The sequence below is a fragment of the Kogia breviceps genome, chromosome 4, assembly GCF_026419965.1.
Source record: "Kogia breviceps isolate mKogBre1 chromosome 4, mKogBre1 haplotype 1, whole genome shotgun sequence".
Classification (NCBI taxonomy): Eukaryota; Metazoa; Chordata; class Mammalia; order Artiodactyla; family Physeteridae; genus Kogia; species Kogia breviceps.
The window spans coordinates 19,424,136-19,496,224 of NC_081313.1; the positions used below are offsets into that span (position 1 = coordinate 19,424,136).

The following is a 72,089-nucleotide window of genomic DNA, read 5'->3' on the forward strand; positions in this document are numbered from 1 at the left end:
AAGGAGCTTCTAAAGAAATAGGACTTTATGAGAACAAAGAGGGTGCATGCATAATTTGTAAATATAATTAGGAAATATCTCCTTGACAAAAATGGTCATTCCTTGACTTCCGAAGGAACTTCTGTATCTCCAGGGTCTGTAAGGCCAGTCTCAACTGCCTCTTTTGTCCTTTTAGCCTCAACCTTTGCCTCAACTCCAAAGAAATGCCTGACTAGCAGAGGTTAGGGAGGAGAATAAATTTACATTCTATTCTCAGTTTAATAAACTCAGCAATTCTAATCACAGCTTCTCTGTTTGTTGCTTATCCTTAGGTTTTAGAACACAATATAACCATCTCTTCTCTGAGCTAGTCTTATGACGGGTATAGTGATTACAGCACAATATTATATTCTTAAAACTCTTTGATAAAACATTGGGGGGATAAAAAAGCAAGCTTATATTTCTAGGAGGTGTGAGAATGGAGATAGAGTTTATGTAAATAAATATTATTTACTATATTAAAATACAATAAATGCTATAGAGAAAAAGCAGAGGGCAGAATAAAGATTTCTGGGAATAAATTTTAATTTCATATTGGTTTTCCAGGGACGGCTTCACATTTGATTTGTGAGCAAGTGCAATCTCTCCCCCTCTTGCTTTTAACTCCTTTTTGCACATCTGCCTCTTAGGTACTGACTTCTATTCTTTCAAAAATAAAATATCATGGAAACCATAGAATCTCTCCCTTTAATATTGTCAACTCTTATCCCCTTACCTGCTCTTTAACCCTTACTTGGAAAAGCCTTGCCCCTAATTAAATATAACTCTGTTGCTACTCTTTTGCTAGCATCTATTTAGCTTAAATTGGCTGGAGAAAACACACACAACATGCATGCAAACACGCGCACACCAGGGTGACTGGTCTCATGTTAAATACATGACTATGGCCACAAGAGGACTCTTAATTCTGCTTAGCAAATACACAAATTCTAAACCATTTATTTGAAGATATGTCAAGTGTATCTACCTGTGCTCAAAAGAAATACTAACAATAAAAGCAAAATAGAAAATGTCTATATCAGTGCTTGTACATTCGATTAACATCCCAATGTTGTACTTCCCTTTAAAACATACAATGGGATGTTATTCAGCCTTAAAAAAAAGAAGGAAATCCTGTCGTATATGAAACTTGTGTGAAACTGGAGCGCATTACACTAAGCAAAATAAGCTTGTCACAGAAGGACAAATACTGCTACTCCACTTATCTCAGGCCTCTAAAATGAATCAAACTCACAGAAATAGATACTAGAATCATGATTTCCAGGTACTGGGGGGAGGAGGAATTGCTGTTCAATGGGTATAAAATTTCAGTTTTGCTCAATAAATAGGTTCTAGAGATCTGTTGTACAACAGTGTGCCTATAGTTAATAATACTGTGTAATGTAGGCAAACATCACAAACATTTGTTAAGAGGGCAGGTCTTAGATTGGCTTGCAAGGTGACCAGAAATAAAATCTCCCCCAATCCAGGGGTTCAGTGCATTCTAGCTTTACATTTTTTGCTCTAATATCCTGTGTGGCCTTGCTCAGTTCAGATTTAAACCCAGTTCAAAAAACCACAAGTTCAGGAAAATATTGTGCAAGACTTTTGTGTTAATGCTGTGCTGTACATTCCTAACAATACTGGCCATTTAGTCTGTATAATGTGCCTGTTCACTCTGCATTTTCTAGATTGTTGACTTCCCATTAGAATGAGAAGTTTGGTTTTGGTTCATAATGATTACTATTTATTTGGTTTTTTTTTTTTTTTTTTTGGGGGGGGTAGGCGGGCCTCTCACTGTTGTGGCCTCTCCCTTTGCGGAGCACAGGCTCCGGACGCGCAGGCTCAGCGGCCATGGCTCACGGGCCCAGCCGCTCCGCGGCATGTGGGATCTTCCCGGGCCGGGGCACGAACCCGTGTCTCCTGCATCGGCAGGCGGATTCTCAACCACTGCGCCACCAGGGAAGCCCCATAATGATTACTATTTAATGTTAAGTGACAGAGATGAAAATACCTATTTTTCAATAATATTTTGATTTTTAAAATGTTTTCTATAAAGTATTCAGAAACTAATATTCAAGTAATACATATTTATTAGATAACTAGATGCACTATTTGGTAATATCTCATAATTACATTACCTTTATGCTATAGCTCCAAAAGTTAAATTCAAACTTTTGTTTCACTCCTGAATTGTTATTTAAACATTTTGCTAGTGGGAGTCATTTTTAAAATTTTGAGATTTAAAATTAAGAAATGATTACATTCATTCATGTAACTAATTACATTTTGAAGGATGTTTCTTATATAGTCAATATATTTTATCTTTTTGATATTATCTTGCAAGTGAAATAAGAATCCAGAAGGCAGGGATGTACTTCTCATTTATAACTATGACATTATTCAATGGAAAGCGTAAGTCCAATCGTCAATCTCTTTGTTAGGGAAGAGACAGTAAATCAGAACAAAATGCTAAATATGTAATTTTGATTCACTAAGTAGGATTAATACCTACTCTCGGAAATATTGTGTGTTTGTAATTTAGCAGATCATTTGAGCTATAATAAAGTTTCATTTACCATATCATTTACTTATCAACTCTAAAACTTTTTGAGTTAAATCATTAACTAAACTCCTAATAATAGTGAAGAATGATGAAGAAACTACAATGAATCATAAAGTAAATTATTACTATATGTCTAGGTGTAATCAGCTTTCGACCTACATGTCTTTGTTATGCAGTACTTAAGAAATAAAGGATTCCATGCCAACAATTCACTCAATTCAGTATAATTCTTTGTGTACGATACACAGTTTAAGTACTCAAAATCTTGATCGAGGGTTATGGACATAAGTAGATAAAAAGTGCCTGAATTGGATTATCAGTTGACATTGGGAAAGGAGCAACCTCTTTGGGCACTAGGATGATAAAGATTTGAGAAACAGACTAATGGCAAGGCAAGATGGAAGAACAATGGTAAATATTTCTGAGAAAAATGAGACAAATTGTGAATTTTTCTGCTGGGTACACTGCTTATAAACCTTGGGCTGATAGGGCTGATAAGAGCCAAAAATGTCGGGTATATATTTTCTCCTCTACCTGTTTTTGTGAAGTAGTATCCAGATTCCTTCTCCTTAAACATATTTTCCACCTTTGCTTTTTAGTTAAAATAAGAAGGCAGTAGAGGGACTTGCCTGGCGGCCCAGTGGTTAAGACTCCGCACTTCCACTGCAGGGGGCACAGGTTTGATTCCTGGTTGGGGAGCTATGATCCCATGGGGCATGGCCAAAAAAAAAAAAAAGAAGAAAGCAGTAGAGTTGAGACTGAGCTCTGAGCATAGTCCCTGATATTAGAGTGCCTGAGGTTGTTCCCTAGCTCTATTTTGGGAGGCAAGTTTGATGAGTTTTCTGCACTTAAATTTCCCCTTTTGTAAAACAGAGCTCACCAAAGTACCTAATTTATAATATTTTGAGAGAATGTTAAATAAGCTTTTATTTAAATATAATGTAATCATTCTAGGCAAGAGGTACACATTTGAAAAATGCCTTTATGTCTCTTCAAAAAATTAATAAGTATTCCATAAGAAATTATTCTTCATTTTTACTGATATGAAAATGTTAATAGACTACAAATCCAAGCTATCCCGGGAAAGCTGGACAGGTGCTGGGGTAACAGGTATCCCCTCAGTATGTTGCTTTTAGGTTACAATAAACCTTGTAGGGGGTCTTCAGTTTGTGGTTCTACCAGAAAATGGTCTGCCACTGTGTCCCATGAGCCCAGAAATTAGAAAGCATGTGAGCTAGGTTTGGCATTCAGTACTTTGTCACTGTATGCTGACTATAGCCAAAGAACTTCTCGCCTCTGGGGCATTTATTTCAAGAATATATTAGACAAATGACCCTTGGAATCAACAGATGGGTTCATGTTCCAGGAGCCAAGGAGGACAACACATAGTCCAAGAAATATGGCCACTAGTGGTGTCCTAGCTGGTTCAGTTCCAGGCAGCAGTCTTGTATCTTTGCAGCTGTCGTCCCTTTTAATATTATCCAAACAAACTCCCAGGGTTACTACCCTGCCAAGATGGATGTGCTGCAAAATGGGACTTCTCAGTAATTTTAAATTCTTGGTATTAATACATTCAAATTGATTTGATTCATACATTAAGTGGATTCAAATTCATTTAATTCATTTAAAAGTTCAAGAAATTGAAATGCTACAGTTGCTCCTAGAAAATAAAGTGAAGGTATTAAATCATTTAATTTCATCTGTTGTAAACTTTTAAAAGATGGTAAAAAGACATTTAAAGTATTTTATTTAGTCATGTAAAAATAATACAGTTGTGTCTATATCTAAAATTTGAAGAGACCATTATTAAAATGTATTGTAAAAAACTACATGAGGTCATTTCCAGTGTAAAACCTGATATGAAAATGTTTATTAATGGAAGCAAGCAGTTTTAAAACTAATAATTTATTTTAAAATCCTCTTTATATTTGATATTTAGTATATCTCTTAATATTTTGTATTTTATTTTTTACTGTAATATATAATGCACAGAATTAAATTTTACCAAACCACATATGGATGCTCCCAAGTCCCCCAAATTATTTCCAGTATATGCCCACTGTAATGTATTATAATTTTCTATACATTCCAGAACATTAAAAAGGTAGGAAAGTTGTCTCTCAAAACTCAGACACCAATCTCTAACCAAAAAATTGGATTTAAAAACATATTTTCCTTAGCCAATGCTGAGATACTGAACATGAACTTAGACCTTTCTTTTACCTAATGATGAGATCATTCTCAGGGGGATATTAGGTTCCCTAATAGAGAATTTCAATTGAAATTGGAACTTCTCTTGAATATAATTAAAAATTGAATTTCTATGAGTTGTTTAATTCAAGATGTTAAGACATTATTTGTTGAACATTAATGCAGTCAAGTTGATGCCTTTGCATATATTTATAACACCAGATAAAACTTAAGTTTTCCTTCTCCTTAGAAAGGGAGTAGGAAGAGTTTATTACATACATTTAGATTACTATAAGCCTCTGCTAAATATGTTTTAATCTTCCATCAAATACGTGCAGAAGTTCAGAACAATTGATTGGAGTACTCAGACTTGCACAGAATTAAAATAAACGTTGGAATAGCTTGAAATAAAATGAAAACAGACTGAAAAAATAAATATTCCTTAATGAGAGAAAATAATACATTTATTAATAATATTTCAAGGGAGTAAATTTTGCTGGATGTAAATTCATCCGTAGGTATAAAGCTAGAACTTCACATACTGCTAGCTTTACATATATATAAATATACATATATAAGATCTATATATATAAGTTTAACTTTATGGGTATATCAGATTATTTTACTTTTTACTTGTATGGATTTATTCTAATGAATTAAATATAAGCATGTCTGATGTACAAATATTTATGAGGAATTTTAAGTAAAAGAATAAATTTCAAAATTAGAGTGTTAATGGATTGATTATATAATATTCACGCAAGATAATAATGATAATAGCATTAGTTGGCAAATATCAATGCCCATTATACATTATAAACTGAGTTAATGGATTTTCTGTTTAAATATGCACTCTGGTTTTGCTTACCTGACATCCATTTCCAACCTTCTACTACCTTCTTTGTCTCTACTGTAGACCCTGAAGCAGGGAGTACTACTTTATCCAAGCACCCCTAGATAGCAGAACAGTTGTTATAAAGTTCCAGACAATGAGATAGAAGCAGAATCCGTTGTACCCGCCCCTTTTCCCCCATCATTCTTTTCCTGAACTGAGTGTGGTTATGACAGCTAGAATTATGTCAGCCATAAGGGAAAGGCCAAGAAAATCAGAGTCATTAAACAGGCCCTATGGTCAAATTGTTAAACCAGTGTCATCACGTTAGCAAGTTATACCTTCTAACTTCTTATTTTATATGAGGATAATACATATATTTATATATATTTATATATATTTACATACATTATATATGTATTTGTATGTATAATTTGCATTAGAGTCATGTAAATGTTTCTTGCAACCTTACATATTCTAGGCTAATATTTGAGCTTCATCTACTGTTTTCATTAAAATCACCATAAAGTGGTTTCAGTAGAGGATATCAAATTTTATGGAGCTTAAATAGCTTGTCTGAAATCACATAATTTGTGTGAGAGCTGGGGCTTGAACCAACTTTTATCTTGTCTCCAAAAGTTATGTTCTCAGCCATTCTACAACTACTGAAATTCATGCTATGAAAGACCTGCTTGCTTTCTGCTATGAAAGAAAGTTAATGATATAATCTTCTGAGTTTGTTTTTAGATGAACTGAATCTACTTTGCTCCTTTTTCCTCTGAGTTTTCTCTGGGTTCGTCTAATTGGAGGTCCATGCAGAATATTGGATGGTGGGACGAGAAATAAGTATTTGTTATCCCGATTCCTTCTCTTCTGCATGCATGTTTTCCAGTGGGTTCCTACCAAAAACTATGGCTCCTACACCTGGGTTCTAGAAACAGCTCTCTCCCCTCAGACCTATCGGTGATAACAGTAGTTAGCAGACATTTGGTTCTGTCCAAAATGTCCATAAGACATTTGGCCCAATTTGATCCTATCCATTAGCATTTGGTGTGGACCAAATATGCTCATGGACATTTTGAACAGAACCAAAGAAATGTCCTGCAAGGGTTAACAGTTTCCCAATGTTTCTAGCTTTGTGTAGTTTTCCATCTCTTGTGGATTCTCTTAACTCTTTCAGGACCTTTTGTGATGGTTAATTTTGTGCATCAACCAGACTGGGATAATGGATGCCCAGGTAGCTGGTAAAACATCATTTCTGCATGTACTGGTGAGGGTGTCTCAGGAAGAGATCAGCATTTGAAGCAGTAGATTGTGTACAGAAGATCTGCCCTTACCCACACAGTCCACTAAGGAACTGAATAGAGCAAAAAGGAGGAGAAAGGGCAAATTATCTCTGTCTCTCTCTGTCTCTTTCTGTCTCTCTCCCTCTCTCTCTGCTTGAGCTGAGACATCCATCTTCTCCTGCCCTCAGATATTGGTGCTCTTAGTTCTCAGGTTCTTAAACTGAGATTAGGACGACACCATTGCCCACCACCCTTCTCAGACCTTCAGACTGGGACTGAAGTACATCCCAGGCTTTCCTGGCTTGTGTCTCAGGCTTGTAGACTCCAGATCATTGGACTCTTGGCCTCCATAACTGTGTGAACCAATGCCTGCAATAAATCTTCTCATATATTATTTATCTGTCTGTCTATCTATCTATCTATCTATCTGTCTGTCTGTCTGTCTGTCTATCTATCTCCTATTGCTTCTGTTTCTCAGGAGAACCTGACTAATCCACCTCTAAAACACCCTCTCCATTAAACTCTCTTCAGCCACCCTGTGGCGGCAGCATGTTCTCTGGTCTCTGCCAACACTTTCAATGATAAAATCAGCCAAGACACTCTAGACTCTGCTATATTTATCACCCTTTATAATCAAAATGTAGGAAACTGTATAAAATATTATTATATATGTTTGATTATGTCTAAATTTTGAAAACCCTGAAGACTAAATGAAGATAGTGGTTATCTATAAAGTGAAGTGGACAATGGAATAAGTGGGAACATAAGTAGATGAACAATTTTAATGCATACATTGCATTATGATTTGATGCTTAAAATATATAAAAAGAGTATGTATTCAAAGCAAAGCAAATAAAATTAATTACAGTTGTTTTAATACTAAAGGTGAATTTTTTGTCCAAAGGAATAAGACTAATATTATTTGCTAAATTTATCTGTAGTTAAGATCATGCATCCTCCTTTTTATACCCTAAAATTTGGGTGATCAAGACCTCTCTCTTTTTCACTTTATCACCAGACAGTTTTTAATATAATCCCAGGACAAAAAGGAGACCAAAATGGGAGAAGTTCAGTGCAACAAATATATGGAAAGAGAAAAGGCTTTGACTTGTTTCTTTTTTTTTAAACTTCATTTCAACTCTATTTTCATTTCAGAATGAATGCAGAGTTTTTCAGGGCTCAAGGAAACATCTGGAAAAACACCCAAAGAACACTAAACTGATCCTCTAGGCTCTATGGGAGACAGTGATCTAAGGATAATATTTGGTCGTGCTCAGGGTAAGAGCACCAGGAAGAATCTGAAGCCTGCTCGGGCTACATATATGTGCTGCAAGCAAAGCAGTTCACTGGAACTCACAATCAAGCCACCTGTGCTTATGAGATACAACTACTATGAATGTGATCCATTTAGGAAATGTATCCAACCGTGGGCACCCTAACATCATATGATATTTGATTTATAAAGCAATTTTCTGAGAATTGTTTACTTTTTTTGGTAGCAGGTAGAGAAAAGTGTTCATTTGTAACAACTCCTTACCTCTATTCATTAGTAATCTTTAAAAACTTTTATATAAGGAACAACACCTTTTTGTTTTATTTAGAACTCTTAACAGCACAAATAGGGATGTTTTATTATTTCATCCTCGATAAAGAAATCTCTTAATTTTATAAAAACAAATGTATAGTCTCCCATGATTTTTTAAAAATTTGGATGCAAGCAAGGTGTATACTTACAGGGAGTAAGATGACTTTTAAGAATCTGCTTCCTCCTTTCAATACTTTTCTAATTGTATTTCTATCATGTAAATCTGTTCTGTCATTTGTATCTCTTGATGCCAAGAGTCCCAGTGAGGCTATGTATTTTTCCCTAGGGAGCATCCCAGGGGAGGTGTGTGTGGAATGTATTGGTGGATCCACAGGACTAATGGCTACTAGGGCTCTCGATGAATCATGTGAAGACTTAAGTGGCAGATTTTCATGGCCACCACCAATTGATCTTACTGTGTTTCTTGAGTTAATGTCGCCTTCCCAAATGATATAGCCTTATTATAGGTTTTAGTGTGCTGCATAACGTAGTGCCTTACAATGTTTTATTTCACACAAGATTATAAAAGCCTGTCACTGAAGAGAGCTTATTAAAGTAGCAGGCATGCTAACTACAAAATCTATGCTTATTCACCTGTCATAAAGCATATCTACAGTCTATGAATCCTTGCACGGTTTCTAAATCATTTTCAAACTGGAACAAAAAATTAAGCATGGAAAAGTCCAAGGTTACCATTTTGTTAATCTCCCTTTCTTTTCTCTGCAATCTGAAATATTTTGGATTAAAATGTAATACATTCAAATTATTAACATGTTACTATGTTTATTACAATGACTCTGATCTTGAAACTTAAGTTCAGTTGGCCCTTAAACACTAGGAGTTTGAACTGCATGGATCCACTTATACACAGATTATTTTCAACAAATATACAGTCAGCCCTCCATATCCCTGGGTTCCACATTGTAGAAGGCCACCTATGGCCCTGTAATAGCAGTATGTTACACTGCAATTATTTTCTTTGTCTACAGCACAGTTAAAAGGTATCAATAATCATTTTAAAATATTAACCAAAATATTTGTATTAAAAACAATGTTGGGGGCTTCCCTGGTGGCGCAGTGGTTGAGAGTCCACCTGCCAATGCAGGAGACAAGGGTTCGTGCCCCGGTCCGGGAAGATCCCACATGCCGCGGAGCGGCTGGGTCCGTGAGCCATGGCCGCTGAGCCTGAGCGTCCGGAGCCTGTGCTCGCTCGGCAACGGGAGAGGCCACAACAGTGGGGAGCCCGCATACCACAAAAAAAAAAAACACACAAAAAACAATGTTGGCAATGTGAGAAGTTTGAAAATGAAGTATTGGGAAAATTATCCCATATATGGCTGAACATTATTGCTTACTTGTTCTACATAATTAAAACTAGAATAACATACTGTACAATTTCAGCAAGTAAACCAGATTATGTATATTTAGATGTCAGCTCTAGAAATTTCCAGTTTAGTGACCATGAGTAAGATACCCTTCTGTGCCTTAACTTTATCATTTTTAAAATTCGTACAGTAATATAAACCACCTCCGAGGTACTTGGAAAGACCAATTAACATGTACAACAACATGCTATAAAGTGACCTACTATTATCGAACTCATGTTTGGTTGCTAGTTGCTCAAGGATCCAGTACTGAGAGACGAGTGTTGGGTAAAAAGAAAGACAGCTTTATTCAGGAAGCCAGCAACCTGGAGGAGGAGGTGGACTCATGTCCCAAGGAACCAATTCCCAACTCCGCAGGTTTTGTTCAGAGACCATATAGAGAAAAGACGACGGGGCTACTATGTTCTAGGCAAAGGGTAATCTTCTATTTTCAGCGATGACTGTCTCCACCATGCGGTTCCAAGTAGCCATCACATCTCACTTGTGGTTGGAACATTATCTGAGCCATAAATCTCTGGTCAGCTCGTCCTTCAGGTTCCAACCAGTCTGGAGTCTCTATGCTGTGGGCATCCTACAGTTAAGTTCTTCACCTACTAGGGGTTTCAGTATCTGCAAAACACCTCAGAAGATGTGACTCAGAATATTATCTATATCCCTTGAGCAGGAACTAAAGATCCTTGACTTTGTTTAATGCTAAACTATTATTATTTTGTCTTGCTTGACTGTTTCCTTTGCTTCTGCATTTTCTCACTTTTGTGACTAAATTTATGCTTTGGAACTTGGGGAAAGCCTAGGAGGCTAAGGTTTTTCTATAAACAAGAGGCAGGTAGAGGACATGGCGGCAGGGAGGTCTGTCCCAGGAAGGCTCCAATAACGTCCTGCTCAGTTACACTACTACTGTTTTAATTTTTTTAGTTAAAAAAAGAAATGTTATTTTAAAAGTTGATATGAAGTAATTGTTTTGGGATCACATAGCATACGTAGATGATTAACTTTATGGAATAAGAATTTATAGTATATTCATTTTGCCAGTTGTGGGTCATTAGAATGGTACTCCATCTGTTGTTCCAGAAAACCTTATTGCGTGAATATTTAAGAATAAGGAGAGACTTACTGTGGTAATCATTTTGCAATAGATACAAATATTGAATCATTACATTGTACACCTGAAACTAGTATGTCATATGTCAATCATATCTCAAAAAATAAAAATACATGAGTATAATCAATGTATCTAGTATTTTTATTAAACTTATAAAATTTTGATAATACTATGAATCTGAGAATAGCTTGCAAGTGGAATATATTTTAAGCCATATCAGTAGTTCTAGGGGAGTATACTCCCCTAGATTATGTTGGAATTAATAATTATTCTATTCTAGGCTTTGTTTATGCCGTAGGAGAAAAATTGCCAACATTTAAAGGTTCAGAACAGAGAATAGCATATAAGTTTGGCCCACTTATATATATTTCTTCCCATCAGGCTACAAACTACTACTAAAATACAGAAATGGATGAAGAAACATAGTATTATATGGACGTAATACATTCCTTATCACCCTCAGTACAGTGGTCTCATGGAACGTTTTAATAACCAATAAAGCCCGTTGTTTAATTCAGCAGGGGAAAACGTCTTGAAAGTTACAATGCAGATGTGATTTCCAATTGAATGTGAGAGGAGAGAAGGTGGAGATACTATTGAAAAGCTTTCAAGCATTGGGGTGTAGAAATAAGTTATGGGAATGATGTAATTATGCAACTTTATTGTCTTTATTATTTCTCAGAACTTTTTATTTTGCTTTGACTGACTTGATTGTCTAAAGATAGTAGCTACACTGGGCCAGTTGGATATGTCAGTGAAAAAGACATGAACCCATAACACTGAATTTGGCTTGTGCATTCGTGAATAAAACCTTCAGTGTATCATAACATCCTCCTGTGTAGTTAAAATAGGTTAGCTGTGACCACATTAGCAAGTAGAAGGCAGTTGTGCAGTTCTTTACCAGTCAAATCATATGGCATCTTCCAGGGGAGGAGGCAAAGGAGTAACCATATCAATGTTATCACCGCTTGCTCTGTGGCTAAGCTGTACTGACAAATGAGGCTATTCTACCAGGGTAGGTTCAATGAGATGACGAATAGATACTGATGGAGATGGTGGCAAATGAGAAGACTCATAAGACCTCCTCAGAGAAAGAACAATACTCCTACCAACTTTTTTTCAGGTTTTTTTGCTGACCAAGCTGATGCTAAAAGCAGCTGTCTATAGTCAGTCATTTTTCCAGAAAAGAAATATTGGGTCACTGCTTACTTCAAGTGTCTGCCTAAAGACTCCACCTGGATAGTGTGGATTTAAGATGTGTAGCACTTCCTAACTGGCCATTGCCTTCTTGGAGCTAACATTTGGCTCATGACATTAGAATTATATTTTCTGTTCTTTTTCAAAAACTTAAGAAATATTACCTTTGTATCCCACAGGTTAAAGATTGTTGGATAGCTCAGCATCTGCACACTGTGTCACTGAATTAAATGACACATTGCTAGATGTCTGGATATGATGAGAAGCAGATTTTGCCACCTACTTAGTTTGTCATGTCTTTACTTTTTCACCTCTACCAAATCCGAATGTGGATGGAATGCCTTTAAGAAGAGAGATCATGGGACCTGGATAGCCTTGAAGACAGTGAGCATATGGATGATAAAGTGGCCAAATATCACTGGTAATTATCCTCTGGTGTTTCATATGGGCCACTAGTGGGGAGTCCTGTAGAGCACCCAGACGGAGCTGTCTTTATCAGAGAATGTGCGTTCCTAGGTGCAAGTCCTAATAGTGGCACTAGAGGGAGCTCTTTTCCAAGCGTTTGCGGTGATCTTCACTTCAGTGGACAGGCTTTGCTTCCAAGCTGAAAAGGATACTCATCAACAACACTGGAGGAGGCCTTTACTCTCACCCAGGAAGGAATAGTAAAGATTTATATTACTGTGGAATCTTTGAAATCATTCAGGAGTCCTAGAGGACAAGTTGGCATTAGGGGAGGCACTTCATTTATAAGAACTCTATGGTAGGCCTAAGCTATGGAAAAAACAAAAAACAAAAAAAAAACCTTGTTGGACAGTGTGGCTTTAACTGAAATATTTAAGATATTGTGTCCCACTCATATTTCGAGAGACTAATTTGAAAAACCCATCTAAAGAGATAAACAATGAACTTGTTCAGCTGAAAGCACAGTGCAACTGGCCTTTTAAAACATATTAGTAATAATAATAAATTTAAATGGATTAAGGGTTCCATGGCACTTTCTTGCCAAAACCTAGCCAGTAAAATATACAGAAGGCTTTTTTTTTTTTTTTCGCTTTCTCTACTAGAAATCCATCATGTATTTTAGGGAAAAATATAATGGAAACTTACTGAATATTCATGAGGTTTATGGTATCAAACTATGATGCTACAGCAAGGCAAAAATATTTAAACAATTGTTAAATTGTATCAGATCCAATAAAAATGATTTCTGTATATTCCAGTAGAGATTCTTACATATATAATGCTATCAATGTTTATTGAACTTAACTATGTGGATATATCAATACATGGCTTCCTGATGACTTTAAGATACTTGACATACGTAGGATTTTGAGTCTTCTGGTTTTAGCAGGAGCCATACGGAAGCCTTCCTGATTTTAAGTGAAACAATTCATCAAGGTGTTTGTGCATTATTGATGAAATGAATCCACTGTAACTCACAATGCTTATGTCTTTCTTACTATCTTTTTGAACACTACTCTTCTGAGCATCTGTAATTCCTTGGATAGTTTTCCTGATTCCCCTAATGCTGTGCCTGGTAGCGGCTTTTTGCTCTGCCTACAAAGCTCCTCACCCTAATTCTCCCCATTCATCCACCTAAGTAAACAATTTACGTAATTCTTCTAAATTGAACTGTCTAAGTGCCTTGCTTTAGTTTTATCTCTTTCATGACACTTGCTCTATCTTGTCTTATATTTTTGTTTTTATTTATACTGAACCAGAAAAGATACTGTATTTTATCATAATTGTCTCATTTCAGTGGTTAGCCCAGTGCGTCATGCATATCAAATTGTCAATAATTGTGTTTTATTTATGAGCTATAATCCCATCTACTTTGAGAATAAGATTGTTATTTTTACTATAATAATGATGCTTTTAATATTATTGCAAAAATGATTTAGGGAGGAATCAACAGTCTCTTTCATCATTACTTTCCAGAGGTTAAAAAAAAGCTCTGGTTTGCTTTTTTGCTGGCTAAAAAAGCAAACCTGAGCAGGCTTAATACAATTCTAAAAACAACAAAACAAAACAAAACAAAAACCTGTAGAAAAACAAACACAAAACACTGAACTGCATTTGAACAAACTCATCAATTTAAATAACTAACTTCTCCTTTTTCATTTTATTTTTATATTCTAATACTGTGTTTAAGAAATATCTGTTTCTATATTCTGCTCAAGTTATTAACACAGTGTTCAATTCTATAGTTAGTACTACTAGAGCCCTCTGCCGTGTGCTAGAAATATAACAGTAGAATATAGTTGCTTCAGATACACTGCACATAGTGCAGTGAGTAATGTCCTTATAGCTACTCCCTTCATGTTTCAAAACTATGTCATTTAGGTTACCTAGGCTATATTACTATAACATGAATGGTAGTTTAAAAAATTAATACGCTGTAGTAACTAACTAGATTTTTTCTCTCTGTGACTGCTACTTGTAAAACAATGATTGTATATACAAAAGGAGAAAGAAATCAAGAGCCAATCCCCTCTTCTCAGATTTCTTGTTAGTTTATTCCTATAAGAAATATTTTCTTTATCCTGACAACTAGGGTTTTTCTTCATTTACGAGAGCTTTCAACTAACTGGCCATTTTGCTCTGTTTTGAATATAGTGCCTAATGCATGAAGTCCTCGATCCTTCTTCCCGTCCTCCTTCCCTTCCTTGCTTCCTTCCTTCCTTCCTTCCTTTCATTCTTTCCTCACAGAGCCAGACTTGTAAAATTCCAATTTTCTTTGCATTTCAGGAGTGACACACTATTTCAAATACCATTCTTACTGCATTAGACAGGAAATTTAAAAATCTTGGCTACAGTTTCTCTGTGACTCATAGATCAGAAATTTTTAGGCAGAATACATTCTCTCTGTTGGGGTTACACCTCTTATTTGAGAAATAATAGTATTCTCATATTGATTGAGGGAAAATAAATGGTGTTCATATGACATTAAAAAAATTACGTTCAAATATTCTGTGAGGTAAGGGGCTGGGTTTGGATTTTTCACATCTGTATTTTCAGTGTAATATACAGTTCTCAAGAGTAATTTCTCAATTTATCAATTGTGTGAGCAATCGGTAGTATTTGGATGGAACCCACAGCCCTCTCACTGTCCATTAATTCTCTAGCATGCTTACACAGTGAAAAAGTGCACACGGAAATCATTTTAAGCTGAAGTTAATTTAAGAAGTTTTATTTCTGCATAAAATAAAATCCATAGCATTTTGGAAACGTTATTGCTGCAAGCTTAATGTGGATGTATTTCCACAAAGTGTAAACAGTCAGTAAATTATTATAAGAAAAAACTGACTAGAGCTTAATCTCATATAACAAGGAAACTTTTTTGTGAATTAATTATACAGATTATAGTATTTTCAATTTCTAAAAAAAGAAGACTTTATTTCAAAGTATAGTCTTGGGCTAGTATGAATGTATGTAAAATAAGATAAGGTTCTAATAATTTTTTAGTTTTATCTAAGGATATGTTAATATTGATTGAGCAATAATTACATGAGAAATCGACCAGGTTATTTTTTGTTCTGGCAGTGTGTGAGACCACATCAATAATATCTTTAAAAATAATAAAAAATGTAAAGCTATGAAAGTTGAGAAATTTTTGACTCCTTATAAAAGCAGCAAATTGCAATTAAATACTCACTCTGAAACTATACTTCTAATGACATGTTAGACTAGGAAAAACTAAAACAATAACTCTACTATCACAGAGATAAAATATGACCATCATGTATTATATTTTCTTCCCTCAGCTGTGGATCTCCAGATCATTTAAAAACACTGGGCTTCATGGTGTTTTGGTGTTTGAATTTACATGGTTCACATTGTGTGAGAATAAATGCTACCTGACCCCCTGCCAGAAACTATTTTTTTAAATATAAAATAATGATTCTCCAAAAGCTCATATTAGAAAAGATTTTCACACAAAAGTTAAGCCCACCAAATGTGAGCAAAAAATTAAATGTGTCATTAAAACCCTTTGAAAACATAATCCCCCATGACAGAGAATTTCACTGAATGCAGCACAGAGAGGTGAAACATCAGAAAATATGAAAGACTTCAGGAGCCAGGAGATTAGGATGTGAAGCCCAAGCTATATGTCTAATAGAAATCACAGAAGAAGAATTAAGGAAGACTTAGTATTTTTAAAACAGCCACAGAAATAAAAACTATAATGCACACAAGACAATAGAGAATTTACTCTTCACCAATTCTTCTGGAAAAAATAATTTTAAGATATTCTTCATGGGGATGGAACTAAAATTGATTAAATAAACAAAATGCAAAAAGCTGTGGTGGCTGAGAAGCGGAGCCCGGGCCAGGCAGCCTGTCACCCTGTTTCTGCACTGGGCGACCGCCGCCACCTCTTCGGACCGTGAAGAGCCTCGCTAGAGCGCTGTGTGTCTCCCCGACGCAAGCCCGGGAGCCCGCTTTCCTGATATCTGCAACGTGGCTGCTAATTTGGATGAATTTATTGAAAGCGAAAAGCCAAATTGGCCAGAGACAAAGCAGAATTGGAAAGTGATCCACCTTACATGGAAATGAAGGGAACAGCATCAGAGAAGCTTTCTGAAAACAGTAAAATATTAATCTCCATGGCTAAGGAAAACATACCATCAAACAGTCAACAGACCAAGGGTTCCTTAGGAATTGATTATGGATTAAGTTTACCACTTGGGGAAAACTATGAAACGGAAGAAACAAACTGAAAGAAGAATTGCGGCAAGATTACAGACACTATCTTACTCAGGAAAGGTTGAAACTTGAACGCAACAAAGAATACAATCAGTTTCTCAGGGCTAAGGAAGAAGAATCCATGGAAAAGTTCAGACAGGTAGAAAAGAGTACTGAGCACAAGAATCAAAGAAGTAAAACACCTATTAGGTTAAACCTAATTTACCTTCACAAATGCAGTCATCTTGGGAAAATTCAGAGGGTCCTAGGAAAGATGTCTTAACTCCTTCAGAGGCATATGAAGAGCTTCTAAACCAAAGACGACTAGAAGAGGACAGATACCGAAAACTAGATGATGAAATTGAATTAAGGAATAATAGAAGAGTCATTAAAAAAACTAAAGAAGTGAGCATTTCCAATAAAAAACATCAGAGGTTTGTCAGCAAGACTGCCATTCCAGATAGAAGATTTCACAGGTTTAATGAGGATCGTGCTTTTGATAAACAGTATTATAGACCAGGCCAAGATCCTGAAGTAAGGGAAGAAATGGACGAGAGGTTTAGATAGGAAAGTGATTTTGATAGAAGACTTTTGAGAGTGTATACAAATGACAGGATATACGGGAACAGACGAGGGAATGTGCCTCCTATGGAGTATGGTGGTGATGTCACAGAACAGTCAAACGTACGAATTTCATCTGCTGGAAATCAAAGCGCTCGAGACAATGAACCATCCAAACCTACTAATTGAGAGATGTGTAGTCCTTTTGCAGGGATGCTCTTTGGAGGTGAAGATCGAGAACTTATTCAGAGAAGGAAAGAGAAGTATAGACGAGAACTATTGGAACAAATGGCTGAACAACAGAAGAACAAGAGACGAGAAAAAGATTTGGATCTCAGGGTTGCAGCTTCTGGAGCACAAGACCCTGAGAAATCACCTGATATACTAAAGCAGTTTAGTGTGATACCAAGACACTTCAAAGAGACGATACCACCTGAAAGACCCAGAGTAGCTTTCCAGACACCTCTCCCTCCTTTGCCCCATCTGTCCCACCCATCTCATCAGTTTACTCCATCCCATCTCAGAATGAAGATCTGCACAATGGACTCAGCAGCACCCTTGGTGAAATGGTGCCTCCCAGCATAGCTCCTCTGCCTCCACCTCCCCTACTACCACCTTTGGCTACCAACTGTCGAACTCCTTACGATGATGCGTACTATTTTTATCGGCCAGGAATATGTTGGATCCTAGTCTTGCTTACTATGGTTCAGGAATGATGGGAGTACAGCCTGCAGCTTATGTTACAGCCCCTGTCACTCACCAGCCAGCACAGCCTATTGTGAGTACGGTTGGACAGAATGAACTGAAAATTACAAGTCATCGAGCAATAAATTCAGGATTGTTTTTTGAAGGTAAACCAAAGCCTTCAAAACAGTCACTTCAGTCTTACCAAGAAGCTTTGCAGCAGCAGATTCGAGAAAGAGAAGAAAGAAGAAAGAAAGAATGAGAAGAGTATGAAGCTAAATTAGAAGCTGAAATGAGAAGTTATAACCCCTGGGGGAAAGGCGGAGGTGGTGCTCCTCTGAGAGATGCAAAAGGAAATCTGATAACTGATTTGAATAGGATGCACAGACAAAATATGGATGCCTACCATAACCCAGATGCAAGAACACATGTAGATAAAAGGGCTGTTGTATCTCTAGACCAAAATTTAGCCACTTTAAATGCTGAGAACCTAGAAGATTCTGCAAATAAAAACTCAGGTCATATGCAAACACAGAGCTCTCCTTTTGCTTGGGGAAATATTTTTGGTGAGCTTCCAACTGAACTTCAGATTAAACAGCAGGAATTATACAAGAATTTTCTTCATTTTCAGATTGAGGAAAAGAAACAAAGAAGAAGCAGAGCGAGAGAGATTCAGAATTGCCCAAGAAAAAGAAGAAAAATGGCTTGCAGAACAGAGAGTACAAATTCAGCAAGAGTATGAAGAGGAACAGGAAAAGAAAAGGGAGAAAGAGGAAGAGCAAAGGCTGAAAAATGAAGAGCTTATTTGGTTAGCTGAAGAAAGATGAAAAGAAGCAAAAAGAAAGAAGAAAGAAGAAGAAGCAGAAAAACATAACTTCAGCACTACTATGAAAGAGAAAGTATAATTGGTGAAGAAAGAAGGCACTTGAGACAGCCTTCTCCTGTAGTTCCAGCTCTTCAGAACAAGATTGCAAGCAAACTCCAAAGACCTCCTTCAGTTGACAGCATTATAACTTCTTTTATTCAAGAAAGTTCCATGTCCAGGGCACAGTCTCCTCCAGTACCTGCCGGGAAAAATCAGCTTCGTGCAGAAGAGGAGAAAAAAAAAAAATGTAATTATGGAATTATCAGAAATGAGAAAGCAGCTTCGTAGTGAAGAGCAGCGTCTGCAAGGGCAGTTGCTGCACATGGACAGTGAAGATGAAGCTCATATAAGAAAAAGAGAAAGGAATCCCATGGATGTATTTGACATGGCCAGACATCGGTTACAGGCTCCAGTCAGAAGACAGTCACCTAAGGGCCTAGACACTACTACTTTTCAGAATATTCATGACTTCAATGAGCTGAAAGATAGAAATTCAGAAACACGAATTGATTTGAAATTTATGTACCTGGATCCTCCAAGAGATTATCATGCCTTAGAGATTCATCAGCAAGCCTTGCTAAGAGAGCAGCAGAAGAGACTGAATAGAATAAAAATGCAGGAAGGCGCTGAAGTTGACTTGGATGCTGTCCCAAGCACTGAAGTACGAGACCACAGAATGCCCAGAGATGACACTGATGATTTCTTGAAAAATTCATTACTGGAATCTGATAGCGCTTTTATTGGTGCGTACAGCGAGACATATCCTGCCATCGAGGATGACGCCCTCCCTGTGCCATCACAGCTGCCCTCTGCGAGGGAGCGCAGGAGGGACAAACTGAAAGGACTCGACTTTGATAACAGTCATCCTAACGTCCCACCAGGTGGTCTCTCTTAAAATCTGTATCCAGTGTAAATATGGATCAACTTAGAATGAGAAACGAGGAACGAATGCGAAAACTGAATGAACTTCAGAATAAACCTGTTAATACAGATGATGGGAGTTCACTGGTCGACCCTGATGACATCATGGAGCACATGGGTGACGGCGGATCGAACTCTGTAGCAACTGAGCCCTGGCTCCGCCCGGACACCTCAGAAACGCTGAAACGATTCATGGCGGAGCAGCTGAGGCAGGAGCAGCAGCAGGTCCCTGTAAAACCAGGCACTTTCACTTGGTTAAAATAAATCTGTATTGGACCCGGTAGTGCCTTTTAAAGTGAAAGGAATGTGAAATCTGAACCTTAATGATATGTGCTACTTTTGGCCCATACTTGGCAGTTACCTATCTTCCATCTGTATGTAAGGTGTATTTTTTTCCATGATGATGTATATAGTATGTACATAAATAAAAGGACATGATCATTAATTTATATAATATAGAATTGTATAGAATTATTTTTGCACAAATTTTGCCATAAATTAGGGTGGTAATGAGCTCTTGGAATCAACTACCGTATGTGCATTATTTAAAATTCTGCTTCTCAGTAAGATAAGGTGAATAAAAAACAAGTGTCTTAACAGTGCTGTAAAACCAGAATACTTTGTCATATGTACATTTGCTGTTGTTATCACTATTCAGAATAATTTTTCATTTAGTAAATATACTGGTTATAGCTGTTGCTATGTAATGAGAGAATCAAATGTGCTTATTTCCATGTCATTTATTAACTACTGATTCAGTACAAATGATGGGAGTTGTTAATGATTATATTCCCGTGAGCCATACTTAAGTGTCACATCTTTCTGCCTCTATTTTTGTGCCAATGAAGGCATTACATTTGCTATTTATATGATTTAACTACTTCTTGATAAAAATAAATTATTTTTATTACAACAACAAAAACGCTGTGGTGAAGAAGTAAATTTGTCTACGTGTGTGCACATTATTTTTCTAATATGAAGAGTAAAAGGTTATAAACCTATAATTTAGATCAATATAACTTATAAGTTGGAGGGATATGGAGATAAGAATGAAAGTGTATTTTGGAGAAATATAATCTATAATTCCAAACCAACACAGCAAAAGAACACAGAATCAAGAAAAAAATAATTGATCTAATCGATGAGGGGGAAAAGCACAACAAATAAACATAACTAAATTAGGTAATAAAAAAATATCCAAATATTCAATAATTTAAAAAACATGGGGCTTCCCTGGTGGCGCAGTGGTTGAGAGTCCGCCTGCCAAAGCAGGGGACGCGGGTTCGTGCCCCGGTCCTGGAAGATCCCACATGCCGCGGAGCGGCTGGGCCCGTGAGCCATGGCCGCTGAGCCTGCGCGTCCGGAGCCTGTGCTCCGCAACGGGAGAGGCCACAACAGTGAGACGCCCGCGCACCGCAAAAAAAAAAAAAAAAAAAAAAAAAAAAAAAAAAAAAAAAAAAAGAGGAGGAAAAAAAAAATATGAACAAGTTAAATGTACTTTAGGAGACTATTTTTTCAGTCAGATAAATAGGTAGAGTAAGTATTCACTGAATATTTGATAAATTGCATAAAAATTTTCTATCAATGAAAAGATAACCTTTCTGACATTTCTATTATCCACCTCTCCATCTCCATCCTTAAGAACTTCAACAATAATTTGTCATGGTCTTTACAATGTAATTTTTTTTTAAAGGAGGAATTTTTATTTATTTATTTTTATGATATTTTTTAACTTTTTATTTTATGTTGGAGTGTAGTTGATTAACAACGTTTTAATAGTTTCAGGTATGGAGCAAAGTGATTTGGTTACACATATACATGTTTTTAAAGACATCTTATTAACAGCACTGATGAAGATAAAGCAATAGTTTTTGCATCAGTGTTAACTTAAGAATACAAATAAGTGTTATTTATCTAGCATTCTTGAACGTTTGTATAATTAAATGTACTGTGTGCATATGGCATGATACTGAATTTTTCAAAGAGCTTGGCTGACCTCTATTTGAAAGATTTGCTAAGAAGATAATATCTTGATAAATTGGAAGAATATAAAAATATCTCAATTATTTTTTTAAAATGTAAAAAAATAAAAGGGATATAGAGTACATGAATTAAAACTCAGTAGTGACCCAATTTATAGTGATAAATAAGAGACAAGGTCCATTGTCTAAGTGTTATTTTCTAAAAGATTCTCAAGTAATTGACGCAAAAAATTATATTTGTTTAAATGTAGGAAGAAGCACTGTTACATATTATTTAAGATGGTAATATCTGTTTCAAATTCTGCTTCCACTGACTATTCATTACATTTAGCTAGAATCAACAGAGTGCCCTGAATATAACCAGACAGCTAATAGACATAGAAACATGAGGAATTTAAAGATATGTGACTTCTACAGTAATTACTTTTTATTTTCAAATGTCTCAAACTTTATGTGGAAATCTATTGCCTTTAAAAGCTTAGAATTTACCGTGAGCATTGTAGTATAGTTTGAAATCAGAAGGTGTGATGCCTCCAAGCTTTGTTTGTCTTTCTCAAGATTGCTTTGGCTATTGGGGCGTCTTTTGTGGTTCCATTAAATTGTAAGAGTTTTTGTTTTTCGTTTTTTTTTTTTTTTTTTTTTTTTTTCTTCTATTTCTGTGAAAAATACCATTGCAGTTTTGGTAGGGATTGTGTGGAATCTGTAGATTTCCTTGGGTCATGTGGACATTTTAATAATATTAAGTCTTCAAAGTAGACCAACAATAAATCCACACTTATATAGTCAGTTAATCTTTGACAAGGGTATCAGGAACACGCAATGAGGAAAGGACACTCTTCAATAAATGGTGTTGGGAAAACTGAATATCCACATGTGAAAGAATGAAGACCCTTATCTTACACCACCTAGAAAAATTAACTTGAAATGGATTAAAATTTTTAACCTGAAACCATAAAATTCCCAGGAGAAAACATAAGGAGAATTGGCATTGGTGCTGCAGTGATTTTTTTAGGATATGAATTGAATATTATTCAGCCTCGAGAAAGAAGGAAGTCCTGCCTATTGCAACAATGTAGGTAAACCTGGAGGACATTATGATAAGTTAAATAGACCAGGCAGAGAAAGACAAATTCTGTATCATCTCACTCTTATGTGGAATCTATAAAGAATTGAACTCATGGAAACAGAGTAGAATGTTGATTGCTAGGAACTGGGGAGTCAGGGAGATGAAGAGATGTTGGTCACAGGGTACAAACTTTCAGTTATATGATGAATAAGTTCTGGGGTCTAATGTACAGCATTGTGACTCTAGGTAATAATGCTCTATTATATACTCGAAATTTGCTAAGAGAGTAGATTTTAAGCATTCTCACCACACAAACACAACAGGTAACTCCTTGAGGTGATAGATGTGTTAATTAACTTGATTGTGGTTATCATTTCACAATGTATACCTACATCAAAACATCACGTTGTACACTTTAAATATGTACAATTGTGTTTGTCAATTATATCTCAATAAAGTTGGGGGAAGAAAATAATTTACCCTGAGATTCTACCTTACGTAGAACCTACCTACCTAAGGTAGAGAGTAATTGGTCAATGACAAGGATACACTAGCTGCTCCAGTGCCCACACCACAGGCTGGCAGAATATATGTCACAGTGGCTCATGGTTTTAACACTGATCCAAAGAGATTCTGAAATCCCAGCACAATTGGGGACTCCTAAGTATCTATCAAAGGAGGGAAGATTTGATAGCCAAAAATCGTTGAAAGTAAATTAGAAAATTGGTTTAATTGATTTTCTAGCAAATAGAAGTTAACTTTTTGTCTTTTTCTTTGATCTCAGCTGAATGCAGGGCAAGAGGACCTACGGATAAACTGAAACATAAAACTAAACATAAAACTAAACATCACTCTAACCTCTCTATTTCTCCTATCCTTGTTTTAGGAACCATATTCACAACTTCTGTCTTTCCCTTTCATCTTGGTGGTCCTCGGGGTTTTCTCAGTCTCCCTTTCTCATCTCAGTTGGTACACAGCTCTTGCATTTCATCCAATTTTTCTTGGCTTCTACTACCTTTGTACACAGTTCTATGAGTCTCAGTCCCAATTATACTCATAAATTCCAAATCCATATGTCTGATGGCTTATGAAAACATCTACTTGAAAATCCATTAGGAAATGTTAAATTATCATCTATATCATCAAATAATCTCTCATCATCTTACCGCCTTTTTTCTAAACCTGCTTTTCTACTGATTTCTTTCGTTATTTGCGTTTAAACACTAGCACTATACTTGACTTTCACTCCTCCATTCCTCTTTCTAATCAGTCACAAACTCATGTTGATTCTGCCCCTTATATGATGATCAAACTGTCCATTTCTCTCCTACTCAGTGCTATTGCTATTGCTGTAAAACACACCATTATGAATTCTCACCTTGCTTATTGTAGTTACTTGTCTTGTTTATCTATCTTTAGATTTGTATTGAAATATTCTGTTTCTAAAACCCAAATGTGATAAATCTTTAACTTATCTTTCCTAACTACTTCACGCTGAAGCTGGGACATAGTTGCCCTTACTCTCTTATCTGTACTTCATGTTATCTTTTATGCCATATAAACTTCCCTAGTCCTATATGAGACGGTAAGAATATCTACTCTATAAACCTTTGTATTCCCATGTTTTAGTAAATGCTGATCGCATAGGGAACCCCAGTGATTTTATTGAATGAGTAATGAACTTGGGTGGATTTTAGGACAATAAAGGGTACACAGTCTCTTCTTTCATCATCAAAAATAAGATAAATATCTATTATCTGGGTTTTAAGTGCTTATGTTCTTAGGGAAGAGTTTGTACTCCTAAGATTATAAAATGCGTAACTAATACCACTGTTATAAAAGCCCTCTATTCTCCATTGCATTAGAAAATAAATAAAAACTATAACAGTGTAGTACTGATAGTTTGTTCTGTTGTTGTGGTTTGTGTGTATGTATGGTGGGTGGGATTCTTGACTCTGATCCTTCATTCCTCCCTGTATCCATAGCTTTGTCATAGCCTCATTGTGGGCAGAGTCCCTTGGCATTGGGTTTGGCCCAGTGTCTTGCTAAGGACAATGGTAAGTGCAAGTAGTTGAATTTTTAATGCATTAAATCCAAGCTGAGGCCTGAAAAAGTCTTATGTGTTTCCACTAGCTTGCTTGCACTTTTCACATCACCATGAGAGGATCATGGACCCAGGAAGAGGAAAGCCATGGGCAGCAGAACCACCACAAATGAATTGCCCCAGCCAAGACCTGCCTTAAGCAGCAAACTCCCAGTGTCAAGCAGATGCATTAGAAAAAAATAAATGAGTGTTGTTACAAGCCAGGGGTGTTGGGTGGTTTTATATAACAATAGTTAACTGATGCAGTTTTATTAAACTTCATTAAAAGTACAGGCAAATCTGTAGTATAACTGAAACATCCATTGTTAATCCACCCCTGAGACTGATCACTTACCTCATTAATAAACTTAGTTTATATTCAGTTTCATACTAATTTCCCAAAAGCTGATAGGTGAACCTGTATGGAGGAAATCAGGGAGGTAAAACTTTTAGATACTGTTATATATATGAGCGATGTAGGGAACAAAACAAACAACAGCTTCGTCCCATAAAGAATAAAAGGTAAATCAGCTGAAATTATTTAAATTGATGTAGAATACTTTGCTTCCCTGCACATAATTATAGATAAGTTTGCTATTTAACCTTTGAAATATGTACGTACTTCTCAATCCTCCCTGGAAAAATAATGCTATTGACAACTAATTATTAGAGTGAGGCAGTGAATGATGTGATTTATCATATGTACTGCAATTTCTTTATATTTTCATTATAAATAAGCAAATTTTAGCAACGATGATAAATTTATATTTAATTGTGCAATTAACTCAGACTTTAAATAGAAAATGTCCAGTAATTAAGCTTTACAAATACTCATAATTATTTGGTGTAGAGTTGGTAGTATTGAATAGCTGTGCCAGGAAGTTCTAGATTTGAGTTTTTCATGATCAATTAGAGCAGGCAGTATGCAACATGCAGATTCTAAAGTTAGAGGAAAATGTGTATATTTACTTTTATTCAAGTGCTATGGCATATTTTGTCTTTTTATTTTTTTTTAGCCAGTAGCAGCTAATACTTTTCTGTACTATAAACATGAAATCTGTTTGATAACTGTTATCAAAACATCTGTTCTTCTGTATATGCCATTTCTGAAATAGGCATTTTTATGTCTCCCCACTGGAATAATTGAATCTAAGTTTGGCTTGTGCATCTTATATGGATTTCTAGTTCTATTTCAAGAGTTATTTTGCTCTTGGATGTTATCAGTTTTAAAATGTGTCCCCCGTGTGGAAGAGAGGAGATAAATCAGCTTTATATTTTGTGGTAAAGCAAACATTGTGCTTAAACACTTATGGGCTGCAGGTTACCCTGATAAAGAGACTGAAGGCAGTTCCTGGAGAAGGACTTAGATTAAAATTGTCATCCGTCAACATTCCTAGAAAATGGAGGAATGGGGCCTTAGTCTTGTTGGGGGATATAGGAAGAATACCACAGAAGTCTGCAGTATTAATTTTTTTTTTAGACAAGAAATCCACATTGTGGGTTTGAAATTACTTTATTTACAATTTGATAGACGTCTACTTAAAAATGATATAAAATACCAAATAGGCTTAGTCAGTATATAAGCTAAACATAAGCAGAAACATTAACCCTTGTACAGACAGTTGGTTTGCATAGATGTTACCCATTTAATGACGTTTTATGTTCTGTACTTTATGAACTTTAAGACATTAATTTTTTTTGTATTGAAAAGCTTCCCAAACCAAGACAAATTTAATGATTATTGATTATAGCCATTCTTGTTGACATTGCCTGAACATATGTAAAATAGCTTATGTCTATTTCTGTTTCCTCACCTCGACTGAAATATATGCATCAATGATTCCCGTTACATTTTATTAAGTTGTCACCTAATTTTCATTCCATAGTATTACAACCAGTCTTAACTCTTGGGTAAGGGTTGTCAAGATTTGAAGAAAATGTTTGAAACAGTACTGGAGAGCTTTTTAAAGAAATGATACATTATACCCACAACATTAACAGAATGAAAAAAAAATGATCATCTCAATAGATGCAGGAAAAAGTTTTGACAAAATTTAACATTTATTAATGCTAATTTTTTTTAAACTCTTAACAAAATCAGTACAGAAGGAATGCACCTCAGCACAATAGTCCACGTATGAAAAGTCCACAGCTAACATCATAATCAATGGGGAAAAAACACGAAAGGTTTTCCTCTAAGATAGTACAAAGCAACGTTGCCCACTGTTGCCACTTCTATTTGTATAGTACTGGAATTCTTAGCCAGATGAATTGGACAAGAAAAAAAAGGCATCCAATTCAGAAAAGAAGAAGTAAAATTCCCTCTGTTTGCAGATATATCTAGAAAATCCTAGAGACACAATAAGATAACTGCTAGTACTAATAAATGAATTTAGTAATATTGCAGGATCAAAAGTAACTTACAAACACCAGTCATTTTTTATATGCAGACAATGAACTATCCAAAAAAGAATTTAAGAAAACAATCCCATTCAAAATAGCAAAAAAATGAACAAAATACTTAGGAATAAACCTAACCATAAATGTTGTTCACTGAAAATTATAAAATATTAATTAAGAAAATTAAAGGAGACAGATAAATGGAAAGACATTCCATGTTCATGGAAAAATGAATATTGTCAAAATGTCTATACTACCCAAAATGATCTACAGATTCAATGCAATCTCTATCAAAATAACTTTACAGAAATAAAAAAGACAATCCTAAAAATCATACGTAGCCACAAAAGACCCAAAGTAATCAAAGCAATGTTGAGCAGGAAGAACAAAATTGGAGACATTACACTTCCTGATTTCAAAATAAATTACAAAGTTACAGCAAGCAAAACAGTATAGATTGGCTTAAAAACAGACATATAGGCCAATTGAACAGAAGAGAGAACCCAGAAATAAATCCATAAATTAATGATCAATTCATCTTCAGAATTGTGTGCCAAGAACATACAATGGGGAAAGATTACCTCTTCAATAAATTATGATGGAAAACTGCTTATCCATATGGATAAGACTGAAACTAAGCCCTTATCTCATACCATATACAAAAATCAACTCAAAATTGATTAAAGATGTAAACATGAAGCCTGAAACAGTAAAAGTACTGGAAGAAGATATGGAGAAAAAGCTTCTTGACGTGGGTCTGGTCCGTTATTTTTTTGGCTATGACTCCAAAAGCAAGGGCAACAAAAGCAAAAATATGACAAGCAGGATTGCATCAAACTAAAAATCTTCTGCACAGCAAAGGAAACAGTCAACAGGGTGAAAAGGCAACCTATGGAATGAGAGAAAATATCTGCAAACCATATATCTGGTAAGGGTTTAATATCCAAAATATACAAGCAAATAGTCTGACTTAAAAATGAGCAAAGGAGCTTACCTGGTGGCGCAGTGGTTGAGAGTCCTCCTGCCGATGCAGGGGACGCGCGTTCGTGTCCCGGTCCGGGAAGATCCCACATGCCGCAGAGCGACTGGGCCCGTCAGCCATGGCCGCTGAGCCTGCGCGTCCGGAGCCTGTGCTCCGCCAACTGGAGAGGCTGCAATAGTGAGAGGCCCGCGTACTGCAAAAAAAAAAAAAAAAAAAAGAGCAAAGGACCTAAACAGACATTTCTCAAAAGAAATACAAATGTCAAAGAGTTATATGAAAAGGAGCTGAACATCACCAGTCATTGGGAAATGCAAATCAAAACCACAGTGAGGTATCATCTTACACCTGTTAGAATGTAGATATCATTCTAACATATGGAGAAAGTGGAACATTTTTATGCTGTTGGTGGGAATGTAAATTGTCACAGTCATTATGGAAAACAGTATGGAGATTCCTGGAAAATTTTAAAATAAAACTACCATATGGTCCAGCAACTCCACTTCTGGGTATAAATCCGAAGGAAATGAAATCAGTTCTTCAAAGAAATATCTGCACTCCATGTTCATTGTAGCATTATTCACAAGCACTAAGATATGGAAACCAACTAAACAGCCATCAGTGGATGCATGGATAAAGGAAATGTGGTATATACATGAAATGAAATATTTTTCATTCTTTAAAAAGAAGGAAATCCTGCCATTTGTGGCAACATAGATAAAATTTTGGTCATCTGGAGAATGGGCAACTGTAGGACATTATGCTAAGTGAAAAAAGTAGTCAGAGAGAGAACAAATACTGCATTATCTCATTTATGTGTGAAATATTAAATTGTCAGACTCACAGAAACAGAATAGAATGGTGGTTGCCAGGGACTAGAGTATGGAAACAGGGACCTGTTGATCAAGGGGTATAAAGTTTCAGTTATGCAAGATTAATAAGGTCTGAAGATCTAATGTACAGCAATGTGACTATAGTTAACAATACTATATTGGATATTTGAAATTTACTAAGTGGTTAGATCTTAAGTGTTCTCAGCACCATGGAAAAAAAAAGAAAAAAGACAATGATAAGCTGTGTGAGGTGATGAATATGTTAATTAGCTCAATTGTTATGATTACTTCACAATGTATAAGTAAATCAAAACATAAAGTGGTATACCTTAAATATATATAATTTTTATTTGTTAATTATACTTCTATACCACTTGGTGGGGGGGAGAATGATGCTTCACAAATGCCTTCGATGGTCCAGAAGACAATGTTATTTAAGAAAAATTCAGGAATGAGAAATCATTTTTGTATAGTTTTACTGGCAGTGTTTTTGCTCTCTTAGTGGTAGATGAAATAAGACTGCATAGTGCGTAGCAAGCATAGTGATGCCTTATATATGATGAAATACAGTTTTAAGAAATTTTACCCATAATTCCAAAATTTATTTAATAATTATCAGTTGTATAACTATATCAATAAATATTAATATTATATCAAATAACATTGAAGACAATAAGTATTAAATATTATTTGAGGCATTTTATGTAAATTGAAATGAATAAAATTGCTGAAACATACAAGTCATGATTATGTGTGTACCAGATAAACTATCTCCAAAAATATACAATTATAAATTATTAAAATAACTCAAGAAACTCACAGAAATACAGTTCCACAAAAAACAACTTAAATACAGTTTGTCTGTAACAAGTAAATAGGACAAATGAGATTAAAAACAATAAATATTTAAAAGGTTAAATAATATATATTTATACAAATACTTTAGAAAAATATCAATTTTTAGTGATATCTAGTCTTAGATAAATCTTATTAGTGATATCTAGTCTTGGATAAATATTATATGCCTTTTTCCAGATGAATATATACATAATGAAAGATAACTCAAAGAAAACAAGTTGGGCAGATATTTTTTAATACAGCATGATAAAATAAAATTTAAAACATGAAAAATGAAACAAATGGCAATCTCTTCCTACTCTTATCTAAAACTTTTAATGTAGCTGATATTAATTTTGTCACTTAGATTTCCACTTAGCTTTCCACATCTTTCCTAATGTTTAAAGATATAGCTGAGTCACCCATGTAAGGTCTTCTTCCTTCCATTTTTTCTCTTCCTTTTTCCCAGCCTTTTCTGCTTTCTTCTCTCTCCTGCTTTCCTCCCCTCCCTCCTTCTTCTCTTCTTCCCTTTGCTCCTTTCTGTTTTCCCTCCTCCTCCTTCCTCCCTTCCTTCCTTCCTGATCTCTAAATCTTTCCCTGTTATATTGAGAAAAAATCTGTTCAGGTTATTACCCTTATTCATCTTGCTTGAAATAAGATTGTATCTAATTAAATATTTAAATAAATATACTAGAAATCAAATCCATAATCAGCAAATAATTGCTGCCTCTGAAAGTTAATAATAATTTTACTATTTACACATGATTTTTAATTTTTTTAAATTTGTTTTGCTTCTTGCGTAGTTTATATGTTGAAATTTTTAGTTTGCTTTATTTGCTTTGCCTTTTTTGGCCAATCATAACAATAAAATAATACATTGATAATACAGGACATATATGTAATGTGTAATCAAAATTCATGGAAAACTAAAAAGAATGAATGAGGCAAAATGTATCTATAAGTGGTAAATTATAAAAGAGAAATGAATGTAATATGTGCATAAACAAGTTTTATTTAAACTCCATTACATTAATGGAATAATGAACACTGATGGTACTATGTAAAAGCTTTTCTGGCCATTCGTTGAGTTTTGTCCAGTATGTAGGTATACATAGCACCAAAGTCAGGAACAAGTACTGATACATGCTACAACATGGATAAATCTTGAAATACTATGCTAAATGAAAGAAATCAGTCACAGAGGACTGACCGTATGTGATTCCATTTGTATGAAATGTTCAGAATAGGCAAATCTATAGATAAAGTATATTAGTGGTTGACTAGAGCTAAAGATGGGGGTAAAGTGGGTGAGATAGAATGGGAAGTGACTACTAATGTTTACAGAGTTTTTTGGGGCGCTGATGAAATTCCCCAGAATTAGATTGTGGTGATATATTCACAACTCTGCCAACGTACTAATAAAAGATTGAATAATACATTTTAAATAGGTGAATTTTATGGTTATGATTTGTATCATGATAACACTTAAGAACTTGTCCTTTTAATAAATTTCTATGAAAAAAATTTACATAATCCCTTTAAAGTTTCTTAGTAAACTAAAATTTAACTTTTAGACCACAAATTATCTAAAATGAAAAGGGAACCATATATATAATATTTCTAGAAATAAATGCAAACAAAAATAAGAAAACCGAGGCAACATTAGAGAAAGAAAATCTTTAATGGTTTAGTATGTAATGTTAATTCTATCAGAAGCTTTATTCAAGTGCTACAGAAATATTAGAGGATTACATATAATCTTCAAATTGTTTCTGTAACATTGTGTGATATATTTTTATTTGAATTACTAAACAGTCTTATTTGCTGAATAACTTAAAAGCAGTTCTTTTAGTTATAAACATAGAATTCACAATATTTTAAATTTTTGTATGTGCTTCCCATGATATGTGGTTTTTATTTAATCTTATGGTTAAACAGATTGGTATAACCTATTAATTATACTTACAAAATATAAAGCGTTGGACATATAGCAAGGGAAATACTTTTTTAGATATTAAATCAAGTAAAGAAACTTGATTTTTCTCTAAAATACTTGACACGCCCAGGAAGGGGAAAATTAAAGGTACTGGACTCTATCAAAGATACAGATTTCAGCAATGCCGCTATAATGTACTATGATCCAGTTTAAGACAGCAAAGAGATTCCTCTGAAACCAAGCTGAAACCTGTCTCCTGTAATGGTTATCCTATCATCCTATTCTAAATACCTTTTGAAGCCACTTCATGGTACCCATTCAAATATCTTATTTGTTCTAAATAGAAATGTGAATAGTGCTTTTCAGGCACAGGAAGATTTATTGCATTTTCTCGAGCCTAGACTACCGAGAGACTATGAAGAAAATTATCTGTTAATGTGTTTGTCTGTGGTGAGGTTATAAAAGATACTGCCATTTCTTTTCTACTTCTGTATTTATAAATATTTAGTGAGTAATAGGTGTTACCTTTAAGCCAAAACAACAAAAAATTAGGAGTTACTTAAAAATTTTTTAAGTTAGTCGTATATTTACCAAAGTACAGGGACCCTAAAATTTGGTTAAAGTATTAAAGTTATCAATTGTATACAAAATTTTAAATCTTAAATATAAAAACATAATATGGTTTCTTAAAATTAGCTAAATATGAGCTAAAAAAAATAAACCTAAGGAAATACTAACAAATATTTTATCAGGTGTTGAGTTGATTTAAACATGTAATTTTTAAATATAAAGTAAAGGCAGCTAGACCCTAAGCTGCCCTCCCCCGCAAAATGAAAGACAGAGAGAGAAATCAGAAGAAAATCAAAGATTTCCTAAAGCCTTGATTATAAACCTTACGGACCTAACGACACTTCTGTATAGTCCTGATGTCAGTATTTTACATAATATGAAATAATTTAAAACATTTTTCATTTTAGTGAAATGTTTCTTACAATTTTATTATTAGCCCTTTGCCTAGGAAAATTGAAAAGTAAAATAATCACAATTTAATTAAAACTATATTTTATTTGATTTTTAAACATTATTAGAATTTTGCAAGATACCTGACCATTAAAAAACATTTACTGTTTGAATGTATACAAAGCAAGAAAATGTAGCCAAGCAAATATTAAGTAAACTCCAACTTTTCAGGATCAAAAATCTAAAAGAGGTAAACACTTCTGATTTATGAGCCTAGAGAACATGCAAGAAAACATCAGTGGTATAGTTTTGAGGTTTAGGATTTGGAAAGCAAAATCATTAAAGAGAAGAAAGGTTGAATATAAAATGAGTGACAGTGGTAAGGTGTAGTAGAGTGCTGCTGTGCCAGCTTGAATTTTGGTTTTTTAGTTGATGCTTTGCAATATTTTCATCCCTGTGACTTACCATGTGAAACACATAACTGAAAATGTAGATCAGCAAGAATGAAGTCCTGGTTCAGTACCATCTTGAGGGAGAAGTTCACTTTCTTATAAGCATTCTTTGGACCAGATATTTAAGAAGAGTCAGGTGGGTGTTAAGGAAAATTATTTTTCCTACATTTTTGTGTATTTTAATCATTAAATAACCTTTACATTTTATAAGTGTATGGTTTGTTTATTTCATAGGGTAGTTTGAAGTTGAGCATTTAAACATGATTTTACATTATTTTTAAAAAAATTTAGTTGGGATGGTTCTTTTAAGGATGAGAACTGAAATCCAAATAGATCAAATAAGTTAGGTTTTCTCTGGAAGACTGAGGCAAATTTCACAAGCACCCACAAAGTGTTACGAAAATACAGTTGTCATCTAAGGGACAATTCCATACCATTCATTGAAGATATAGAATAAATATTAAATGATGCTCATTCCTTCTAGACATAGAATTGCTTTATTATTTTACTATTTTTTTAAACATCCAGTGAAATGTGCAAGGTAGAGATGATGCCTGGAAATTCATATTGGCCAATATCTTCTAACAATCTGCTCTGGGAAATTGGTGGTATCTCGCATCCTATTTCAGCCTTATTTCAGGCTTGAAATGTAGCACAATAGTCAATATAAGCAATTGGTACATCATGACCATCTGGCTTTTTTTGGCAAAGTACAATTGTAATTTCATAATGCTGTGGGAAGCAGTGACATATGCTTAGTGTAGCATTCTATCCAAAATGGATAAACCGATTCACTGTAATCCTGATAATGCAAGTGTTGTGGAACACTTTTTTACCGTGTGTGTGTGTGTGTGTGTGTGTGTGTGTGTGTGTTGGCAATCTTTTTTAAAAACAGCATGTTTCTATTTTTCTATGAAGGAAAAAATGTTCTTTGAAACATCAACACACACACACAAAGCAAAATTATACAAAGTTTCAAAGGGAATAGAGAGAAAATAAAGATTCTCTTTTTACCACTCAAGCAGTTTCCCAGTCTAACTACTCAGAGGTTAAGTGCAACATATTTTATATGCACAGATTATACATAGATGCAAATAAAATTGCAAATATATTTTAGACGTATTCAAAAGTGAGAATGTGATTTAGATAAGCAAGATGATAATATATGTCTGCAACTTTGCTTTATTATTCTATGGTTTTCCATTGTAAGGCTATCTTGAAACTACAGAATTTTCCTAATTCAACCTATATTTCTAGTTATTAATATTGTTTCTAGGATTTTGGTTTAGGGGCAATTGTAAATACTATTTTAGCATATCTGTAAGTGTATATCAGTGTCCTTCGTGGAGTAGATTACTTTAGATTACTTTCAAAAGCACAAGTGAAAATTCTATCCCCATCATAGTACTGTTTACTTTTTGAACAAAATAAACAAACAATATGCCCACAAGCTGAATGATTTTTACTTTAGTGTATGTAGTACACTCAGGCATAGAAACAGCAAATAACGAACATCTACTCTACTTTGGCATTGTTGTAGATACATTATATTACAAAATTAAATATAAATACACTTCATCCCTAGCATTTTTTAATCTAAAGCCTACTCGGTCAAATATCAGTATGTAAACAAAGATTTATTTGGTTGTTATTTGTGTGATATAGATTTTATGTCTATTCTAATCTCACATTTTCTGTGTCCCCATTTTAAAAAAAATGTGTTTCTCATGCAAAGCATTTTAAAAAATTTCTTTGGATTTCAGAAGCTGTATTAAGATGTACCTAGGTGTGATTTTCTTTTTATTAATTCTTAAAAAGTTTTATTGTACTTCAGGAATCTGGGGGTTAACGTCTATTATGAGTTTTAGAAAACGTTTAGCTAGTGTTTCTTCAAATATTTCCACTTAAATTATATATATTTTAGAATTTCTTATGCTTCTCACATATCCCCCCCCCCATTTTTTTTCTGTACTATCCATTCTCTTTATTTATCTCTTCTCTTTATTTCTGTGTGTTCAATTCAATAATCTTACATTGGGTCTAGCCTGCTTTTAAAAGGAGATATTGAAATCCTAATTTCATTTTAAATTCTAAAATTTCCATTTGATCTGTTTTTAGATATCGAATCTCTTTTAGATATTGCAATGTTGACACAAATAATCAGTAAAGAATCTATACTAAGAAATAACATAGAGTTTTATTCAAGCCAAACTGAGGACTAGCTCAGGAGTGCAGCCTCCACCAAGGAAGAAAGTGCTCTAGACAAGCATGGTTTTCAGTACAGTTTTATACCTTATTAGAACAAAAAACATTCATCAAACATGACAGGGGTACGTTCCTTCAGGTTTCAACAGAGGTGCATAGTTACAGATGAGCACGTACACAGAAAGTCTTATGACCCCGGCATCTGGGAAGGGAACCTTACCTTTGAAGGCATGGCAACATTGCTGTCATAGGAAAGGAGGCATTTTCTGTCTTCAAAGTGGACATTCTTTACTTTAATGATTAAAGCAGATGTACAATGTATGTTTAACAGGCCACAAGTCAGGCTGTTCTATTTCACATAAACTTCAGGTGAAATTATGTATAAGCCAGAATGGCTTCCCCGTACCCCAACATGCAAAAATTTCTTCCATCAAAAATTTTTGGCTGAAAAAGAAATTTCTGCTGAAAATCTCTATTATGTTTTCAGGACATGAGAAATTTACATTTTCCCTTCAAGAAGGTAAAACATCCAAATCTCAATATTTCAGTAGTGTTTCATGTGTAACATCCATTAGATCATAAAGGCAGGTGGGTACTTCTGACCTGCCCACTGCTGGCCCAGTGAAACCACCTTGAACTGTGACAAGCAGCTTGAACTGTGACAAACCACCTTGAACTGTGACAAAACGTGCTGCAGACTTTTCACATAATGAGAGCTTCTATCTGAAGCTGCTTCTGTTTCTCACTGGTTTAATAATCACTGTTCCTATAGGGTTATACTTTACTACTAAATCACATATATTTGAAAGAGCCTTTGATACAGAGACAGCTATGTTTATGCCAATATTTTTTCCTGTGGTTGCTGTCCCTGTCATCGTGGTGCTCTTTGTCTCAGAGGCATTTGCATTCAATGTGGACAACTGGAAAAAATGTATATTAAAAAAAGAAAAAGAAAAATTCTCCCATAATTTTACCACCCATAGATAACTGCTAGTTTGGTTTATATTCTGCTCAGTTTTGAAAACCATTTCTTACTACTATTTTCATATGTACTTATAGTTTAAGGTAACATTCCACCAGGTTACCTGAGAGCTATTTGTAGCTTTTCACATGAGTGGCTATTTAATTGTGCTGTTTTCTAACAAAACATATTTTACCTTTTTTTCTTCTTTTTTTTTGAATTTTATTTTACTTAATATTTTATACAGCAGGTTCTTATTACTTACCTATTTTATACATATTAGGAAATTTACCTTTTATCATTTAACTAGGCATCACATTATTCAAGTATCCTGCTATTGATACTTGAATAAATGACTTAACACAATGATCCTTACTTAAATGGTTAGGCATAAAAACCAAGAAATGGTTGGGCATAAAAACCAAGTAAAAGGCATTCATTTTTATTTGTTGAGAGGAATAAATTATAAGAGTGTATTGTTATTTGGGGTCTATTTTTATTCTTACTTGTGGTTACATGCCATCTACAATTTAATATCTCCTTTAAGCAGTTAACCCAAATATAAAATGTTATAAATATTTGAGATGGGAGTATTACGTAGGGTAGGTTTGTAGGCAGTCCCATCTTTGGATGTGCGAACATACTTAGAATGGTTGTTCATCTCATTTCTTTTTATATAATGCCAATGTTTTTCTTGTATTTGGGGCATCTTTTTCACTATTTGTAAAAGATTAACATCTATAGTGTTAGATCATTTTGTAGATCTTAGATATTTGCTGAGTAGATATTAATATGTGTATTTTTCTTCAAGTATTTAAACCATGGATACATTCAAGAGCAATTCTAACTGCCACTTGGTAAAACATATCCTATGGTGTCTACCTTATTCAAATATATACACTGCAAGTGTTTTAAAGTTGGAATCAAATACTGGCATTGATATTTTAAAAGACTGCAAAATAGGCTTGTTTTTAAGTCTCTAGATTTTTTTCCCCTAGATTTTAACTGTTGACTCACTAGTCATTGATATTTTTAACTATATTAAATAGATGGTATTTATTTATGGTATCTGAAAAATAAATATATTTTTCAAGCTCTTTCTCTGTCGTCTTCTAGCACTTGATGATGTACAGAAAGAAAAGCTACAATTAACCCATGTAAATGTCTTAGTGATATATGAAATTTTAAACAATGATTGTAAAAATAATAATCTTAATTAGGAATTGCAACTTGAAATGTCAGTACAAGCTGCAGGTTTTACACCATTTACTGTAACCAACATAAAATTTTTACCATTAAATGAATATATTAGAAGAAAAGCTGCTATGATCTATTTATTAAAAGGTTTGAAATAGAGAGATAAAAAGCACTAAAATAACTGTAGCTAGATGACATTTACATAAATATACACTTGTTTTATCATAACCCTTATCAAGATTTTTCTAGCATCCTTTGATTTTTTTTTTCAGTCAATAGGTCCCCAACAAAGGAGGTTCTAACACCATAAAGTAATCTTGACTGTTTTTGAACTATATATGTATGGTATCATGGAGTATATATTATTTGTGCTTACTTTTTTGTGTGTTGTTGTATGTAAAAAGTTATTTTTGTGTGTGTTTTTGCTTTTTTAAATTACTGTAAGGCATTGTGTGGTATGGATATTTCATAATTTAGTAATACATTCTACCACTAATGGACACTGGGTTGTTTTCTTTTTTTAACTGTTATGCATGAAATGCTATGAAAATAATTTCACTTTGTGTGTGTGTGTATGTGTGGACATTGGCACTCATTTCCTTTGTGCACATACCTATGAGTATAAATGCTGGTCATAAAATAGGTGTTTGTTTAGTTTTAACAGTATTGTCAAAGAGTTTTCAAAACCTATTGTATCAGTCTTTACTTCCATCAAGAAAATTATGATTCCCTCTGACTTTCACATTTTATCCAACACTTAGTATTATCACTGTTTAATTATAATTCCAGTGTGTGTGTCTGTCCTTCTTATAGTTTGATATGCACTTACTTGATAAGTACCATGCTGAAACAACTTTTTTTTATTCTTAGGAGTCTTTGATATCCTCATTTATTATTATTATCTCTCTTAGATTATTTATACTTTGTCTTGTTAATTTATGAGATTAAATAAATCCAGATAGTAGAACTTACTCAGATATTTGCACTGCAAACATTTTCTCTGTTTCTGGCTTGTTCCTTCTTTTGTGATTTTTGGTTGATAGAAGTTGTCAATTTTAGTGATGAGCAAATTATCCACCTTTACTTTTATGGTTATTGTTTTCTGTGATGTGTTTAACAAATGTTTTTGTACCCTGGTCATGGATTCTGCCTTCTTTTCTCTAAGTTTTATCACCCTATGAATATTTATAGCATCTGAGCTTAAGTTTTGTGTGTAGTGAGACCCAAACTAAATTCTCAGTGAAGGTGAAAGTAGAGAAATCAGAATTGAAGATGTCCCAGACCAGGAACAAACTGGACGCCCTTCCGCAGTGCCTGTTGGAGAAGAGTTACAAGGACAGGAAGCATCTGGCTGAGGAAGCCTGGAAGACCCACTCAGATACCCACAGCATGGATTGCTCCATCATCGTGGCCACCAGCAGAAGGCCATCTGCCCACTTGTGCCACCAGCGAATGAGGAAGAAGTGGAAGATGGATGAGCTGGCAGAGGGAGACTGCAGAAAACCAATAAGTGTGTGATCAAGCTGTTTGACTGGAGTGGTGATTTAGCACGGTTTAGGGAGAACACACCGCTGTAGTCAGTCTGTAGCGCCTGGATGTGCAATAGCCTCTCACTGCTAACGTGTCAGTGCTCGTCCAGCTCACTGCTAATCACAATGTTTGAGGATGCAGACGTTTCAGAGGTCGCCAACAGCGAGAGTGGTTAGGTGTACAAGCTGCTTTCGCCCATAGCCCCTGGGCCACCTGGAGATGCCTGCAGATTGTGCATACCTTCCCCACTGCAGTCAGAGACACAGGATACCCCCAGTGATGAGGCCAAGTCTGAGCCCTCAACCGCAGCAACGTGGAGAACTGGAAACTCGTTTGACGGTGGAGGACCAGCATCCTTACTCATAAATCATGAAGTTACAATAGGAGATGGCAGAGAAAGAGTGATGTCCCCTTGTCCCCCCACTCCAAGAAGCATTTCCCTTCTTGAAAAAATAAGGTCAAAGTACATTTTTTCATATAGAAATTCACTTTCACTTAGGACCATTTCTTAAAAAGACCACCATTTCCCCGGTGAACTGCCGTGGCCATTTTGCCGTTAAGTCAGGCCAATATATATGTGTCAGTCATTTTCTGGAATGCCTATTCAACCTATCTTTTGACTGTGCTTAGGCCAGTATATCTTTATAGTTAGATTTTAAATGTGGTGATATATGCCCACCTATTATTTTCTTCTTTTTCAAGGTTTCCTTGTTTTTTTCTGGGCACTTCTCATTTTCACATGAAAAATAGAATTATATTACCATTCACACACACACACAGAGACTCGTAATGAGTGGAATCAAAATCAACTTGGAGAGAAGAGACATTTTAACCTCTTGAGTCTTCTAACTCATAAATATGGTACATCTCACCATTTATCATGGCCTTTTTATTTTCACAGAGCAATATTTTCTTTTTAGTTTTCATTGTATATAACTGGGACATTTTTGTTATATTTCTATTATAAACATTTGTATATATATATGACCCATTAGTAGTCAGGAGAGCATTGTGTAAAATCACTAGACAAAGGAATAGAAGAATTTAAAACATGTATGTCAGTAACCTAGGTAAGTAAAAGTTTAAGTAAACTAAGAAAACCGAGGAATACATCCATAAAAAGTAACATTTTCTCCAGTAACTTGTCCATTTAGAGAAGTAGGAAAGTGATCAAATTAATCTTAGGAGCAGGGTATGTGACACTCCAGAGACCATACTGAGAATCTTGGGTTTCACAATGTTTAATACAAATGCGTAGACATTTCCTTTAGACTCCCTGTGGCTTCTTAAAGGAGCTGCGACGTGAAAAACCATGCCTGAGTAAAATATTCTAACTGGCCATTTCAAGATGCAAATATTTTGTGAGTAATGGGGAGGGAACAAGTGTATTCCCTGTTTTCCAGGTTTGTTACTGTGCTGCATCAATAAGACTGAATCCAGTGTCATCCCCAGTTTATTTCTCATTTGAACAAATTTATATTCTGGATAAAGTAAAAGATCACAAAATTTTCTAGTGAACATCCAAGGTGATGACTTTTTGGAGAAGGATGTATCTTTTCCAGGCTGCAGTATGTTACAACAAGGTGCTAGTCCCATTACTAACATGGTGTGGAACGATAGAGAGAAGAGAAGCTTTTTAGGCATAGCTGATAAAAGCTCTGGGAACATTAGGGAAAACAAAACATTAGTGAAAACAAAACAGTACCTTAAAAAACAAACCTGTGTATCTCAAATAATCATTCTTATGGCTTCTTGTTTTCCATCACTTATCTGTGGAAATATGATAGCATGCAGAAATTGCTTAACTAAAGAAATGCAACAGAATTTTAAACTAATGTGTATGTCATGCTATGTTTTAACTTAGTGATGTGGCACTTTTTAGACTATCCCACTTTATATGTAAATTTCTCTAACTCTTGTAAATGGAAAATCTCATATAGACTATGAAACATCATTGTGTAGCATAAAAATTATATCAAAATGGTTTTTCTTGATGACATGCATCCATTAGAAGGAACCCATAAAAATGTTATAAACATATTTGGATCTGCTAGGTGATGATTTTTCTTGACAAGCTAATGTGCTGTGCTATGAGTAGAAATGGAGTAATATTGTTGAAAAGAACAAAATTACTTTAGTATCTTTTATGCCAAGAAAATCTCAAGAAAAACAGTACACTCTCCAAAATCCCTACTGTTAAGGTAGCCCCTTGAGAATTGCAAGTTTTCACATTATATTTTTTACCCATGCTTTCTAGATTGATAGAGAGTATATTGATGGAGATACAATTTTCTTAAATCTTCATTTAAGAAGTGCAAGGTTGCTAAATTGTCACTACTTCAATAATAAATAATTTTCCCTGAGTCTTTTATAGTTCAAATAATCGTTTTAAAGAACAGAAAAATTTTAAACACATGTCAATTTCCTATGGATAACATCTTAAACTAATCTGTATTTACTTAATTTTTAGAAGAAGACCTAGGATTTAGTGTAGCATTTGTATATGATAAACGCTTGAAAACTTGACTTAAACTCTTATAGTCCTGGTAAATAATTCAGCATTCATTCATTTTTTGTCATTTAAACATAATATTCAAATTCTAGGCATAGACTCAGCTAAAACTGAAGATTGATAAGCCTATTAACCAGCCTGTGTGGAAACTATTAGAGATTTTTTAACAAAGAAATAAACTTCCAGTTCACTTCATAACTATGAGCAGAAAAATAAAAGACAAAAGGAATGGTATATACAACAAGTGTCTACTCACAATATTGCAAAATTTAATTCAACATTATTTTAGACACATTTTTAAAATTTATGTAGTGAGCAAAGAAATATAGCAGTGGCTTCCAATTTTGGAAACATCAGAGCCTGATCAAAATAGATATTTATTAGAAACATGAAAATTCTGAGTATACTAACTCATCTATTATAAAATAATTATTAAATGCATCACAGACTTGGTTTGCTCAAGAAGACATTAAATCCAGAGACAACAGGCCTTGAAGCAAAGGAGTGTGATGGTTTGGATTCCATATTAATGACCAATGGCTGAAATTTGAGACAGAAAGTCAGGAGAATTGTGTTTAGAGCCAAGAAAGCTCAGTAGCCAGAATTAAGATCACTGCATAAAGCCAAGGTTCCAGAAGTTTCACACTTATTACCAAAGGAACTAAAGATCAGTAATCAAATAAATAAATAAATAAATGAAATAACATAGGTCCTTAAAAACTAAAGTTAGCCATAGCATGCAACAGCAGATGAAAATACACATGTGTGCGTGCGCGCATGCACGCACACTCACACATATATTAAAAACTCATTAGGAATTAACAACCAAAATATATCATATAATGGCATAGAGTCCAAATGTATACTGAGCACAAAGGTAAGAATTTCCAAGGTGAATAATTATTTTACAAACCAATTCCAAGCTGGTAAAACCCCAATGGCACATAGCATGAGGCAAAACGAAAAAAAGGAAGAAAAGAAGCAAGGAAGGAAGGAAGAGAGGGAGGGAGGGAAGGCGGAGAGGGCGGGAGAAAGAAAATGAAAAGAAAATATCTTTCTAAGAATTGCTTTAAATCTATTTCAATCTAGAATTTGTTTTGTACCGATATTTAATTACAATAATATAAATTAAAAACAGAAGCCAGGGCTTCCCTGGTGGCGCAGTGGTTGAGAGGCCACCTGCTGATGCAGGGGATATGGGTTCGTGCCCCGGTCCAGGAAGATCCCACATGCCGCGGAGCGGCTGGGCCCGTGAGCCATGGCCGCTGAGCCTGCGCGTCTGGAGCCTGTGTTCCGCAACGGGAGAGGCCACGACAATGAGAGGCTTGCGTACCGCAAAAAAAATAAAAAACACAAACAAATAAAAAAACAGAAGCCAATCTTTTACAAAATTAGTTCCATAAACAATATACAAACGGAAATAGTTCTAACATATATAGAGTCAGAGGTATAAGAGAAGAGATTTGAAATTTTACAACCATGTTATATGAGTAATATAAAATAAGTAAACCGATTTTACTTCAGTATGAAATAATAGAAGTCTGAGATAGATATAACCAAATAGTTAACTTAAAATCAAATTTATTAGGTAGACAATGAGTTAAAAATTAGATGTGGTTGGAATTTTCATTGTAAATATAATTGTGGAAAGCATTCAGAATACAACACAGAGATTGGAATCAAATTTTTTTAAAAAGGAGATTAAGGGACATGACGATAAAATAAGAAAGCCAATGTGGGTCTTTTAGGTGATTCAAAACAAGAAAGTGGAAAGAATGGGCATAAATAATATTTAAATACATAATGACTGAAGTTTTCTGGAATAGATAAATGTCCTAATTGATAGAACATTGATAACAACAAAAAATCTGTGAAAGTAAAATAATACTTAGAAATATGTAATAAAATATAAATTATTACAGGCAAAAAAGACTTTATGATTTTAAAAGTATCCAAAGGATAAAAAATAAGTTACCTACAAAAGACAAAATATTAAAGTGAAGAAACTTTTCATAACAACAACAACAAAACAAATAGAATTGTAACTTTCAAAGACTGAGATAAAATAAATGTCATATTGCAGTTTTGCATCTAGCTCAACTATCTCCAATGATAAGAAAAAACATTAAGATAGACAAACTGACAAAGTTTGCTACCAACAGTTACTCAATGAGAGAAATAGCAAGGATAAATTTAAGAGAGAAAGAAATTTAAGGAAGAAAGGGGAATTAAGTATTATTGAGGAAATAAATGGTAAATACATGGACAATCATAAAAAATAACGAATGACAAAAATATATTGAAGACATTAATAAAATGAGAACTGAGTTTCAGGCAGCAATAGTATGGCCACGGACACTAAGGATGAATGAAATTTAAGTTAAAATATTCTTATTTATTAATACTGTTGTTTTTGAATTTTATTTTATTTTTTATACAGCAGGTTATTAGTTATCTATTTTATACATATTAGTGTATATATGTCAATCCCAATCTCCCAATTCATCCCACCACCATCACCCCACCACCACTTTCCCCCTTGGGGTCCATTCGTTTGTTCTCTACATCTGTGTTAGGTCATTTGTAGAGAAGTGGATGGATCTAGAGACTGTCATACAGAGTGAAGTAAGTCAGAAAGAGAAAATCAAATATCGTATATTAACACATATGTGGAACCTAGAAAAATGGTACAGATTAACCGGTTTGCAGGGCAGAAATACTGCTTGTTGAGTAGAAAGATAATCGCCTGAAAGTGTGCTCAATTTATAAGGGTAACCATTAAATGAACAAAATTGGACATAAAACTGTAGAAAACTAGGTAAATGGAAGGAAGAAAATGAGAAAAATGAAAAAGGGAAATGTGTGCTATAAATAACACAAAATAATAATACAGAAATAAACATATATGTTAATAAGCACAATTCTGTAAATGAAACCAGTTAAATGATTTTTAAACACACTGAAAGAGCAGTGTTTTTTTTTTTTTTTTTTTTTGGTGGTACGCGGGCCTCTCACTGCCGTGGCCTCTCCCTTTGCGGAGCACAGGCTCCGGACGCGCAGGCTCGGCGGCCATGGCTCACGGGCTCAGCCGCTCCGCGGCATGTGGGATCTTCCCGGACCGGGGCACGAACCCGTGTCCCCTGCATTGGCAGGCGGATTCTCAACCACTGCGCCACCAGGGAAGCCCAAGAGCAGTGTTTTTACATGCTTGCTCAGCTCTGATTCTTTTGCTCTTCTGTGATGACAAGACAGTGAAGCTTCTTGCTCTCTGTCTGCACAGTCTGTTATATGTTGTTCTCTACATTCTCTCTTCTCTCTGGAAAATAACGATCCTTTAATATACCAGGAAAACGTGTACTTTTTTTTTCCAGATGGCTGCTTAAGTATCATATCTTTCTGAATTAGGATGCCTCATTAAAAAAAAAAGTTTCCAAAGGAATTAATAGACTATGAATTATCTGGGTACTCTAAAAGCTACTTACTTCTTATTTTCCAGGTCACTTTAATGTCTCTCATGAAAAATACTGATAGATGTATTCAGGAAGGGAAGGCATTGTGTTAAAATAGAAAAGTGGGGCCTCCCTGGTGGCGCAGTGGTTGAGAGTCCGCCTGCCGATGCAGGGGACATGGGCTCGTGCCCTGGTCTGGGAAGATCCCACATGCCGCGGAGCGGCTGGACCCGTGAGCCATGGCCGCTGAGCCTGCACGTCCGAAGCCTGTGTTCCGCAAAGGGAGAGGCCACAACAGTGAGAGGCCCGCGTACTGCAATAATAATAATAATAATAAATAAATAAAATAGGAAAAGTGGTTTAGATCATAATTCATATGGAAAATGTACCCTGTAAGAGTCTCTCTCTACTGTCAACCATACTTGGAAATATTTTGTGTATGGCATATATACTAATAAAAATAAGATGTATTTCATATGGCCGACATGTTGGAAAATAAAATTTATTAAATGTTATAGTGAGTAAAAACTTTAAGCTGAAAGAATCATTCATGAATAGTATGGAAGAAAAGACTATCTCAACAAGAAGAGAGGGAACATCCACTATGCAACTTTACTGCAGAAAATAGGAGATGAGATTATGTAGGTGAAGGTTTAATTTATAGATGACTTAGATTTTACACAGCCCTCATAACTGAAGTTGCTTCAAGCATTGAATATGCCTGCTCATTTTCCCACTATTGTGGTTTCAGTGTGTATAAATGAAGTATGAAGCCGCCTCCCTTTTTTTCTCAGAGGCAATCCCGAAATGGAAAGGTGCCACAGGAGGCAGTTGTCCACACTATCTTTGGGGCAATGGTGGTTGAAGGCTCAGAACCATTACTGCTGCCCTCATTCAACACACACTCCTGTTGCCATAATTCAAAAAGAAGTAACAGTCCAGTTCTGATCATGTCACTTTCCCATTGATGATTCTTCTACGACTTCTTGTTGCCTTTGTAATAGAGGTCTATATCCTATATTAACTTAACATAAACTGGCCTCTTACTAACTCTCCAAAGGCATCCAGTGCTTTTTCCCCATTGCTTACCAGCATCAAAGCAGAATGATCAAATTTCAGCTCTCAGAAAATTCACATACTGTTGTTACTGCTATACATTTTCTTATTATGGTCTAACTCCAAGTTATCTATCACAAATCAAATTGGAAATGAAGAAGTCTTTCTGGGCATACTAGACTAGATTAGGTTTCCTATTAGATGCTTTCATATTACTTTTACTTCTCCATTAGATCATTGACATGCTTATAATGAAATAATTAACACTGTAAATTTTTAAATGACTTTGTTCCTGTAATGGGATATGAGCCATGATAAATATAAACACATTTCTTTTGTTTAGTATTCAGCATACTTTGTCATAGAAAAATAATGTAATTATATTTAAATACTTCTTAAAAGTGGGCATAATGATATTTCCCTCATGTAGTTGCTGTGAGATTAAATAACAAATAAAAATCTCACTAATAATTTGACTGACACTTCATGTGTGACCATAGCCTCATGTAATTGAAGTCTCACAGTAACTCAGTTTGTCAGAAATTTACTCATTTTTTAAAATTTAAAAATAATGTATCTCAAACAGTTTTGTAATTATTTCAAGGTCATAAAACTAGCACATTTCTATTTCACTCTAAGTATATACTCTTTTTTTTTGGTTACAGCTTTATTAAACACAAACCATACAATTTACCCACTTAAAGTATATGTCATTGGTTTTTAGCATATTCACAGAGTTGTGCAACCAATGCTGCAATCAACTTTACAGCTTTTTCATCACCCCAAAAAGAAACTCCATACCTTTAGCAGTCATCCCTTATTTTCCTCCAATGAGGCAACCACTAATCTACTTTATCTGTCTATAAATTGGCCTGTTCTGAACATTTCATATAAATGCATTCATGCAATGTATGGCCTTTATAAGAGGCTTGTTTCACTCTGAATAATGATTTTAAGGTTCACCTATAGTGGAACATGTATCAGTACTTCATTCCTTTTTATTGCCAAATAATATTCAATCATGAGGATTTAATTATCCTGCCATTAACTGATGAACATTTGTATTGTTTCTACTTTTTGGCTATTATGAATAATGCTGCTATGAAGTTTATATGCAAGTTTTTGTGTGAACATGGTGTTTTCATTTCTCTTGAGTTAAAGTATATACTCTTTATATCATTTATAATCATAGCATTTTGTCCATTATTTCATTTTAGGAATTATTTGTGACTTTTAAATATCATCCCCCATATTAAATTATTTTTTTCATTAAAATGCTATCAGTCTTTAACTTTTCTCAATAATTAGCATAGTTGCTAAATGCTGGATTAATGAATTCTGTACTGTTTGGAAAGTAATTCATATAACTTTGCATAGATTTATGGAACTTATCAGGAAATTAAAGCAAAATAATAAAATATTTCTCTATGACTCACTCATTGTAACAGTGGCACTAGATGTGTCTTCTCTTTAACACTATCTGAACATTTATAAGCTAAAACTTCATATTAATTGTATAAGGATATTTTAAACATATTAGCATATTATGTATTGGAGATTATTGGAGGTTTCAGTAAAATACTCAGCTTGGGCTATACAGGAAACCAGATATCAGATGCATCAGTGAGTCACACATGGCTTCTGTAGCTCTAATCATATATACCTAAAACAAACACAGTACCTTCCTGCATGTCTGTCTTCATGAATTTTATTTTTGGTTTTATATCATTTTATAGCTAATTTGTTTTTACAATCATGGGGAGAAAAACCAACATTTCTAACCATTTTCAAATATAATCTGATATTTTCATGTACCTTCCACGGTGTCATAGTTTCACTTGTTTGTACCTGGTAACTACAGTTGATTTTGAGCTGTTCATTCCAGAGTTCTCCAAAGGCATTATTTAGGTTTGTTAGGAAAAAAATACCCCATATTTCAAATATATTTTTGACTTTGAAAATTATTAAACCTCATAATTATTTTTAAAGTTTAAAACTGAATTTATATTAGATCACATTAATACATTTAAAGGTCTCTGTGATATTCTTCAAGCCCATGAACAGAATGATTTTATCTTAACTAGGCACTGTTAATTTCACTGCAGTGGTTAATAAACCCTATCAGTATGCATTTATAAACCTGCTATTCCAGGTTTGCATTTATTGCTTTCCTATTTTCAAAGTGTCTTTTCATAGGAGCAGTTTAACAAATGTTAAATTTCAAAGACACATAATAGAGAATTACAGACATTTAAATGATGGATGCTAATTTGATCCTTATAAAACGTCAGGTAAATTAAGGTCATGTCTATAGAAGACAGTCATTCTAAGCTAAATTTTATTGTTAGATAGTAAATATGTCTCCCTTCTTACACCCTACCCATACAGTTATCAACTCAGAAATTAATGTAGTCTTTTTTTAATAGATCTTTATTAGAGTATAATTGCTTCACAATACTGTGTTAGTTTCTGTTGCACAACAAAGCGAATCAACCATATGCATACACATGTCCCCGTATCCCCTCCCTCTTGAGCCTTCCTCCCATCCTCCCTATCCCACCCCTCTAGGTCATCGCAAAGCACCAAGCCAGTCTCCCTGTGCTATGCTTCTGCTTCCCACCAGCCAACTATTTTACATTTGGTAGTGTATATATGTTGATGCCACTCTCACTTCACCCCAGCTTCACCCTCCCACCCCATGTCCTCAAGTCCATTCTCTATATCTACCTCTTTATTCCTGCCCTGCAACTATGTTCATCAGTACCATTTTTTTTTTAGATTCCATAAACATGCGTTAACATATGGTATTTATTTTTTCTTTCTGACTTATTTACTCTGGATGACAGACTCTAGATCCATTCCATCTCACTACAAATAACTCAATTTCGTTTCTTTCTATGGCTCAGTAATATTCCATTGTACATATGTACCACATCTTCTTTATCCATTCAACTGTCAGTGGACATTTAGGCTGGTTCCATGTCCTGGCTATTGTAAATAGTGCTTCACTGAACATTGTGGTACATGACTCTTAAAATTATGGTTTTCTCAGGGTATCTGCCCAGTAGTGGGATTGCTGGGTCATATGGTAGTTCTATTTTTAGATTTTTAAGGAACCTCCATATTGTTTTCCATAATGGTTGTATCAATTTACATGCCCACCAACAGTGAAGGAGAGTTCCCTTTTCACCACACACTTTCCAGCATTTATTGTTTCTAGATTTTTTGATAATGGCCATTCTGACCGGCGTGAGGTGATACCTCATTGTAGTTTTGATTTGCATTTCTCTAATAACTAGTGATGTTGAGCATCTTTTCATGTGCATCTTGGCCATCTATATGTCTTCCTTATGGAATGTCTATTTAGGTCTTCCACCCATTTTTTAGCTGGGTTGTTTTAACTGGATTGTTTTATAAGTGGATGGTTTTTAACTGGATTGTTTTAACTGGATTGTTTTTTTAACTAAATTGTTTTATTGATATTGAGCTCCATGAGCTGTTTGTATATTTTGAAAATTAATCCTTTGTCTGTTGTTTAATTTGCAAATATTTTCTCCCATTCTGAGGGTTGTCTTTTTGTCTTGTTTACGGTTTCCTTTGCTGTGCAAAAGCATTTAAGTTTAATTAAGTCCCTTTTGTTTATTTTTGTTTTTATTTCCATTACTCTAGGAGGTGGGTCAAAAAAGATCTTGCTGTGGTTTATGGCAAAGAGATTTTATCCTGTGTTTTCCTCTATGAGTTCTATAATGTCTGGTCTTACATTTAAGTCTTTAACCCATTTGGAGTTTATTTTTGTGTATGGTGTTAAGGGAGTGTTCTAATTTCATTCTTTTACATATAGCTGTCCAGTTTTCCCAGCACCCCTTATTGAAGAGGCTGTCTTTTCTCCATTGTATGTTCTTGCATCCTTTGTCATAAATTAGGTGACCATATGTGCATGGGTTTATCTCTGGGCCTTCTATCCTGTACTGTTGATCTATATTTCTCGTTTTGTGCCAGTACCATACTGTCTTGCTTACTGTAGCTTTGTGGTATAGTTTGAAGTCGGGGAGCATGATTCCTCCAACTTCGTTTTTCTTTCTCAAGATTGCTTTCACTATTCGGGGTCTTTTGTGTTTCCATACGAATTGTAAAACTTTTTGTTCTAATTCTGTGAAGAATGCCGTTGGTAGTTTGATAGGGATTGCATTAAATCTGTAGATTGCTTTGGATAGTGTAGTCATTTTCACAATATTGATTCTTCCACTTGAAGAACATGGTATATTTCTCCATCTGTTTATGTCATCTTTGATTTCTTTCATCAGTGTTTTATAGTTTTCTGAGTGCAAGTCTTTCACCTCCTTAGGTTTATTCCTAGGTATCTTATTCTTTTAGTTGCAGTGGTAAATGGGAGTGTTTCCTTAATTTCTCTTTCTGATTTTTCATTGTTGGTGTATAGGAATGCCACAGATTTCTGTACATTAGTTTCGTATCTTGCAACCTTACCAAATTCATTGATTAATTCTAGTAGTTTTCTGGTGGCATCTTTAAGATTTTCTATGTATACTATCATGTCATCAGCAAACAGTGACAGTTTTACTTCTTCTTTTCCAATTTGTATTCCTTTTGTTTCTTTTTCTTCTCTGATTTCTGTGGCTAAGACTTCCAAAACTATGTTGCGTAAGAGTGATGAGAGTGGGTACCCTTGTCTTGTTCCTGATCTTAGTGGAAATGCTTTCAGTTTTTCACCATTGAGTATGATGCTTGCTGTGGGTTTATCATATATGGCCTTTATTATGTTGAGGTAGATTCCCTCTATGCCCATTGTCTGGAGAGTTTTTATCATAAATGGGTACTGAATTTTGTTAGAAGCTTTCTCTGCACCTACTGAGATGATCATATGGTTTTTATTCCTTAATTTGTTAATGTGTTGTATCACATTGATTGATTTGCATATATTGAAGAATCCTTCCATACCTGGGATAAATCCCACTTGATCATGGTGTATGATCCTTTTAATGTGCTGTTGGATTCTGTATGCTAGTATTTTGTTCAGTATTTTTGCATCTATGTTAATCAGTGTTATTGGTCTATAATTTTTTTGTGTGTTATCTTTTTTTGGTTTTGGTGTCAGGATGATGGTGGCTTTGTACAATGAATTTGGGAGTTTATCTACCTCTGCAATTGTTTAGAAGAGTTTGAAAAGGGTAGGAGTTAGCTCTTCTCTAAAAGTTTGATAGAATTCTCCTGTGAAGCCATCTGTTCCTGGATTTTTGTTTGTTGGAAGATTTTTAATTACGGTTTCAATATCATTACTTGTGATAGGTCTGTTTATGTTTTCTAATTCTTCCTGGTTCAGTCTTGGAAAATTGTACCTTTCCAAGAACTTGTTCATTTATTCATGGTTGTCCATTTTATTGGCATATAGTGATTTGTAGTAGTCTCTTAAAATCCTTTGTATTTCTGTAGTGTCATTTGTGATTTCTCCTTTTTTAGTTCTAATTTTCGTGATTTGCATCCTCTCCCTTTTTTTCTTGATGAGTCTGGCTAAGAGTTTCTCAATTTTGTTTATCTTCTCAAAGAACCAGCTTTTAGTTTTACTTATCTTTACTATTGTTTTCCTTATTGCTATTTCATTTATTTCTGCTTTGATCTTTATGATTTCTTTCTTTCTACTGATTTTGGGTTTTCTCTACTCTTCTTTCTCTAGTTGTTTTAAGTTAGGGTTAGATTGTTTATTTTAGATTTTTCTTGTTTCTTGAGGTGAGATTGAATTGCTATTAACTCCCCGCTTAGAACTGCTTTTGCTGTGTCCCTTAGGTTTTGGGTCATCATATTTTGATTGTCATTTGTTTCTATGTATTATTTAATTTCTTCTTTGATTTCTTCAGTGATCTCTTGGTTATTTAGAGCACACTGTTTAGCTTGCATATATTTGGATTTTTTACAGTTTTTTATCGTGTAATTGATTTCCAATCTCATAGTGTTGTTGTCAGAAAGGACGCTTGATACAATTTCAATTTTCTTAAATTTTCCGAGGCTTGATTTGTGACCCAAGATGTGATCTATACTGGAGAGTGTTCCGTGTGCACTTGAGAAGAAAATGTATTCTGCCACTTTTGGGTGGAATGTTCTAAAAATATCAATTAGATCTATCCATTTATTGTGTCATTTAAAGCTTGGGTTTCCTTATTTATTTTCTGTTTGGATGATCTGTCCATTTGTGTAGGTGGGGTGTTAAAATCTCCTACCATTATTGTGTTACTGTCAATTTCTCCTTTCATGGTTGTTAGCATTTGCCTTATGCATTGAGGTGCTCCTATGTTGGGTGCATTTGCATGTCAGTAGCATTATATTCGTATAAACTTTTATAACTGTTTATATCTTCTTCTTGGATTGATCTTTTGATAATTATGTAGTGTCTCTCCTTATCTCTTGTAACAGTCTTTATTTTAAAGTCATTTTATCTGATATAAATATTGCTACTCCAGCTTTCTTTTAATTTCCATTTGCATGGAATGTCTTTTTCCATCCCTTCACTTTCATTCTGTATGTGTCCCTAGATCTGAAGTGGGTCTCTTGTAGACAGCATATATATGTGTCTAGTTTTGGTATCCATTCAGCCAGTCTGTGTCTTATATTTTGTGCACACAAAATATAAAACAAAAAAGGATATTAGTAACTAACATATAACTATTAACTAGCATAATTTTATGGAAATCCTGATATTACTCCTAGATCTGTAATATAAGAATAATGGGGTTGCTGTTAATATAGTACAGGAATAAAACAATAGAACTAAAAGGTAAAGAAGTGGTAAAATAGATACTTGACCAATTACACCTTAAGAAGATAAAGATGTAGGTCAGCCTATATTTGAAGAAGTCAAGAAATTAAAGTAAAATACTGCCTTTAAAAGAGAATTAGAAACAAGTCAAAGAGTGAAATTACAAAAACGAAAAACAAAACTTATAAAAATTAGAATAGTATCACTTTCACTTCACGGCTACTAAGAATTTCATAAGATACCAAAGCATGCACATAAAAAATTCACAATAGTAAATTTTTCAAAATTTTGCATTTTAAAAAAAAGTTAGTGCAGAAAATTTTACAAACCCAGATTAAGATATTTTAACAAAAAAATTAATACTCAGAACACATAGATAAATTTAAGAAATCTATAAGGAAATAAGTAAGCCTTCATTAAAATAGGCAGTTCTCACAAGTGAAAACTTTTAAGGTCATAAATGTTTTAAAAGAAGCTAAGCATAGCAACAATCAGATAAACAAGAATTAAGACCTTTAGACATGATTTCACACCCAATGGAGAGGCAAAAATTTAAATAGTCTGACAATACTAAGTCTTAGAGGAATATGAAGATACAGTAATATGAACAATACACTTTGGTGATATTTCATCTTTGAAGGGGCATTTATCTACTAAATTTGATGTTTCACATTCATACAAGCTAGTAATTCCTACAGAGAAGCCCTAAAGATGATCTCATGCCTCCATAGACTCATGAAAAATATTTACTATAATAAAACATAAAAAGCAGAAAAATTATCATTGAAAGAGGGTTGGAAAAAATATATGGTGTTATATTCATTCAATAGAGCAACTACAGAGACTAAAATAAAATTACATATAGCATTATGAATAAATCTTGAAAATACTCTGGGGGAAAGTAATACATGTATACTTATGTAAAGATTGGTACCATGTTTATAATATATAAAGCATAAAATATTGTTAAAGTATAATTTTCAAGAAAATTAAATGCAAATGTAAAATGAACACATGCCAAATATTTTATTTAACTCATTAATTAATGAGAGAATGAGAAATATGTTGGGTCCTTGTTCAAAAGAGGACCCAATGTGTACACATTTATAGCCAGAAAAAGAATGCTGAAATATATTTACAAATAGAAGAAAAACAGGTAAAACTGACCTAAATCCAAAGACAAATAATAAAATTAATTTCACTGAACACAGTTTATATTGCTACCAAAATAAATTATTTACATTACCACTTTTTTTGGGAAAATTATGTTTTAACTCTATAATGTATCAAAATAATCTATTCAAGAAAATGAAAGGAAGAGATAGCCCAGATGCACTTTACAAAATGTGGCTCTTCAAAGCTACTTACATTTGTATATGCAGAATAATCAATAAGGATTTTTAGAATAATGCCATTTTGTCATTTAGATATAATTTATTTTTCCAACTTTTTAGAAAGGAGATTGGCTAGTTACTAGGGGGTTCAAATGTGAAGTTTGATAAATAAGAGAAAATTTAATATTCAATAGTATCAATATACATTCATATTCCTTACAGAATCATGTTTTAAAAGGTAATATTTATATTCTACTAATATAAAGTTAGTGTTATAAAGAAGAAAATTTTTGAAATAATATTTTAAATGTCATAAAACTAATTTAGTCTTCAGCTAACAAAGTCTTCAAATTGTCTTATTAGCTATTTAATGTGATTAAGTTCCATGGCTTTTTATATTCAGTACCCATTTCATATATACTTAACAGTGTAGTTAAGCCATCTATTTTGAGCATTAAATAACTTGGTTTAGTTGATAACTAAACTGTTTCTATGAACACTGCCTCGGCAGTTTATTGTTTGATTTTTATAATATTTTTTTATTTTATACATTATTTTTAAATTTTTTTGTTAAGGTAAAGTTCACAAAATATAAAATTATCCATTTAAAGTGTATAATTTAACAGCATCTAAGACATTCACAATATTGTGCAACCAATACCATTTTCGAGTTCCAGAAAATTTTTATTGTCTTAAAAGTAAAGTCAAGGGGCTTCCCTGGTGGCACATTGATTAAGAATGCGCCTGCCAATGCAGGGGCACGGGTTCTAGCCCTGGTCTGGGAAGACCCCACATGCCGCAGAGCAACTAAGCCCATGCACCACAACTACAGAGCCTGCACTCTAGAGCCTGTGAGCCACAACTCCTGAGCCCATGTGCCACAACTACTGAAACCCACATGCCTAGAGCCCATGTTCCACACCAAGAGAAGCAACCACAATGAGAACACAACACACTGCAACCAAGAATAGCCCCTGCTCCCTGCAACTAGAGAAAGCTCACTTGCAGCAACAAAGACCCAACGCAGCCAGAAATAAATAAATTTTTAAAAATATTATATAAAAATGGTAATGTCTATACTCATTTATCAGTAGATGCTTACCGCCCCTCAGCCCCATGGCTACCAACCAATCTGTTTTCCATCTCTATGGATTTATTTATTTTGGCTATTTCATATGAGTGGAATCATAGAAGATATGACTTTTGTGTCTGGCTTCTTTTGCTTAATAAAATGTTTTTAGCAAGTCATCCATATTATAGCATGTATCAATACATAATTCTTTTAATGGTTGAATAGTATTCCATTGTAAGGATAAATCATCTTTTATCTTCCCATCCATCTGTTGATGAACATTTAGGTTATTTCGACCTTTTGGCTATTGTAAAAAGTGTTGCTATAAACAATTGAGTACAAATTATATTTTGAATAACTGTTTTTAATTCTTTGGCATGGATATACAGAAGTGGAATTCCTGGACCATAAGTTAACCTTATGTTTAGAGTGAAAGTTTTGTGAGGAATTCCAGAACTATTTTCCATAGCAGCTAGACCATTTCACATTCCCACCAATAACATAAGAGGTTTCCAATCTCTATATATCCTCATCAGCAGTTATTATTTCGAGTTTTAAAATTATAGTCATTTAGTAGGTGAGAAATGGAACCTCATTGTTGTTTTGCATTTACTTAATAACTAACAATGTTGAGCATCTTTTCATGGGCTCATTGGCCATTTGTGTATTTTCTACACAGAAATGTCTATGCAAATTCTTTGCCCATTTTTAAATTGGGTTGTCTTTTTTTCCTTTAGTAAGAGTTTTAAAAATATATTCCAGATACTAAACCTCAGAAGATTAATGATTTGTAAGTATTTTTTCTCATTCTGTAGGTTGTCTTTTCAATTTCTTGATAGGGTCCTTTAATGAGCAAGATATTTAATTTTGATGAACTTCAATTTATTCTTTATCTTCTTTGCTTTTGCTTTTGGTGTCATATCTAAGATTCAGTTGCCAAATCTAAGATGATTAGGAATCCTTCTTAGCATTACTGCTGAGAATTTTATAACTTTAGCTGTTATATGTAGGCTTTTGTATATAATATGACATAGGATTCCACCTTCATTTTTTTTTCTAATGTTGATATCCAGTTATCCCAGTACATGTGTTTAGAGAATATTCTTTGGTTGTTCAGTGGTGTTGCACAGTTGTCAAAAATCAATTGACCAAAGATGTATGGTTTTATTTCTAGACTCTTCATTATGTTCAACTGATCTAAATGCCTATTCTTACACCAGTAACACATTGTTTCAATTGCTATATTTTTGCAGTGAGCTTTGAAATCAGAAAATTTGAGTTCTCAATTTGTACTTTTTTGAGATTGCTTTGTCTGTTTTTGGTCCCTTACAATTCCATATAAATATTAAGATGAGCTTTTCTATTCCAGCAAAAAGAGCAGTTGGGATTTTGATAGCAGTTGCCTTGAATCTGATGTTTGAGTAGTGTTGCCCTCTTAACACAATTAAGTCTTCAAATCCTTGAATATAGAATGACTTTCCTATTATTTAGCTCTTATTTAATTTCTTTCAGCAATGTTTCATTGTTTTCATTGTACAAGCCTTGCACCTACTTGGTTAAATTTACTTCTAAGTAGTTTATCTTTTTGATGCTATTGTAAATGGAATTATTTTTTAATTTCAATTCAGATTATTCATTCTTAGTGTGTATATATATATATATATATATATATATATATGTACATTATTTTTGTGTGTGTGGTGATCTCGTATCCTGACACTTTGCTAATTTTTTTAATGAGTTTGGATAATTAAACCTTACAGCCTTTCACCATTGGTATGATATTAACTGTGAGCTTTTCATGAATGCATTTTATCCTGTTGAGGAAGTTGACTTCAATTCCTATTTTGCTGAGTGTTTTCTTTATGAAATGGTATTGCATTTTGTCAGATATTTCCTCTGAATTGAGATAATAGGGTTTTTTAATCTATTAATGTAGTATAACATATTGATTGATTTTTATTGAAATTTTCTTCAATTCCTAGGATAAATTTCACTTGGTCATGATGTATAATCTTCTTAAAATGCTTCTGGATTCAGTGTGCCATACTTGTTGAGTATTTTTGTATCTATATTCATAAAGTATATTTTTCTGTAATTTTATTGTTTATCTGGTTTTGTTGTCAGGGAACTGCTAGCCTCAGAGAATGAGTTAAGAAGTACTTCTCTATTTTTTCAGACAAGTTTAGTATAAATGGTATCAATTATTCTTCTTTAAATGGTTGGTATAGTTCACCATTGAAACCATTCCTTCTAGGCTTTTCTTTGTTGAGCTGTGCTAATTACTAATTCAAAATTTTTATTCTTATAGCTCTGTTCATATTTTTTAATTTATTCTTGATCAGCACTTATAATTTTTGTGTTTCTAGGAATTTTTTTTCCATTTCACCAAGGTTACCTAATTTGTTTTTGTACACTTTGCCAGAGTATTATAATTGTTTTTATTTCTATAATTATCTGTAGTATATCCCATTTTCATTTCTGATTTAATACATTGAGTTTTCTCTCTTTTTTTCTTTTTCAGTTTATCTAAAGATTTGTCAATTTTGTTGATCCTTTTAAAGAACCAACTTTTATTTTAATTGATTCTCTCTATTGTTCTTCTATTCTCTATTTTTTGTCTCTGCTCCAATGTTTTGTGATCCCCAGCAATCCTAAATTTTTTCATTGTTGTAGTTCACTCTTTGTAAAGTTCTGTGGATTTTGGCAAAATGCATAATGTCTCATAAATGCAATTAAAATATCATTGAGAATGGTTTTACCACCCCTCCCCAAAATGCCCTTCTGCTTCATTTATTTAAATTTTTTCCCTCTTGATACCCTGCCTATCACTGACCATTTCATTGTCTCTATAATTTTCTCCTTCTAGAATGTCATAGGTAGAATCATAGAGTATGTCAGTTTTTTCAAACTAGCTTGTTTCATTTATTAATATGCATTTAAGTAGTTTGATAGCTCATTGTTTTTTTACTGTTCAATAGTATTTCATTGTATGGATGTATCATAGTTTTTTTTATGCACCCATCTATTGAAGGACATCTTTTTGCTTCCAGTTTTTGACAATTATACCTAAACCTACTATAAACATTGGTGTATAGATGTTTTCAGACATAAGTTTTAAGTCAGTTGGATGAATAACTAGTAGTGTAGCTGCTGGATCTTTTGGTAATATTGTGTTAAGCTTTGCAAGAAACTGCCAAGTTTTTACTAAATTAGGCATTATTTTGGGCCCTAAAATAAATCTTTAAAAATGCATGTTTTCAGATCATAGTAGAGTTAAATTAGAAATCAGTTACAGAAAAATGTCTGAAAAATATTGCAAATATTTGGAATCTACATAAGGCACATCAAAATAACTGATGGTCAAAGAAGAAATCAAAAAGAAAATTGGAAAACATTTTAAACTGAGTGAAAATGAAAATAATACAACATATAAAAATTTACAAGAAACAGCTAAGTCAGTACTTAGAATAAAATTTAGGGTACAAAAAGTCTATTTTGAATAGTAAAATATCTCAAATTAATGAACCCATTCCCCATGAAGTAACTAAAAAACAGGAGCAAGTGGGAGGATATAAAGTAAGCAAGAAAAAATGAAAAGATGAAGATAAGACTAGAAATTAATAAAATAGAAAACAGAAAAAGGATAGAAAAATAAATAAAACTATTTATCTTTGAAAATGTAGAAACAGGTTGATGAGCCTCTAGTCAAACTACTCAGGGGGAAAAGAGAGAAGCAGAGACAGAGAGAGGAGACAGAAATTAACAGTGGTTAAAACATCTAGGGAACTGCCTGGTAATCCAGTGGTAAAGAATCTGCCTTCCAATGCAGGGGATGTGGGTTTGATCATTGGTTGGGGAACTAAGATCCCACATGTTGCGGAGCTACTAAACCCACGTGCCACAACTGCTGGGCTCACGCACCTCAACAAGAGAGCCCATGTGCCACAAACTACAGAGCCCATGTTCTCTGGAGCCTGTGCACCACAACTACAGAGAGAAAACCTGCACGACATAACTAGAGAGAAGCTCACGTGCCACAACAAAAGATCCAGCACGCCTCAACGAAGACCCCACGTGCTGCAACCAAGACCCAACACAGCCAAAAAAATAAATAAAAATAAATAAATAAAATAAATATTTTAAAAAAGAGTTAAGGTTTAAAAGTAGTCGAGTAATGTGGTCAACTGGTAATTTTTTTATTCTAATCTCTTACACTTTATTGAAGGTTAAGTAAAGTAGAAGTTATTTTGTTGTACATTTCTTCTCAAATACTTCTAAGTAATAACAACGTAATAAATTCTTTAATTTTTGTAAAAATACCAATAATTTATTAATTCATTCAACCTATCCAGAGAGTGCTCTAGGCCCCAGATATACATAAATAAAATAAATAAATAGGTAGATAGATAAATATACAGTTGACTCTTGAACAACAAGGGGTTTGAACTGCATCAGTCCACTTATACTTGGAATTTTTTCAGTAAATATACAGTAAGTCATCTATATTTTCAGGTTTCACGTCTGAGGATATGGAGGGCTGACTGTACTATGCCATTTCCACTGTCAATGAAGAAAAGTGTTTACATGATTTTATGACAAATCTACTCATTTTTAATACCCATCCTGAGTGGCAAAACAGAAATTCCTTGACGTTTATATCGTAATTCTCAATGAAAATATTAGGGGATGGTTCTGTTTTGTAAGGAGATTAAGAGATTTTATTTAATTATCTATTTCTTCTATACAGATATATCTGATTTTATTTTATTTCTGTCTTCTGGGGAAAGCTGTGGTGAAGAATATATTTTTAGAAAATAACACATTTGATTGAGGTCATTACTATTTTTCCATAGCATTATCAAAGTTGTCCATTATACTTTTGATATTCTTTTTATGTTAGCCATTAACTCATTATTACATATTTGGAGTATTTATGCATTTTTATTGAATTACTTAAAATTTTTAATGTATTCTTACAAAATATAATTTGGATTTTTTCTACCTTATATATTCCTATTTCTAATTTATTAATTTATTTTTAATTTTACATTCATTATGCTTTTTTTCCTTAGGTTTATATAATTGTATTTTTAAAAATTCTTTAATTGGTTACATAAATCATTTACTTTGACTTTTGTTTTTTTAGTCAGTAAGTATTTAATAGTATAACTTTTACTTTTCCATTGGGTTTTAGTTAATCTGTACAGTTCAATATGTAGAATTTATTTTTAATTTATCTTACATGATGTAGTAACTGGTACCTGAGTAGCCCTCATGTGAAAGTATCATGCAAAATTAGGCAAATTGTATTTGAAAACACTTCTCAGGAATCATACATCAGTAATCTAACTGTAGTCCCTTTGAGAAGGGAAAATCACAAGGTGAGCCCCAGGTTTGCCCTTGTTCTCATGGACACTTTCCCAGGCATGGTGTAGCAAGGTGATTCCAATGAGAGCAGGTGGACCTATTGAACTAAGTAGCAAAGAAATATGCCAAGTGAAGCAGTTAGAATCCATGGAGTGCAGCACTGGAAGTGAGGAGCTATGCATAGAAGGTGTTCTAGAAGCACTTGTGGAAGTCTTCTACAACTCTACAGCTAATAACCATACTGAACAGGCACAAGACTAGACTATCCAAAAACTACCAGGGAGTTGAATGCTGAACAGAAGTACTAGAAGATGCGCAGTGCTGTATTAGAGTAGTGCCAGAGTAGACATATCTCCTTAACACCATATTATAGACAAACCTTGCAAACAGATTTGCCTTAGGTGTAAGAACAACACCATAGAAGTAAAAAAATAAATAAATAAATACTCCAGAAATTAAATAAGACACTGCTAAATTATGTGTGTTTCAAAGACTAAGTCAAACTGGAGGTTAGAAAATATTTCAAATTGAATCATAAAAGTACAACATATCAAAATTGTAGAGGTTCAGTTAAATTAGTACTCAGAGGGAAATTTGTAGTTTTATTTGTTTTACTGAAATATACTGAATAGTTGATGTACTATATTATGCTTAGTTTCGGGTGTACTGCATAGTGATATAACATTTGCATACATTATGAAATGGTCAGCAATATAAGTCTAGTAACCATCTGTCCTCATAAAACGTTATTACAGTATTATTGACCACATTTCTTATGCTGTATATTACATCCCTGTGACTTACTTATTATTTAACTGGAGGTTTGTACCTCTTAATTCCCCTCACCTATTTTGCCTATAGGCAAAATTCCACTCATGACCCTCCACTCTGCCTACCACCCATCTGTTCTCTGTATCTGTGAGTCTGTTTTCATTTTGTTTTGTTTGTTTTGTTCTTTTAGGATTGCACGTATAAGTGAGATCATATGGTATTTGTCTTTCTCTGCCTGGCATATTTCATTTAACAAAATACCCTCGGGATCCACCCATGCAGTCACAAATGGCAAGATTTTATTTTTTATAGCTAAGTAACATATCATTGTATGTGTTTGTGTGTGTGTGTGTGTGTGTGTGTGTGTGTGTGTGTGTAATCACTTGGTCATTAGCCATTCATCTATCAGTGGACACAGGTTGTTTCCCTACCTTGTGTATTATAAATAATACTGCAATGAACATTGGTATGCATATATTTTTTCAAATTAGTGTTTTTGTTTTTTCCAGGTAAATAACTAGATGTCAAATTGCTAGATCATATGGTAGCTCTATTTTGAATTTTTTGAGGGACCTTTATACTGTTTTCCATAGCAGCTGTACCAATTTACAATCCCACCAACAGCACACAAGGGTTCCCTTTTCTCCATATCCTCACAAACACTTGTTATTTGTCTTTTGCATGGCAGCCATCTGACAGGTGCAAGGTGGTATCTGAGTGATTTTGATTTGCATTCCCCTGATGATTAGTGATGTTGAGCATCTTTTCATGTGTCTGTTGGCCACCTGTATGTCTTCTTTGAGAAAATGTTTATTCATTTCCTCTACCCATTTTTAATCAGGTTGTTTGTCTTTTTGATGTTGAATTGAAAAATAAAATACATAGATAATCTACAATCAGTTAGTAATAGATGAGAAAACATTTTTATAGTGTTTAAGATGATTTCAAGTCATAGGGCAAGGTGTGGAGTATCTATTTTTGTTGGTTTGGCCAAGGGAGACCTCTCTGCTGAAATGACATATAAACAGTGTATGAGTTTCTCAGGACTTCCATAACAAAGTACCATAAACTAGATGGTTTAAAATGACAGAAATTATTGTCGCACAGTTCTGGAAGCCAGAAGTCTAAAATAAAGGTGTCAGAAAGGCTAATTTCCTTCTGAGACTCTAGGTAGAATCCTCCCTTGCCTCCTTCTAGGTACTAGCGGTGCCATCAATCCTAGGCTTGAAGCTGCATCACTCCAATCTCTGTGTTGGTAACCACATCGTGTTCTCTACGTGTCTCTGTCTTTTCACATAGCATTCTCCTTCTGTGTCTTCACATTGTTTTCTTCAAAGCACACCTGTCATATATGGTAAAATGCCCACCCTACTCCAGACTGACCGAATCTGAACTGAACTAATTACATCTGCAATGACCCTATTTCCAAATAAGGTCACATTCTGAGGTACTGGGACCTTTTGAAGTGAGGCACAATTAAACCCATAACAAACAGTAGCTGAAGTGCAGTGGGAATTGAGCCAGAAGACCTAGAAGAAGAGCATTCCTAGTAGACATCATAGCCTCTAAAGCAGAAGCAAGCCGATGTGTACAAGTGGGGTCACCATTCATTCCAGTTTTCCCTGGGAGGTCATAGTTCATTCCTGTTGTCTCAGTATAAGTACAAATAGATTCCCATTTCATTTTCAAAAAATACTCCCTCGTGGACCACGAATTAAGTGTTCTCCTTATGTGTGAGGAAAAAGAAGTTCAGTGTTGCTGAAACAGAGAGTGAGAGAGATTACTTTAGAGAGATGGGGAGCCAACCATATATTATTTTGTTTGCCCAGTTTAGGTCTTTGAATTTTATTTTGCATCACTTGGGAGGAGTTTTTTAGCTTTTTAGTTTTTTTAGGGTAAAATAGTATATATTGAATTATAACACATAAAGAAATATGCAAAAATCATAAATATAGCTTACTAAATGGTTCAGAAATGAACATACCAATGTAATTACCAAAGCCAAGAGATGGAACATCACTACCAATCTTAAAACTTCCCTTTACCATCTCTAGGCATGCCTCCCCTTCCTCATCCAAACATCAAACACTTATTTGTTAATTTTAAACACATGGAACCAAACCATGTACGTCACTTGATGTTTGGATCTTTTACATTTAATATATGATTGGTAGATTAATGCAAAATAACGTATGTATGTACTTTACTGTTAATGGGGAATTTTGTCATTTCTAATCTTTTAACTCCATCAGCTGTGGGAAACATTGGCACAGACTGCAGAGGTCTTCGGTAGCTAAGACTCTGGAGTTCCTGTGGGTGGCAGTGGTGGCTAGGACTATTGGGATACTTGAAGGTAAAACTAAAATGCCTCGGAATCCTTGGAGGTGAACCTATATAAATGATGGTTCCATGATTATACACAATCAAATGTGAGCTTCTTTGCTGGGGTACTTCTTGAAGAATTTCATGTTGTTTGTTCTGACTCCATTATGGTCCTAAATGTATAGCTGTCACGTTTCATGGTTCTTGAAAAGAATCTACCAGCTTCCTCTTAATTGTTTCCCATTCAGAATCTTCATTGTATTTGAAAGCGCCCTTAAGCTTGAACTTCCCCACATTTTGTTTCAACTAAAGTGAGTTCCTTCAGGGAGAGCTTTGGAGTTCCCTGTCCTTAGGAACTTTCTGCCTTCTGTGTTTGAAAATCACTGAGCCACACTGTTCCTGATCTAGAAATGGGAACGTGGCTTATTTTCTTTTCTCTTAAAATGACCTCCTTCTTTAAGAGTAGGGGCTAGGCTGGAATGGTAACATCTAGTTTTCTCAATCTGACCTTCCTGGTATGGAATCTCTACCACTTGAGCAAGCTGGATAAGAGTAATCAGGGTTGCAATATCCTTGGGTGTGCCTGGAATAAACACTCTATCCTATGAGTGGGAGATGGGTGGAAGAAGGGAGACCCTGATCTCATAGCCATAGCTTCCATCTTATACTCTGTGACCCCAAATGGGGAGATCAGAAATGCTTGTGGCCTGCCTCTCCTGGTGAGATACTATATTCCTTGACTAGGAGCTGAAGTAAGATGGAGCCCAATTGTCTGGATGTATTTGTTCAAGTTGCACTTCTGTCCCATAGGCATCACATAGGGGGGCAGGTGGAACAAGGAGGATTGAGTTAGCTCAAGTGCTAAAGACTCTCACTGTTCTTTTTCATATGTATAAGATTTGGTAGACTTTCTTAAATGCATGTTTCTTAACTTAGAGTATACCCTTAGGATAATTTTCAGACTTTAAATGGTTATTTTAAAAATAATTTTCAGTTGTAGTTGTTTTGCTGGGGAATAGGTACACTTCTGTACTTACACTCTTTAGGTTGCTATTCTAGAAGTGGAATGAATACCTTATATTCATTAATCCTTGGCACCTGGTAGAGTATATATCCTTCCACCTGTTCTTACTCTTCAAGTGTAATTTCCTATTTGGTTCTTGACAAAATGAGTATTAGAATCAGTTGCACAACGACAACTGAAGAAGATTTTGTGTCAATAAGAAAAAAATCAGGAGAAATAAAGAGCAGAAATCAGTAAAACACATCAAATACAAAAATAGAGAAAAACATGAAAAGTTTTTCATGGAAAAGAACTCAAAATAAAAAGAAAAGTTTTCCTAATACAAGGCTATTTGCAAGACGTTATTGTAGTTAACTGCTGCCTAAATGCCAAGAAGGTGTTAACTTCTTAGAGTTGTTTAAAAAAAAGAAAGAACAGACTATGTCCAGCTCTTCATTTCATATTTAGTATACTATTGACTTTCTAAATTCTAAAAGACAATGCAAAAAGGATATATGTAGACCTATTTCACTCATAAATTACAATGAAAAACAAATTCTAGATACAGCATTATACAATTGAAACCACAATTTATTTTTTTAAATGGACAAAATGAACTCTGCTACATATATCAAGGATGTAAAGATGACTTATTATCAAAGTATCTGTAAATATAAAGCAATATATTAATAAATTAATGGAGAAAACTATTTGATTTTTTCAAGAGATAAAGAAAAGGTGATGAATCTAAAACACTATGCATAAAATTACTTGTCAGACTAGCATATAAATGAATTCCTTTAATTACTTAAAATAATATAACAAAAAGTCAATAAAATATAAAGAAAAAACTATATATGTATGATAAGCTGTTTCTGTTACTTATTCCATAGTAGAAATAAACAAGAGCCGTTTATTAATTTTTATGAGTCAATAGATCACTTGAGCAAGTACTGTGTGGCTGATCTCAGTTGGACTCATTATATTTCAGTGGTTAGCTATATATGTCTGGCTGGAGACTGGGTGTTCTAGGAAGACCTCTGATACATATCTGGCACTTGGCTGTCTGTCTGCAGCGTTAAGTGGTATGATCAGACAATGTATTTCTCAGGATCCAGAACATTATCCAAAACCTTTCACCATGGCAGCAGCAGGTTTCCAAGAGAGTGAGAAGAAGCATGCCAGGCTTTTTGAGGCTTACATTTGGAAGTGGTACAACAGTGTTTCTACTACATGCTATTGGCAAAAGCAAATCATACAGCCAGTGCAGAAATTTGGAATGAGGAAATAAACTCAATCTCATCATAAGAGAAGCTGCAAAGTAACATTGTTAAAGATATAGATGGAAAGTGGGCTCAGAAGTCAGAGACATTTTTGTAATCAATCTACTAAAGAAACAAGAAATAAAACTGTCATTGTTGGTAATTGATACAAGCATCTACAAAAGTAAAAAACTATTAATACATAATGCAGATCATTCTTTTGTGAAGGAAACAGATATAAATGATGATAATGTGTACATTCAACAAATGTACCTGAGGCCCATAGTAAATACATACATATATACATACATACAAGTATATGTAAGTCTTTTTAATTAAACTTTTTATTTTGGAATGGGAAAAGTTAAAATGTTATACAGAGACTTTTTGAATACCCGTCATCAAGTTTCCCACATGATTAACACCGTACGTTACCAAGGTGTATTTATCAAGTTAAGAAATTGATATTGTTATATTACTATTAACTAAGCTCCAGATTTTATTTGGATTTCACCTATTTTTCCATTAATGTCTTCTTTCTTTTCCAGGATTGCATCCAAGACACCATATTGTATTTAGTTGTCAGGTCCCCCCAAGCTCCCCCGATGTGTGACATTTTCCCCTTTCCCTATTGTCCATGATCTTTATAATGTTGAGGAATGTGGACCAGGTATAGAAGTCATAATCTAGGTTTTTCTTTCTCTTTTCATATTATTATACTGAAGTTACAAGTTTTCTTGGAAAGAATAAAACAGGTTACGTGCTCTGTTCACATTTGTCCGGGAGGGGAACCTGACATACGCATGATACACTGATGATGTTAACCAACATTACTCACTTGTTCAAGTGTTTGCCATGTTTATCCACTGTAGTCATTATTTTTAAGTCATAAATTGACATTTTAAAAATATTTATTTATTTGTTTGGCTGCACCGGGTCTTAGGTTGCGGCACGTGGGATCTTCATTGCAGCATGCAGGGCCTTTCGTTGTGGTACACAGGCTCTTTGTTGTGGCGTATGAGCTCCAGAGCTCGCAGGCTCAGTAGTTGTGGCACACAGGCTTAGTTGCCCTGCAGCATGTGGGATCTTAGTTCCCCGACCAGGGATCAAACCCACGTCCCCTGCATTGGAAGATAGATTCTTAAACACTGGACCATCAGGGAAGTCCCATAAATTATAATATTTTAGAAATAAAGAATTGTATAACTTCCTGTGATTGCCTAAATATATTAATATATTAATATAGCCAAAATGTAAAATAAATTTTTACTCAAATATATTTAAATACACAAAATAACAGATGTACAAAAACATATAAATTATTTAAATAAATCAATCTACTTTAATTCATCTACTGGAAAACAATGATGTTCTAATTATCTTTAAAACAGATTACTGAATTTTATATTGTATTCATTTGAAATACCAGGGCGGTACTTTTAACTTATTGGCACAGGTGTGAAAGCAAATTCAAATATATTTATTTCTATGTCTATGTCTGTATCTATAACTATATCTAAATCTATGAACAGATGGTGGAAACAATTTAATAAAGAAATAAGCATTTTAATCTTTTGAATTTGCTTATATATGTTTAAAGACAAAAGCTGCTTTATAAAAAAGAGTTTAACCTGAGAGGTAATATCATAGGCCAAATTAAACCAAATTGAAGACTTTAAAAGAGGCTAGGGAGTAGAACTAGTTTCTGTAGTTTTTCTAATGAAAGGAGGATTTCAGTATTAGTTATAGGAAAAAGTTGCAACAAAGGAGTTAAATTTTATCTGATATAAAGTTACTTAATTTTTAATATTGGATGGGACATAATGTATTGAAATACAGATATGGAAGATCAGGTAGAGAGGGTAGTTTTGAAATTATATCTGGAAAAGGACAATCAACAGTGTAAGTTTCCCTAGAACTTGGGAAGTGATGGAATTCAGAACTGAGGAGAAGTTATTTAGATATTAAACAGAACAGTCCTCCACTTTAAAATAAATAAAGAAAGAATGAATGAAAAGTTAGAAAATCTGTAATTTAAATAATAGAGTACTTTGATACCATGTTATTTAATGCAAAAAAAAGTTTACAGTGGTTTGCAATTTACTGACATAAAATACTGACATTTTAAAAATAAATTAAATAAAAAATGTGCCTCTTCATTTATATTGATGTTTTTGACATTTTATTATATTTTACAATTCATATAAGCCACTACTTCTTGTATCACACATTTTCTATTGGTTTTCTTATTCTGGAATTCATTCTTGATTAATTTCTTTGTAAAAAATGTGCAGAAGTGTTATCTGTCTGCATGCACAGGTATAAGAAAATACATGTTGTTTCCATACTTGACAAATATTTTTTGCTCAAACTTTTAAGCATTTTTCAATTGTCTTATAGCATCCAATATTATAAATGATAATTCTACTGAAAATGAGATTATCATTATTATATATATGTGGCACATTCACTGTATCTATCCAAACACCACAAAAAACTTCAAGGTTTAGAAATTTTGCCAAATAAAAAATTATTATATTTGCATACTTATTATAGGTAATTTTTCTTAAATTTCATGTATTGGTAATTAAATTTTTAATCTAATATGAAAAATTAATTGTATGAAAATTCAAACCACTAAATAATTTGTTAAATGAATATATAATTTATATTAATTAAAATATTGTAATTATTATAAATATATTTATATTGTTTTAATTAATATAAATATATTTTCATCATAATTTGTTTCTATTTTGAATTGAGTAGACAATTTCATGCGTATATATTTTTAAAACATGTACATGTTCTCAATTGCTAGAAACTTTTTGTATTATTATTCAACTGATTCACTGACAGTCTTTTTTTTTTTTTTTTTTTTTTTTTTTTGTGGTACGCGGGCCTCTCACTGCTGTGGCCTCTCTCGTTGCGGAGCACAGGCTCCAGACGCGCAGGCTCAGCGGCCATGGCTCACGGGCCCAGCCGCTCCGCGGTATGTGGGATTTTCCCGGACCGGGAAACGAACCCGCGTCCCCTGCATTAGCAGGCGGATTCTCAACCACTGCGCCACCAGGGAAGCCCACTGACAGTCTTAACACCAAATAAATAAAACAGCTAAATGAATATCTACAGGGAATGATATTTAGAGTCCACATTTAAAAAGTCTTATTACTCAGAGTGGTAAAAAATGTATTGGTAAAATGTATTGGTAAAAATGTATTGGTAAAAAATGTGGTAAAAATGTAAATGAGCCTAGTAAATTAATGATGAAAAAAAGGTAAAAGAAACTAATGGATTCAAAGAATATTATAGATCACAACATGTTATTTCCAGACTATTAAACATGCCCATCATGAACAATTGCAGGTGGTTAAAATCTCCATTACTTCATAAAGCATTAATTAAACACTGAATGTCAGAAGAAACTCACTAACAGTGTCTCTCAAAGTAAGGTACATGACCACCTGTATCTGAATCCCTCCTAGGAGACTGCTAAAATTGTAAATTCATGTCCATTATCTGAGATTTAATGAATTGAAATATTAAACAGAGGTGTCTGGAAATCTGACTATATAATTAATATCCCAGATAATTCCATGCACATTACTAGATAAGTCACAGTGCGTTCAGGAAGAGAGACTGGCAAAAAAAAAAAAAAAAAGTCTTCATTTTCATTTTTATGGTTAATTTTATGTGTCAGACTTGGCTGGGCCCCAATGCCCTGAAAAGTGGTCAAATTTTATTATGCTGGCTGTTTCTTTAAGGGTATTGTTGGGTGAGATTAACATTGAGATTGTGGATTTTGATTAAAGCAGATTGCCCTCCATAATTTAAGTAGGCCTCATCTAATCAACTGAAGGCCTGAATGGAACAAAAGACTGAACAAGAGAGAAACCTGCCAGCAGATGGTCTTGAGCCTTGAACTCCAATGTCAGTTCTTCCCTGGTTTTCCATCCTGCTGATTTCGGACTTGCCAACTTCCATAATCACATGACCTAATTCCTTAAAATAAATAAATAAACATATATTATAAATAAATTATATATATATAATTATATATATATATATATATATATCCTATTGGTTCTTTTCCTCTGGAGAACCTTGATTAATACATCCATGATGTACTGAATGATTGGCCTTCAGAATTTATATTTACCTCACATTAACTTATATTCTGTAGATTAGGACCCAAAGGATTCTGAATTTAGACACATCCCCAGCCCCAGGCAGAATTAGAAGGCAGAGCTATCCCTAACATTTCTTGTCCAAATTCCTGATCCTGGTTCCTTCTAGCCTGTTTTATCCTTCCTATAAAAGCCCTTTTATGCCTAATAATTAAGATGCTTGCAGATCTTTTAGTTGGTGAATTCTTCTTATTAAAATAGTCTTCTCAAATAAAATCTTTTATTCCATATTTAGCTTGATTTATTGATACATATTACAAATGTTTTTAAATGACTTTTAAAAATAGCAATCAGAATCTAACAAAATTTATACAAGGTTTATATGAGGACAATTACAAACCTCCGATGAACAAAATCAACAAAAAAAAATAAATAGAAAGATATTCCATTTTTATGAATAGGAAGATTCCATATTGTCAAGATGTCACTTCTTCCCAGCTTGATCTATAGACTCAGTGCCGTCACAATCAAAATCTCTGCAGTTTGTTTTGCAGATATTGACAAACATATTCTAAATTTTATATGAAAAGACAAAAGACCCAGAATAATCAACACAGTATTGAGGGAGAAGAACAAAGTTGAAAGACTAACACTACCTGAGTTCAAGACTTACTATAAAGCTACAGTACTTAAGACACTAGTATTGGTGAAAGAACAGACATATAGATCAATAGAACAGAAGAGTCCAGAAACAAACCTGTGTAAATATAGTCAGCTGATCGTCGACAGAGGAGCAAAGGCAAGGCAATACAGTGGAAAAAGAGAGTCATTTCCACAAATGATGCTGGAACAACTGGATATTCACATGCAAAATAAGTGAATAAATAAATAAAATAAAGTAAATGCAGATCTTACACCCTTTACAGAAGTTACTCAAAATATATTACAGATCTATATGTTAAATGCAAAACTGTAACACTCCTAGAAGATAATATAGGAGAAACCCTAAACGATCTTGGGCACGGGGATGACTTTTTAGAACACCAAGGACATAATCCATGAAAGAAATTATTAATAAGCTGTAATTCATTATTATTAAAAACACCTGCTCTGCATTATACAATGTCAAGAGAATGAAGGGAAGAGCCACCGACTGGGAGAAATATTTTCGAAGACCCATTTGATAAAGGATTGTTATCCACAATACAAAAAGAACTTAAAACTCAACAATAAGAAAACAACCCATTCAACAAAACGAGACAAAAACTTTAACAGACATTTCACCAAAGAATATATACAGATGGCAAAAAAGCTCATGAAAATATGTTCCACATCATATGTCATTAGGGAAATAACAGTGAAATACCACTAAATTCCTATCAGAATAGCCAACGTCCAGGACACTAACAACATCAAATGCTGGTGAGGACGTGGAGCAACAGGAACTTTCATTCACTGCAGCCGGGAATGCAAAATGACACAGCCACTCTGGAAGATAGTTTTGCGGTTTCCTGCAAAACTAAACAATCTTACCATATAATCCAGCAATCGTGCTCCTTTGTATTTACCCAAAGTAGCTTAACATTTATGTCCACACAAAAACCTGCACATGGATGTCTATAACAGCTTTATAACTGCCAAACTTGGAAGTAATCAAGGGGCCCTTCACTAGGTGAATAGATAAATAAATTGTGATACATCTACACAATGGAATGTTATTCTGATCTGAAAAGAAAAGAACTA

At 34.1% G+C, this 72,089-nt stretch overlaps 2 pseudogenes; both read left to right on the top strand.

Annotated features, from left to right (window-relative positions):
- The first annotated feature begins 16,456 nt into the window (after positions 1-16,456).
- LOC131754962 (centrosome and spindle pole-associated protein 1 pseudogene) lies at positions 16,457-20,145 on the top strand (annotated as a pseudogene).
- An 18,872-nt stretch (positions 20,146-39,017) lies between these two features.
- Positions 39,018-39,814, top strand: LOC131754963 (protein lin-37 homolog pseudogene; annotated as a pseudogene).
- Positions 39,815-72,089: the final 32,275 nt, after the last annotated feature.